At 37.8% G+C, this 72,089-nt stretch overlaps 3 protein-coding genes across 4 annotated transcripts; 1 reads left to right on the top strand and 2 right to left on the bottom strand.

Annotated features, from left to right (window-relative positions):
• Window positions 1-5,900: 5,900 nt before the first annotated feature.
• LOC5572991 (UPF0488 protein CG14286) lies at window positions 5,901-12,948 on the top strand. 2 transcript variants are annotated; one of them, XM_021849971.1, is made up of 3 exons: window positions 5,901-6,010; window positions 6,099-6,331; window positions 12,522-12,948. In XM_021849971.1, the coding sequence occupies exons 2-3, from the start codon at window positions 6,100-6,102 to the stop codon at window positions 12,905-12,907; spliced, it is 618 nt and encodes a 205-aa protein (XP_021705663.1). In that variant the 5' UTR covers window positions 5,901-6,010; window position 6,099; the 3' UTR covers window positions 12,908-12,948. The 2 variants fall into 2 exon arrangements, with proteins under 2 accessions (XP_021705663.1, XP_021705664.1); XM_021849972.1 differs by having other exon boundaries at window positions 5,922-6,010; window positions 6,065-6,331.
• A 59-nt stretch (window positions 12,949-13,007) lies between these two features.
• LOC5572992 (28 kDa heat- and acid-stable phosphoprotein) lies at window positions 13,008-16,714 on the bottom strand. The gene is made up of 4 exons (XM_001654269.2): window positions 16,511-16,714; window positions 16,355-16,442; window positions 15,928-16,295; window positions 13,008-13,593 (listed from the first exon to the last, which is right to left on the bottom strand). Exons 1-4 carry the CDS (start codon window positions 16,518-16,520, stop codon window positions 13,577-13,579), a joined length of 483 nt encoding a protein of 160 aa, XP_001654319.1. The 5' UTR covers window positions 16,521-16,714; the 3' UTR covers window positions 13,008-13,576.
• Window positions 16,715-30,556: 13,842 nt separating this feature from the next.
• On the bottom strand, window positions 30,557-68,475 carry LOC5572993 (protein msta). Its single transcript, XM_021850934.1, has 5 exons — window positions 68,316-68,475; window positions 53,705-53,752; window positions 38,155-38,312; window positions 37,952-38,092; window positions 30,557-31,965 (listed from the first exon to the last, which is right to left on the bottom strand). Exons 2-5 carry the CDS (start codon window positions 53,726-53,728, stop codon window positions 30,693-30,695), a joined length of 1,596 nt encoding a protein of 531 aa, XP_021706626.1. The 5' UTR covers window positions 53,729-53,752; window positions 68,316-68,475; the 3' UTR covers window positions 30,557-30,692.
• Window positions 68,476-72,089: the final 3,614 nt, after the last annotated feature.

Genomic DNA, 72,089 nt, shown 5'->3' with positions numbered 1-72,089 from the left:
GACAAGCAATGTTAGTCGAGAGGAGAAAGGCTCGAAACGTGTATCAGTAATGATTTCTGGACGTGAGATGGGGAATCGCTTCCAGCTGAACGATGTCCGAACTGTTCAAAGTCTTCGTCTCCCACAGCAGACGTTACAATACGATGTTCTGAAAGACGCATATCCTCATCTTCGAGGATTGCCAGTACAGAGCTACTCAAAGGCGGTCCCTGGGATCATCATCGGAATGGAACACGCACGGCTGCTGACTACCCTGAAAGTTAGAGAGGGCAGTTGTGATGATCTAGTAGCAGCGAAAACGAGATTAGGCTGGTGTGTATATGGCAAACAGTCCTGTTGCGATGTATCTGTAGGACATCTGAATCATCATTCCATTCTCTCAAATCGGGAACTCCACGAGCAAATGAAAGGGTTCTTTGCAATCGAAGAAGCAGCTATAACAGTGAAGCTGGAATCAGATGACGATAGACGAGCGAAGCAAATTATGGAGAGTACTACACAAAGAATAGGTAGAGCGTTTGAGACAGGACTTCTATGGAAGCACGAGGAAGTTTGCTTCCCAGACAGTTACAAGATGGCGGAGAAACGGTTAATACAACTGGAAAAGCGACTTTCTAAAAACCCAGAACTCAGGGAAAAGGTTGATGCTCAAATTGCAGAATATGAACAGAAAGGCTACGCGCATCGACTGACCGACGAGGAAAAACAATCATTCGACTACAAACGAGTTTGGTACTTGCCCCTAAATGTGGTCCAAAATCCCAAAAAACCGGAAAAGATTCGTTTGATCTGGGACGCAGCGGCTCGATCTGGCGGAGTCTCGTTCAATGACATGCTACTTAAAGGGCCTGATCTACTGACATCTCTGGTAGCTGTTCTCGTCAGGTTCAGACAAAGGAACATCGCCATCTGTGGAGACATAAGGGAGATGTTCCATCAGATAGCCATACGGGATCTGGACAAACAAGCTCAACGATTTCTCTGGAGAAGATCATCCGATTGCTCACCAAAATTTTTCGTGATGGACGTGGCAACGTTCGGAGCAACTTGTTCTCCAAGCTCTGCCCAATTTATTAAGAACAAGAATGCCGAAGAGTTTGCAGAACAGTACCCAGCAGCAGCAAATGCCATAATTAAGAGTCACTATGTCGATGACTACCTGGATAGCGTCGATACAGTCGAGGAGGCAGTTCAACTTTGGAATGACGTGCGGTACGTTCACGCACAAGGAGGATTTGAGATGCGAAATCTTATCAGCAATTCCTCTGAGGTAATGCAACACGTGGGAGAGACCGGTAATACAACAGTCAAGTCTATGAATCTGGATGAAACGCAGGATAATGAACGAGTCCTCGGAATGGTATGGAAACCAAAACTAGACGTGTTCACTTTCGATACAACATTAAGACCTGGAATTGTGGAATTGCTTACGCGGCATGCTGCTCCAACAAAACGTCAAGTGCTGAGTACCGTGATGTCCTTTTTTGACCCGCTTGGATTGATCGCGCATTTTGTGATACAAGGAAAAGTCCTAATGCAAGATATCTGGCGATCAGGAACCGAATGGGATGAGCCGATAGCAGACAGCTTGCATGATAAATGGATCAAATGGAGTCAACACATGAAGGAAATGGCGGCCGTTCGAGTACCTCGATGTTTCTTCAGTGGTGCAGACCATATAGCAATGAAGGGCATGCAAATTCACGTTTTTGTCGACGCTAGTCCAGAAGCATACGCATGCGTAGCGTATTTGAGAATCGTCGATAATGGAGTCCCACGTTGCGCCCTGCTGGCTGCGAAGTCTAAAGTGGCCCCTCTGAAACCGGTCTCCATCCCTAGGCTTGAATTACAAGCGGCGCTGATCGGGAGTCGTTTAGCAGATACTTTTTGTGGCTATTTAAGTATTCCCGTTAAGCAACGATTCTTCTGGCTCGACTCAACGACGGTACTAGCTTGGTTACGCTCAGACAGTCGCCGCTACCATCCATTTGTGGCCTTTCGAGTTGGAGAGATCTTAAGCCTCACAGCAGTGAACGAGTGGCGACATCTACCATCCAAGTTCAACGTAGCCGATGATGCTACGAAATGGGGATCTGGGCCAAGCTTCAACCCGGAATGTCGGTGGTACAGCGGACCGTCATTCTTAAGTAAACCGGAGGAATACTGGCCGGTGCTTGTCGACCACATAGTACCTGTAACCGAAGAGCTACGCATCGTTCACCTCCAGCATCACAAAATTAGTCAACCATTGATTGATGCCGCCCGCTTTTCTAAGTGGCAAAAGATTCTTCGTACAGCTGCTTACGTATTGAGAGCAATCAAGAAGTTCAAACGACAACAAATATCTGCGTGGATTTCCAGCGAGGAATATCGTAACGCAGAGAACTTATTGTGGCGTCAGGTACAAATGCAGAGCTACCCAGAAGAATATGAAACATTGTACCATAATAGGGAACACCCGGATCAACCAAAGCAGCTCAACAAGTCAAGCTGCCTGGTACCGCAATCACCGTATCTTGATGGTGAAGGAGTTATTAGAATGGATAGCCGGATTAAAGCTGCCCCCAATACTACCTTCAATATGACCCACCCTATCATTTTGGCGAAGAATCATCGTATAACGTATCTCCTTGTTGATAGCTTTCACTCTAAATTCCTGCACGGGAACAGTGAAACAGTATTGAACGAGGTACGGCAACGATTCTCCATCCCAAAGTTACGAGGCCTGGTGAAGCGTGTGTCCAGGGACTGTCAAAGGTGTCGTATACATAAAACAACCCCCCAACCTCCTAAAATGGCCCCTCTGCCGACGGAAAGATTATCATCGTTCATCCGTCCGTTTACAAACACCGGTGTCGACTACTTTGGTCCAATAACAGTGAAACAGGGCCGCAATAACGTGAAACGGTGGGTGGTGCTGTTCACCTGCCTTTCCGTAAGGGCAGTCCACCTGGAAATCGCACATAGCCTTACCTCTCAGTCTTGTGTGATGGCCATTCGTAGATTTGTTGCTCGCAGGGGCGCGCCTGAGACTATTTGGTCGGACAATGGCACTAATTTCGTTGGGGCTAACAATATTCTGAAAGAGCAACTTCTGAAAATCAATGAGTCCTGTGCAGCGACATTCACCAATGCCAGAACTAGCTGGCGGTTTAATCCTCCCTACGCTCCTCACATGGGCGGTGCGTGGGAGCGGTTAGTGAGGTCGGTCAAAACGGCTATGATCACCATCAACGAGCATATTCATCGCCCAAGCGATGAGGTATTGGAGACTGTAATACTGGAAGCGGAAGCAATAGTAAACTCCCGACCGTTAACCTACGTACCATTAGATTCTTCCAGTGACGAAGCACTAACACCCAATCATTTCCTTTTATATGGCACCCAGGGTGTCAATCAACCTCCGATACCTTTGAAAGATACTCACGCACCTCTCAGAGACAGCTGGAATATGGCTAAGAACATTGTAGATGAGTTTTGGAGGAGATGGATACGCGAGTATCTTCCAGAGTTGACAAGACGGACCAAGTGGTATCAACCTGTGAAGCCACTTGAAGTTGGGGACTTAGTCATAATTATCGACGAAGCCAAGCGTAACGGTTGGACCAGAGGAAAGATCTTGGATGTTAAAACAGGGAAGGATGGTCAAGTACGTAAAGCTACGGTGCTGACATCAAACGGGGTGCAGACACGTGCCGCTGTGAACCTAGCATTACTGGAGGTGGGGCAGACATCAGAATACAAATCTGGTGATCTCGGAGCTACACGGGAGGGGGATTGTCGTCGGACCCACTGCGACCGATTCTGGGTAGTGTGAGTACCGAGATCTGGCAAACTGACGTCTATCGTCTGTCAGCGACGTATGAATAGGAGCATAGCCATATGTCATATGGAGCATAGATCGTTCAAAACGTGTTATGAGCTAGGAAGATATTTGGACAACTAAAGTGAATTCTATTATAAATTATACTACAAGTGGCAAATTAGAGTTTGGGGAGCATTTCTCGGCCGACAGGTTTGACAATAAGCTAAAATGTAATTATACTACAACTAAATGTAACATATTTAGCAGTTGGAGCGATACACGGCTAGCTATACGGATTACTGGACTAAACCTGATCCGACTAGTACGTAATTGGAACTGTGAGTAGATCTGAAATTACATAAGGCCTCAATTGACATCGTTGTTATTATAGTATAGATCGGTTGGAGTCAGCACTACGTTAGGAAGTTCACCAGAATTGTAGGAACAAACGTAAACGTAAGATGAACTACTATATAAAGAACCATTAGAGATAATCCATCGCTTAAAATAAACCTTCAGCTTTAAAGCTGCGCTGACTACAGGCTACTAAAAAGGCGTTTGCATTCTCCTGGTAGTGACTTCCCAACACCCAGCGTGTTGTACAAAGTACATTGCACGACTACTTGCGTTACAAAAATTCGCGCCGCGACCGGAAGGTTAAGTATAATGTTCTTCTCAATTATGGTTTTCATCGAATGACTAATGTCGGCAATGGAAATCTTAAGGCGCGTAATGAAATTTGTGAATGTTAATTATGTTCAACTACTTTTTCAATAAATTATGATTATCATTTCAATGGTATGAAATCCACAGCAGCCTTCTGAAATCGCATTTTAGAGATTTATCAATGCTTCATTTGGGAAAATTTATGTAGGTAATTCATTAATTAATTTGCCTGAGTGTAAATGTCAAGTAAACATGATTGAGAACTAAAATAATTTAATTTCACCTAAAGCTATCAGTATGGAGGACTGATTAGTGTGATAACAAAATTATTGTGCATTTCTTTCACCACTGGACTATCGCAGAAGTTTTTACAAGTGCGGAAACGCTAATAAAAATGCACAATTGCATCAAATCGGGTAGGTGTCTTCGGGGGACTTATTCTTCGTAAATCGAAGAATAAGTGCTCTGAAGACACCAACAAGATTCAATACAATCCCGCACTTTTATTCTCACTTTCGCACTTATGAGACCGCACTTCGCAGTCCAGTAGTGAAAGAAATACACAATAATATGTAATAATTTTGTTTGGGATGAATTAAACTTTGCAAAAAAAAAATGGTCGTTGATTTTGTGTTGAAGTGATTGAAGTGATAAATCTTGATTTCGCCATTTTCGAAATGGGTACAATTTTACCCTTTTTACACGGGAAAAAATTCTGTGGTAAAAATAACTATTTTAGCTGACTACGCCCATTCTTAAAACTACCATGGAAATTCAGACCAATTTACTATGTTTACGGTACACCACACCGCAATACTGGTACATTTGACAGAAATAATTTACAACAATCTGATTCCAACTACAGACATGGTAAAATCAGAGTGGATCTAGATAAGAGTGGCGTCAATGTCAAAATTGGAACAGCGGCGAACTGTCATTTCCATACAAATCCGCGTTCCAATCGAGCAGGAGACCTGTCAAAACTGGAACATGACGTCACTCTTATTTACAGGCACTCTAGGTAAAATCAAGCGCATTTCTGGTCTGCTGAAAATTGCCGGTGCGAGCGCTTAAGGCTCAAGAATCCATCATTCAGTCATGAACGATCATCAAAAATTAAAAACCAGTTTTTTCGTTCAAATTTATAACAATCCTTATGAAAATCTATCATCCCATTTCAGATAGTAAGTGTAATGCAATGATAGATTTTCTTGAGCATTGCTTGAATTTTGAGCAAAAAAACTGGTTTTGAAAATTTGTAAAACGATGATGGTTATTTTCCTCTTAAGTTAACCCCCTAAAATGGTAGTTTATACCGCACAATTTTTTTTTTGCGTGTATCTATTTATGCTATCAGTGTAGAATTAGTACTAAAGAGCGAATTTGATGATGGACGTAATTTCGCCCCCATCAGTAATGATGATGACGTTTTGAACGGCTGTTTGTTTGATGATGAACGTTCAAGATCGAACGAAGACAGCTCGGCACGTTTGTATTGCTTTAGTTAGAAAGGGATTCGTATCTATCAACATTTTGCAAGTGAGCAATTTGGCATTTTTTTAGTAATTTCAGATTGATATTAACATATAAAAGTATTTTTTCCCTGTGAAATTTTCCTTCACTCTAGAATGCCTCCTCCGAAAGCCAGATTGCACAAAACAACGGGAAAGCTGAAAACCATTCCTAAAGTGCCGCAATCGGTTGTAAACCAGACACCATCGAGTTCGTCTCCCGGAACACCACAATCCGTTAGCAGTCCACCGGAAGTAGATCGACAATTTGAACTAGAACTCTACTGGTGCATCCAGCAGCTGGAGAATTCACTGAACGCGCCTCACATGAGAGAGAATAAAAAGAAAAGTAAGGATATATGTGAGACCTTGTGAGACGTTTCTTCCGAATCTAATAACAGGGCTAGAAGCGACCTGGGAGGGAGAAACCAATACAAAATTTATGTACGTCATAGTGAGCCGAGATTCCGCTGTCACGAACTGTCACTGTGAGCCCAGATCTCAAACATTGGACTAACATGGAAAAAGCGCGTAACTGATTAAAACACACTTTCGCATTTCATCAAAAGTGACAAAAATTGAATGAAATTCAATTCATGCACATAATGCAAGTAATGTCACGTGAGCACCTTTCAACTGATTGAATATAAAGTATTGAAAAACGCATGGTTTCACTTTTTCCAATGAAAATTAATATTTGGTGCATAGAAAACTGTGGCCCTTTTTCCATGTTTGTCAGGAAAGATCGAAAGTACACAACAAAAGAAAACTAGCGATTTTTCCCAAGGTAAGATGTTTATTTTTCAGAGAATCTTAGCGGACGTTTCCCTAGGAATATTTTTAAGTTATGATTCTGATAGTCCCTCACTACATTCAGATAACTATTAGTGTTCGTATATTTGTAAGAGTTTTTCAGGAATTCATTCGATTTGCCCAAAGATCCCTTCAGATATTACTTCAAGTATTCAGGAAATCATTTAGTTATTTCACAAACTCCCTGCAAGAGTTTCGTTTTAAATATTTTCAGGAATTTTATTGAGTACAATCACAGAAGTTACCTCAGGAAACTCTCCTCCTAACATTTTATTAGAATTTGTTCCAGAGAATGTCCTCTAGGAATTATTCCAATGATTACCTCTAGGACTTTTCTCCAAAATTGTCGTTTAAAACATCTAGAATTCAACAAACATTATTTTTTTACAAAATTGTAATTTTTTTTATCAAGATTTGCTTTGGCTAGTTAATCTCGGAACCCACGGATTTACTTCCCTTCCGAAGGAAGTCGTCACTATAACTTTTACGTCATATGTGACTATCTGATCTGATTGACCCAAATAAATAAATCTCGGAGATGAGATTCGATTCCGGCTCCTCGGCGTTTGTTCTGGTCCCCATCGGGATTCCTCATAATTTCTATCAGGAATTTATGTAAGAATTGCTCCAGGAATTACCCCAGGGATTGCTCCAAAGATTTCTCCAGGCAAACTTAATGTAATTTCTCATGAAAGTCATCAATTTTTTTCTGCAGGGATGTCTCCAGGAAAATGACGGATTTTATTTAGAGGTTATTAAAGCTTTTTTAAAGTCCGGAAGGTATTTCAGAAGAAAATCCGGATGAAACTTGATTGAGTTCTAAAGTAATACCTTGGACAGATACCTGGTACATATACTATGGTACATGTTGTCAAGAAAACTTTTACAAGACTATCTTGAATGAAGACAATTATCAGTATGGAGCTCAATTCAAGATAATTGTACCAAGAAATCCTAGACTGTTGAAGATATCCTAGAAGAATTCCTAAACAAGGAGCCGTCCATAAATTACGTTAGAAAGGGAGAAGGAGGTAAGATAAAACCACAACACGTTGCGATTCGTACCAAAATTTCATACAAATCATGTTAAGGTGGGGGGAGGTGAGGAGGTCGAAAGTTTCCATTTTTTTTATGTATTTGGACACATTCTTCTATTACTTAACGCTAAAATTAGTTGGATAGTTGAAAGATATAATCAATCAAATTTTTGCATAATATCCTTCAGGAATTCCTTGAAAATTATCAGACAAAATTCCGGCAAAAATTTGTATAGGAAACATCAGAGGAATTACAAGAATGATTACCGTAGTTTTAGCTGCTGTGAAACCCTAAGGTGAAGATGAATCGATGCCACATTTTAAATTTTCAAGAGCACAAATCTGAAGAATCAGATATCCGTTCAAGCAAAAAACTTAATCGATTGGTCACTTGCTGGTGGTGACCAATCGAACAAATTTTCAGCATGATCGGTTGTGAAAATTTGAGATTTGGTTTCGACTCATCTTCACCTTAAATGTACTTTTGAAGAATCCATGAAGATTTTACATGAGAAATTGCTTATCAGTATAGTCAACTTTCGTTCGTTGCACTAAACCTGTAGCCCACTTAGCGAAAGACTTTCACTAATCGGGCTGAGTTTCGAGCTGTCAAATGGCATAGAACAAAAGAATATCAGAGCTACCAACATTGATAGTGGGCTATTATAGCTATTTATTTATTTATTTATTTATTTATTTGTATTTGATCCATCTGACATAAAATTTGTCTTAATGAATATAAGTAAAACTAAAAAACAAAACGAGCAACAAACATCAACATTACATGAAATGCACACTTAACTATGTCTAAAGTATTCAGCAAATCGATTACGAAGCGTCGTCATAGTGATGTTAAAATCGAAAAGATGATAAATTTCGTTGAATTTCGTTGCCATATATCTAGTTGGGTCATGCTGTCCGTATAGCGTGTTCCGACTGCCGAGACTGACAAAATTCCGTCTACGCAGATTCCGCTCCGGAGCGTAGATGCTAACATCAGCCAGAAGGGATGACGAATCGATGTCCCCTTGAAGCAACTTGGCTACAAAAGCGGCTTGCGATACACAACGCCTGTTCTCCAAAGTATCAATCCCCAATAAACGACAGCGGTCTTCGTAAGGAGGCAGGTTACTGGGATCACTCCAAGGAAGATTTCTAAGGGCGTGGCGCAGGAATTTTCTCTGAACAGATTCAATTCGGGTAATCCAACTGGCGTGGAACGGACACCACACTATCGCAGCAAATTCCAGAATAGAACGAACTAGAGCGCAGTAAAGGGATCTCAGACACAGCGGGTCGCTGAAACCTTCTGTTACCTTCAGAACAAAACCAAGCTGTTTGTTTGCCCTCGAAACGATGTCATTAAAGTGATAGTTGAACGTGAATTCTTCGTCCAACCAAACGCCCAAATCACGGACACGTTGTACTCGTTCAATCGCTGTACCAGATAGCGTGTATTGGAAATGAATAGGGTTCCGCTTTCGGTTAAACGATATAACTAGGCATTTTTCAATGCTCAACGTCATGCAGTTTCGTGAACATCACGCTTCGAAATCATTCAACAATCTCTGAAGGTGATGGCAGTCATCCAAGGAGTCGACGATCATATAGACTTTTGTATCATCGGCGTAGAACAGCCTGGTCCCGGGCGGTAAGACTAGAGATGCGTCGTTGATGAATAGTGAGAACAACAAAGGCCCAAGATTGCTGCCTTGTGGCACTCCGGATAAATTCGTGAATGAGCTCGATTCATTAGAGCCTATTTTTACGCATAACGATCGGTTGGTGAGATATGATTCAAACCAATCGATGAAGCTATCGGACACGCCACATTTGCGAAGTTTTTGTAGAAGGATTCCGTGGTCAACACGATCAAACGCCGCTTTCAAGTCCAGATACACTGCGTCCACCTGTTTACCAGCATCGATCGCTCGTATGCATTGCGTTGAAAACTCAACGAGGTTAGTAGTGACCGACCTTTTCGGGAAGAAACCATGCTGATCACTGGAGATGTACTGTTTGCAGCTATTGAATAAGGAGTCGTTGATGATAATTTCAAATACCTTTGAGCAGACACATAGTGAAGTAATACCACGGTAATTACTCACGCTACGTTTGTCACCTTTTTTATGAATTGGAAATAGGAACGACATTTTCCAACTTCGTGGGAATACTCGGCATCCAAGTGAACGATTGAACAGCTTCACCAAAGGTATAAGCAACGCTGAGCATCTTTTTAGTAGCGCTGGCGGAATCCCGTCTGGTCCAGGAGTGTAGGAGGGCTTCAGCTTGGTTATCGCACTTGCTACTTCTCGTTCAGAGATTTCAAACATTTCATAGCTGAAGACATCACGAGTAATATCATCCAATGCAACATGAACTTGCGATGGCGCAGCAACGAAATTGTTGAAAGCACGTTGGAACTGTGCCGCGAAGAGTTCGCATTTGTCGCTGGCGCAGTCAGCTGACTGCTCGTCTAGGTACATCGATGTCGGTAGGCCGTTTTCTTTCCTTTTCGAATTTATGAACGACCAAAATTGTTTTGGGTTCGTACGAAGGTTCTGTTCCGTTCTTCGTTTATAGCGAGCATACAGTAAAGCATTATAATTCCTGTACTCACGACTTGCTTCATTGAATGCCAATTTTGTCTGTTGCGATCGATTATTGCAATAGCACCGAAGGGCAGCAGAACGTCGGCGCCTAAGCAGACGTAATTGACCGTTAGACCAAGGCGGCTTGCTGGGCGGGCGACGCGGTGGAACATTATTCGTGACTGCTTGGAGCACAGAATTCGTGAAGAAATCGACAGCTTCATTAATATCAGGGATCGAATCCAGATGGTTCCAGTCAACAGACATTAATGCGACATTTAATGACTCAAAATTAGCTTTTTGGAAGTTAAATCCAGTGTAGTCGTGTGACATCTCGTATGTAACTGGCAACGGGCACATGACTATCAGCTCAATTGCAGGATGATGGTCATCAAGTGTCGTGAGTGCTTCGGCCGCTGCAAGAAGTGTGAAATTAGGCAACACAGTATCACAGACGAGGACGAGATCGAGGGTACGGTTTGTCGTGTTCGTCAATGTGTTGACCTGAGAGAGTCCATGGAAGCAAAACCCATCCAAAAGTGCAGAACTCGCTGGGCACATACGAGAGCGATCTAGATCGATAGAGAGACGATTGTCCGCTTCAGCAGCCCAGTAGATGTCTGACTGATTATAATCACCAAACTGAAGAATTAAGTCGTTTTCTGAGAGGTTGTTGTGAACGGCTGCGATTGACTCAATATGACAACGAATAACATCCGCATCGTTCTTCATGTCAGGTGGTAGGTAAAATACCCCAATGCTCACATTTCTGTCAGGCAACAGGATCCTAACCCAAAGTTGTTCAAGCTGGTCATTGACAGGTGTAGGGTCCGAACAGCAATTGAATTGCGAAGAAACAGCTATCAAGACTCCGCCACCTCTCGATTTATTGCTGTTTAGAGCGCTGCAATCTGTCCTGAACACGGAGTAGTGACTCCCAAATAGCTGAGCTGACAATATGCGGTGGTCTAGCCAGGTTTCGGTTAAAACAATCACATCATAATCCAGCTCGGTAACAGCGAGGAAGAAGGACTCGATTTTTGTACGCAAGCCACGGACGTTTTGGTAGTAGATGCGCAGACTGGAAGGTATGAGATCGTCAGGTAGTATACTGTCAGCACATTCTGTGTACTTGCCTGACTGCACAGGTTGGGAGACCCCTTCACCACACCCTACTACAGGACCGGGACGGCTGTCGAGCGCTGGCTGCATGGTCACGACTGTAGAGGGGGACAAAGGGGCTCCCGTAGTGCTAAGGATTGTGCGTCCCGGGTGTTGAAAACGATGCTCGTTGTTACTACGCATGTCAAAAGATGACGAATCAGCATTGGTCGCAGTAGGAGTGCCAAGAGAGATGTCTTCAGCTAAGCCATGGAGTACTTCTTCCAACGTCAAGTCAGGATACGGTGAAGATGATGAAGTGTAGCCGGAGGTATAGCCCAATTAACGGGAGCCCAATTAAAACGTAGCCCACTTAAAGATAGTGCAACGAACGAAGTCCGACTGTAGTACAGGAGTAAACATTGAATAAAATGCCGGCGAAATTTCTGAAAAAACTTCAAGAGCAATCCAAAGTCGAAAATATTGAGGAATTCCGGAAAGACTAACATATTTCCTCTGGAAGTAAATGCGGATGATTTCTTGTAGGAACTCATATAAAAATGTAGGGCAGGATAAATGAAAAAAAAAAAAATGGCTTAGGAATTCTTGTAAATCTTCTTGGAAAAATCCCTAAACCTATTTCTTTAAATTTCTTAAATGAACCTTTGTAGATTTTCTTCAAAGAACTCCTGTAGGAATCTTTGAAAGACCTCCTATAATAACAACTGGGGAAATCAGTTGTCGATTCATTGAAAAAATATCTGGAGGAAACTCTGAAGTAGTTTGGGAGATAGCTGTAGGTAGAAGCGTTAGTGCTCAAGGAATTCCTGGAGCAAATTCTAAAGAAATTCGTATAAATATCCTTTGAAATACCTTTAGAAGAATATCTGGGGGAATTGGTGGAGATATCACTGAAAGATGTTTAGAGATTTCTGAAAGATGCCAGTAGAAATCTAGCCATGTAATAATTACATTTTACCATTTATTACTATTTCAGCTGATGATACCTTAAAACTAATAAACACTCTCAAATCAGCAAATCAACCGCTGATCAAAAAACGCCAAATAATGCGGTCAACTTTCGGTGATTATCGCACCAAAATGGCAGAGGAAGAAAAAACGATGGCTCTCAATCCGGAAAGTGTACGATTCGACGCGCCCAAAAAGAAAGCCAAGTATCATTTCGTCAAAAAAGCCGCAATCTTCAGCGAAGATAATAAAGAATTTCGTTTCAACTTTGCCAACATCCAACTGGATGATGGGGAGGCCCAACCAGAAGAGAATCAGCCATCGGAACCCGTCCTGCCTCGCAAAGAACTTAAGGTTAGAGTCATCCCACCATCGGATAATTCGTTTAGATTTAATTTTAACGTGGAAGATTAGGTAAGGCCTTTCGATTTAATGAATAAAATACCATGAACACATGTCCTGAATTGTTTTTATTAAACATCCGTTATTTAAGTTACAGTAATTTATTGTTTGCCTGCGTTCGTTCCGTAGCAAGTTTTTGATTTTTTTTCGTGCTGTGCAAGGATTTTATTACATTTCCAATTGATAGTGTGTAATAAACTTCTGCTTCTTGTATCTTATGGCTGATAGATTTTACATCTGTTGAACATCAAACCAGATTCGGTTATAAACTCCTTGTTAAGTAAATTTGTGAACATATTGTTGTCTCTTCGATAGTTTAGTCAAGTTCAATGGTTTAATGCTCAACAAGAGTTTAACAAAAACTGAGAAAGTATAAGGTATACAATACATAGTGCTCTCTGTGATTTATCGACTGTTTCCAGGAGGGAAGCTATATTATCTGATAGATCCAATCGAATTATAATTTGCTAAGGACCGAGATGGCAGTTTTTATTTGATTTTTAATATCTTTTTGTTTTGGTGCTTACGAAAGATTGTATGATATAAAATACATACCTCGCCTGATGTGAGCCGATTATTGTAAAGATATTTATGCAAACAAAAACTGCTCAAGTGATCCAGTTACTTTACAGGCCGGTTAAAATCAGCTATACGGATTCCGAATTCTACGCTACTGGGTGCTTACTTTGCGTCCTTAGCTGTAAGAGATAAAACAAATCATTGTAAAATTCAATTGATTGTACCGCATAATTCCAAATTTCACAAAAATATATTGTTTTTTGCTCTATGCATTACGATATGTAGATAATAGGGGGAAGTGTGAGTTTCGAGGAAATAGATACTGATTGGTAGCGATTGAGTGTCTTTAAAATCAGAGACTTCATGCCTGAAAAATGAGACCAAACATGAACCAAAAAAAGAAATAAAAAAGGAACCAAAAAAATAAAATCATTCTTTTTTTTCAAGGTTTCTTAAGGAATTCAGGAATTAGGAGATAAAACTTTGATTTCGCGCATATAACCTGACCAGACATATTTCTTAAGCATTTTTTTAATCCTCGTGACATTCTCGATCAACCAGTGTTACAATTTCTTTATAGACCTTTGTCCAGCGATTCGATATCGATCGCTATCGAAAATCACTGACTTGTTGATTGGGTTATTGCTCATATTGCTGTATGTATTTTTCATGATTTTCTCCATAAATTTCATCAATAGTTCATAAAGAGACACGTATGCTCTGACCTGTTCAAGTTCATATTCCTAGTCATTGAACGCGTGTGCAAGTGCAAAGTTCACATTGGCTGTAGTTCGTTACATCCTTTGCAGAAATCACAAAAATATGGAAATACGTGATTAATTTAATTATCCAAATCCAGTATACTTGATTGTAACGCGTATAATTTTGAATCTAGGTACCATTGATTGATATCGATTTTTTTCTGTTCATTGCTCATGTTCTGAGAGAACAAATGCCTACTAGTTGGTTGGAAGGTCTCATTTTCCGTTTGTACAAGAAAGGGCATCGACTGGAGTGCTCCTTAATTCGGCGTACAAAATCATGTCTGGAATTCTGTTCAACAGATTGAGACCGTATGAGGAGTCCTTTGTCGGCGAATACCAAGCTGGTTTTCAAGAGGGCCGATCAACGACGGATCAAATGTTTACCTTGCGTCAAATCCTAGATAAATTCCGAGAGTACAACTTGCAGACTCATCATCTGTTTGTAGATTTCAAATCACCGTACGATTCAGTGAAGAGAAACGAGTTGTGGCAAAGTATATCCGAACATGGCTTTCCGGCGAAGCAGATTAGACTGATTCGTGAAACGCTTGATGGATCGAAATCAAGTGTGCGGGTGGTGGACGAGATTATATGCTCCTTGGCTTTGCGGACGATATCGACATAATCGGGATTGACCGTCGAGCAGTGGAAGAGGCGTTCGTGCCTTTCAAGAGGGAGACAACGAGGATCAGGCTCACGATGAACACCACAAAAACGAAGTACATGATAGCTGGTGGTCAACGTGGGTCCGGACGTGTTAGTGGTAGCGAAATTGTGCTAGGTGGTGAAAAGCTTGAAGTGGTGGAAGAATTTGTGTATTTTGGGACACTAGTGACATGCGATAATGATGTTACCCGCGAGGTGAAAAGACGTATTGCAGCTGCGAGTCGTGCTTTCTACGGGTCTCGTAGCCTGCAAACGAAAACAAAACTTGCGTTGTATAAGACACTGATCCTTCCGGTTGTCCTATATGGCCATGAATCATGGACATTGAAGGAAAGTACTGCGAACAATACTCGGCGATAAATTAGAAAACAGGATCTGGCGGCGTCGCATATACCTTTAGAAATTACTGGAGGTTTCAGCCTTGGATTGTTGGAGATTTTCCTGAAACAAAATCTGAAGTAATTAACTAGAAGAATTTCAGGATAAATTCCTGAAATAATCTGGAGGGATTCCTAGAGGTGTTTATGAAGTATACCATGAACAAATCTCTGGAGCATCCCTGAAGCTTTTCCTTGAGGTATCTGCGACGTTAATAGATTTTTACTTTTCAACATATCTGAAAATTGCAATCTGGTCGTATGTATTCAGAGCAAAAAGTATGCGTAAATGATTGTGTTTAGATACTCTTAAACTTTTCTGAATATTAAGCGCAAATCAATTGTTGAAACACAAAATTAATTCGTTAATAGGAAGATTTGAAGTTAGGGAATATTCCCTGATATCACAAGTGAATGAAATAATACTCCGATTATTCATGATTAAAAAAAGCTATGAAATATGTAGTCTGCAGGGAGAAAAATAAAAAAAAAGTGATTTTTAAGACCATTTTTCTTTAAGAAACGCATTTAGGGTCATTCATTTAGACTTCTAGAACCTCGAATTATAATTGAGTCTTTTAAAAGAAACCTGCTACCAGCCCTGGAGTGTGAGTGACCTGGATTTAGGGGGTTGAAGTTTGTTACAAGAGTGGATTATATGGTACCGGAAAATATGACCTAAGCGCAAATCAAACGACACCATTACCTTTCTTCTCAGCCTCTCGACGAGCGGCCGCTTCCGCTCGGTGCTGCTTGATGATAGCCAATCGAGCCAAGTCAGCTTTCGCCTGGGAAGTCTTCCCCTCGGCATGCCGTTTCATATAGGCAGCATGAGCTTTCTGCTTTTCAATCTGCTCCTTTTCTCGGCGAGAAAGCTGAGGTGCGTCAGTCTCTTCCACATTTGTGGCCTTTACGAATGCCTTCTTCGACTGTCGATTAGGATTCTCGATTTCGATCAAGGCTCCCGCTCCTTTGACTTCTTCTTCAGATTCCTCCTCGGATTCTTCACTTCCTTCAGCGCTTCCCTCCTCATCGTCCTCTTCTTCTGAAGATTCTTCACGGGTATTCCGCCATCTGCAAAACGAAAGCTTTAAAGTGTCGTTCAAGCTCACACAATCCTAAAATAAATTTACTTTTTCTTTGATTCGTTTGCCCGCTCCGCTTCGAGTTCTTCCGGGCTAGTGAAGTGACGATTGCGTCCTTTGTGGTTAACATATTTTCCTATACAACAAAGAACACAAAATTGGTGGCATCTCAAAGCGCATATCGTCAGACCTACACAAACCTACCTCTAGGCATTTTGATAAAGCGTTTATCACAGTTTCACACTACCGTTGAATATTTCCAATCAGACGAGCGCAATTATTTGGTCTGTACCCAAATTTATATAGCAAAATAATAGAAATTTTACTTGCACAATGTGAAGCGAAAAATGGTGCTGCTACGGGAACGACACAAACGCACATTCGTTTTTCGCACAAAATGTCAGAAACAGTCATCAACTGTCATCGATGATTATAAAAACGTCAAAATTTGTACTAAAACCCTAATGCATTCACACACTGAAAAATTATAGTGCACGCAAAATTACAGAAAAGCAACCGGTGCGCGACTAAACTACACTAAGGCTGTGAACCTGAGAGAGACTCGCGAAGAGGAAAAATATCAACGTCATATGCAGCCCAGATTCCCCTCTCACGAAACGTCAAATGCAGCCCACCGTTTTTATGGCTGAAAAAGTGAAAAGTATTGTGTTCAAAGTAAATTGTTATTAAAAACCTCAGTCGGCGGAGCAGTTTGTTTTTTCCAAAGTTGCTGATAAATCTAAGCAGAAGATTAATTATTTCTAATGTCTGCTACGTTTGCTGGCATGACATTTCACTCAAACGGCTATTTATGATTCGATGTGATGCAAACTCAATCATTTTTTGCTGAGAGGTTCATGTGAGGATTTGAACAGCATGCGCATAATTGGTATAAACACAAAGTGGAATAAGAAAAAAAAACTCAGAAATCACAGAAAAAGAAGACCGTCTTCGCGAGTCTCGTCTCAGCTGTGAACCATTTCATTTATTTCATAACGCTGAAATTGGCCATTCCGGACACCACGCTTTTTGTATGACTATCATTCGGTTTTTGTATGGACCGTAACATCGTTAGGACACCCACCCACCCCCTCCAGCGTTATGAAATTTGTGAATGGGCCCCTATTCGTTTAACTTTTAGTTAAAATTTGACAGATCGTTAGTTATTTCCCCTCAGGTTAGAAATAACCCTGCTCTGGAGCATGGTTAAACTTGACAGTTCGAAAGTTATTTTCTGCTCCCGTGAATTTGAGAATAACTAACCATCTGTCAACTTTGTTCTGAAATATTACGGCGCTTATATTAAATCCACATCCAGCGGCGGCGATAACGCGCAGAAGATATGCGCGCAATTCAAACGCAACGTCAAAATTCAAGTAGGCTTGGATTTTTTCGTTCTTCAAGGACGCAAATGTTTCAAATTTGCTAAATCTGAAACATTTTGTGATTTTCATTATCACTGCGACGGTATATCGACATTTTCAGATAATCGCCTTACGTGGATTTATCTTGCAGTGCACAATAACTACTCGACTGTCAAAGCTCAAATGGGTCGACCGCGAAGTTCAATTTAACCATTCGAGGGGAAAATAACTATCGAAATGTCAAATTTTAACTAATAGTTAAACGAATTGGTGAAACGGTTCACAGCCTAAAGGCCCAAACGCAATGATAGCGGAACGGCAACGGAATGCGGAACCGGTTCGCCAGCATGAACTACAACATGCTTGTCGACTTGGTGTTGATTCACTTTCATTCGTTGATGGGTCAGTCGAGATAGTGTGGTTCATGCTGGCGAACCGGTTCCGCATTCCGTTGCCGTTCCGCTATCATTGCGTTTGAGCCTTAAGAAACACGGGTAGTCACAGAATGACTAAATTTTAGTTATTTATGACTATTTTCTATCTGCCATTCTTTCATCCTGCAGGGAATTTTATTCCTATTTGTCAATAGGCTAATATTTTCAAAGCTGAACGATCACTTCGACATCTGGTGGCTAGTAGGAGAACCGTCATAAAAGAGGTTAGGTTGAGAACGCTCCGTGTGCAGCATATGGCCGGTACGCTGATCATAAGTACTGTGCAAAAAGATGGGACAAGAAACGGTCAAGGAATGATTCCGCTACCGAAATTACTTGAGCTGTACGCTGCTGAGAAGCAGAGTTGATTTCATAACGTCGGTAACGCCTGCTGTACAAATCAAATGGAGCTGTCACTTTTCCGTACGGAAAAATGTGCCGCTCAATTATTCCGCAAGTAAAAGTGACACTTTGCTCATACTGTATCGGCTGTCAAAATTACTTTGGTAAAAAAGAGAAATTTTACTTGAGCGCATTACGTTTCAGGTGCATACTACGCAATAGGAAGGAGCACACATATTACACTTTTTCTCGAAATAGTTGTGTTGTAGACGATCAGAGAGCATTGAAAAACATGATAAACTTTTTTTCCTTCCAAAATGTACAGATCCGGTCAGTGTTCATGTACGATTTGTGGGATAAAATTGGAAAATTGGTGTTTGGCTACATAGGTTATAAACATCCGGATTCTTTGTTTGTGGTTAAATTTGTTGTGAAATCATGCGTATCGCAAGAATAAAGGGTCAAAATGATTATGCCAATGGAAAATAGTTTAATAATTAATTGATTATGAGCTAATTTTTGGGTCGAAAAATTTAATTTTGGACGTAAACAAACATTTTCAATGACATTTCTCTCCTTCTTACCTAGCGACCTCTATGCTGGTGGCGCATTAAATTTGCCTATAGGGTCCTAAAGCCCTGTCCCAATTTTAGTGCCAAACGCTTAAGTTTTGGCCAAGAACCCATGTTTACTTAATGTTTTCCGGTAGTTTAAGTACAAAAAACATTTTCTATGTTTATTTTAGATTTTGTCACATCCCTTGGTTTTAACTCAAATTTTGAGTGTATTTTGTTTTCCGTGTCCCTTCCGAAATGTCAGATAGGAGCAACCCCAGTGTTAAAACTAAAACTCCTGTGGTGTTTTTTTAGACTAAGCGAAAGTCAAACATGATCTTAAAGGCCCAAACGCAATGATAGCGGAACGGCAACGGAAAGCGGAACCGGTTTGCCAGCATGATTCACACAATCTCGACTGAACTGACAACGAATGAAAGTGAAGTAACACTGAGGCGACAAGCATATTATAGTTCATGCTGGCGAATCGGTACCGCTTTCCGTTGCCGTTCCGCTATCATTGCGTTTGGGCCTTAAGTGTCAAGGTTCATTTATGGACCCAATTTTTAAATTAAAGTTTAAACATGATATAGCCGTTATTTGGGCGGTAAAAATTGCTAAAGTAGTTGCAGTAAGGTGCTCTTTCGTGTTATTGAATAAAAATAAGATTTCATTTAAAATTTTTGGACCCAATTCACCTGGGTTGAAACATCGCTAAGCTTAAACCCAGTCGAAATGACAGTGTAAAAAATCACAGCCGAATGAAAGAGAGGCAGATAGAAAATAGTCATTAATGCATTAACTTTAGTAATTCTGTGACTATTTTTATTTCTGAGTGTAAATTACATAAGGGGTCGTCCATAAATGACGTAGCTTTTTAGAGGCGAGGGGGTCTTCACGAATTTGTGACGAAGTGTGACGAGGGGAAGGGAGGGGTCCTAGCTAGTGGACGTAACATTTTGAATCAAGTCCGTAAAAAAAAGGCGCTGAAAAAAATTGCATACAATTATTTCACAGAGAAACAGACGTAACACTTAGAACAAATCGCGATCAAAAACATAGTCGCGAAAACATGTACGCCCAATGCTAAAAACACTGTAGTTGGCCGATAGACCAAAAACGACGCAAGCGCTGCGGGTGGTCCACCTACCAGATATTCGAATCGATCGTTAAAAAGTTGTGCGATGGACAGCAATGAGAGTGTGACGTCTGTTTGTCTGTGATTATTTTTTATCAAACTTCTTTTTTTTGACTTATAAACTTGGGATATAAAATTATGATTAGGCTTCAAAACATTCATATGGCAAGATTGAAAAAATATCTATGAAACTCAAGATTTTCTTGATAAATGCAATCAAACAGATGTTTTGAAGCTTTAAATAATTATGTGAATATTATATTATATTCGTCTAAAAAAATTAATTGATTAAAACTCAATGCTTTAACTACTTGGAGTACATTGTTTTGCCATTTGTTAACATGACATAAAGTCAGCCGTTTTAGTTTTATCCATATTTTCTGTTGGGGCTTTATTTCTTCAAGAAAATCAAATATGCTCTTCTCGGCAAATATTAAATTCAAAACAAGATATTTATTCCGTGCCTTCAATATTAATAGAGAAAATTGTTTTAATATAATAATTTGAATCGCTAAAATTTTCTAAATATTCCATATATATCAAGTGTAATCTTTTATGTATCTGGCCACTGTTTGCTAAAAGGATTTGAAATTGGATAATATTAACCACAGTCTATGAATGGAGAGTTGCGCGAAGAGTGAAACCAAATCTACCTATCGAACTGTCAAACCGTCTACCTATCGAGCAGACCTGGAAAGCAGATAGGGGCTATTTTCGAAGACGAAGAAGAACAACCATTCAAAGAAGCCTCTTCGCGCAACTCTCCATTCATAGACTCTGATATTAACGATGATTCATTTCAAATTAAAATATTTTCTTGATCATTTTCATCGAAATCTACTTCCTAACAACAAATAATTAAAAAAAAAAACAATCCTCCAAAAAAAAAAACGAAATTTCAGTTCAATATATTATAAAATATATTGCACCCTAACTCGACAGTAACGAGCTTCATCAATCCAATCAAACACTTTTTTCAAATTTTCTATAGTTAACTTGTTTTTCAACAGCAAAAGTAATATAATTTAGCCTATATGAAACTGGAAACCAAAACCAAAGAAAATATTTATTTAAAACTGTTTTCCAAATTACTTTTGAGCGCTACTATATATCAAACCAGTTTTTCTCAATCTCCAAGCGTCGCGACTTGGGCAGTTTGACTAGATAGTATTAGTAATAGCACTACTACACTACTATTTCAAACAAATTCTGTTGGTAGTTGCTGATTTTCACAATGCTTACTTTTCTCAGAAGCAAGGCGGGTACCGTAAAATGGGGTGAATTTGATTGTTTTTTCTGTGACATTTTGTTCTATAATTCCCAGTAGGATCCATGTATTATCATCCAAATATTTTTAAAACCTATACTGGTTGAATGTTTATCGAATTATACAAACATAATTTTGACGAAATGTTATCATAATATTAAAAATATTTTTTAGAAATCAAAAAGTGGAGTTTTTGATTCCGGGGTAAAGTTGATCAATAACTGCGATAGGTTTCGTAAAATAAAGCGATATGCTAATCAAAAGATTTGGGGTCACTGAATCTGAATCAAGTCTAAAAAATGTTACAACTTAATGATAAATCGGTCAAATTTAGAGCTAAAAGTTGTGAATAACAGAATACACCACATTAACCCTCTAATACCCAAATTTTTGTTTTCGATCTAAAATCATTCTAAACACGGTTTGGGCAATGATTTATTTTTCTTCGCAAATTTATGAATTTTGGTTTTTGATTTTTATTATTATTATTTTTGAACATTCCTATCCTTTTAAATTTTTTCTTGAAGCCTCCCCGCATAAACCAGAACCGTACTGGTACAATTTACCAAACTATCCACAACCACTAACGACAATATCTAACCCGTTTCCTGTAACATCCAAAATAACAATAAACCGACACTACCGCAAACGACTTTACAGTTCGGTAAATGGTAAATGGACAAATAACAATGTGGGGAATAGGCGGTTAAGTTATGTAACCATTCAAAAACGACGATTTTCTCGAACAAAATTTGTCGTGGATGGTTTGCCAAAGGGTGGGTAAACCATCCATTTTTGCCAAATTTAATGTTGGGCAAACAGTTGAGAAATTATTAAACCATAATTATTTATTGAAATCAAATAATGTATGTGTAATTGTTGGCTTATGGTACTTTATGGTATTTTAAACGTATGCTGAACTGTTCTATTACATTTATACCATTAAAAAAAGAACGGGGATATTTCTTAGAAGAGGCAATAAAACAAGTATATAAGTGTGGAAAAACTTAGTTTTAATTAAAACCTATGGAATCAAGATTGATCACGAATAACTTATTATCACTTTATAAACAATTTTTTTGTTTGAAATGAGTTCAGCCCACACGCACTACTTGTTTCATTATTCGCTATTGAAAATGATCAACTAGAATTGTAGAACTTAAACTATTATTATTAATCATTAAATTACTAGGGCTTGTTCATATATTTCATAACGCTTGAATTGGCAATTTTGGACACCCACCCACCCCCTCGTGACGCTTTTTGTATTGATACTTTACAAATTTTGTATGAGCCGTAACAACGGCTGGACACCCACCCACCCCCTAAAGCGTTATGAAATTTGTGAATGGGCCCCTAGCATTTTAATGTAGGAGCTCGGGACACTGGTTTGATAAGGTGCAATCCGAGCTGCGCGGCATCATCATCATTCCGTCCCGCTTCTTCCGCTTATCATCGATCCGACCGAAGCAAAAACGGCAGCTGTTTTCTGGAGAGAAACAAACAGATGCACATTACATGATGATTCAAGGGATCAAACTTGGGATCAGATTACTTACCATTACTTCCGGATCCGGTTCTAATAACATGATATGTTTTTCATTTCAATGAAAAAACGACTATAAACTAGCAGGAGCAGAAATAACAAACTCGCGACGTTTTTTATTTTTCTATTTTTCAGACAACGTGAAAACAAACACGCATGGAAAATTCAACAAAGTGTATGATAAAAATTTTACACAGTAGTTTTTTTTTTTGTTTTTTTTTAAGGATTTTACATCTTCAATAAAAAACAAAATAGCAGCGCTTCTTTCAATATTGTTATCAATGGTGAGGAGAAATCTATTTTTTTTTTCTACAAAATACGGAACTTCTATATAATATACTGTGAGTTTTATCACGGTGTAAATTTTCTAGCGTGTATCGCTTCAACTGTTTGCCAAACTGTTGCTTAAAAGTACACGGATAGAAAAGAAAATACTAATTAGTGTGTCTTTTATCACATCCTTGATATATATGAAACATATTTATTCAAAAGCTTACTTAGTATACTTGTTGTCAATTATTTTATACTTTACCATGCATTTTTAAATAAAAATATTTCTCGTGCTTTTTGGCTGCTGATGTTACTCTTGGGACTTCATTTTTATTAAACCTCAACATGAGCAACAAGTGTGATGGCTCTCTAGTAAACGTGTTTGCGAATTTTCATTTGGCGGTATTTATTAGGTAGAACTATTTTTTTATGGACATGAGGAACGGTAAGTTGATTAATTATTTTATTCCAGTGCCAAACCTTGACGAACTTTTCCATCTTTTCTAGCGCCACGGAACCAATAAATGGCATCAACCAAATCCACGCTTGATCGATCGTTCAAAATCTTTTTGGCCAGCAGCAGTAAAAATCAAGTAGCAGACCAAAAAACGAATCGTTCCCGGTATTGTATCTAAATCGCAGCTAGACAGCATGATCTGCAGATTGAAAATCGGAATCCTTAAAGGAATGCCCTCCAATCCAACTAATGTTTTTTCATCAAGTTTGTGGATTTAGATCTAAGGCAGCCAAAGCCTCAGCTTTCTGAGTCCCGTGATTTCAATCACGTAGGCAAACCTACAACGACAGAAGAACAGCAGCGCACGAAAATATGATTGTTTATCAAGAAAAATAAAAAGTTTCATCAAATTGTTTCTTTTGTGTCCTAGTCTCATTGTTATGATTTTGTTTACCAATATAAATTATGTTCATGCATTATTGGAAATACCGAGCTTCTAATCATAGCAAATAATATTTGTCGGATATGCATCAGTTGAAATAAATAATGATTATACTAGCAAAGTATAAAAGGCATAAATGCATTACAAGGGGTGAATAGACCCAATATGGTTTTAGTATAACAAATAAGCTATTTAGAATGAAAATATTTAACCGTGTAGTTTATAGTTAAATATTCATGTGTTTGTGTTGCACAAAAAGAAACAAAATCCATTCCACAGAAGGTAGATTTATGTTGTTACTGTTTCTCACGACTTTCAACTTCATATCATTCAACAATATAACTACAAAATACTAAATTGTAACAATTTGCAATGGCTTTAATAAAACGTTATTTATTGTTTAGAGTTTGAGGTGTCAAAATGTTCGACATAAATGCAACAGTTTGTGATATTTTAACCGTTTCAATTACATGCAGCTTATTGTTTGGAAACTAAGGCAAATTGTTTTTTTCTATGCGGGCTTCTGGTTACTGATTTTTGACAATAATAAAAATTTGAAAATATGAATTTTTTATTTTTTTCTGGAACATTTTTTATTTTCCGTGTAACTAACGGAAAAGCAGATTTGAAATCATTTCAATACCATCAGGCTCTTCTTCTGTGATAGGTTGATCGTAGAAAAATATAAAAGGATTGATTTTTTATAATACACGTTAAATGAATCCCAGGCATTTGTAGGTTATATGAGAATACAATTTTTCAATAATACAAAAAAGTTTCAAAAATCATAAAAAAAATTTTCTCATATGCGTGTTATGAGTCAAGGTTTAGGCCAAAAATTAAATCATTTTAATTTCCGAGCTATGAAAATATACACAAAATTCCAAAGTGTACCCCGTCTAAAGGCGGGGTTGGGTATTAGAGGGTTAAACGCCTAAAGGTATGCAATTTTCCTTTGAATTAAAAACTCGCTCACAAAAAGAACCTGTTATTTCTCAGAAAATGAAATTTTATCGTCAACGCAAGTTCAAAACTGAGTTCAAAGAATATACCTGGAATGTATGAAACAGCTTATTTGAATGGTGATTTTATATAGCTTTGGCAATAGTCGATTGTTTGGAGAAGAACCCTTCAACAGTTCATCAAACATTTCATAGAAAAACTGTTTTTACATGGTATAATTATCTTGCATATAAAAACGAACTTCAAACATACTTCAATCAAGAGCAGATATCAGGTAATGTGGCACTACACAAATTGTGATGATTGAAATCGGATCATAGCTCTCTTGTGTGGGTACGGGAATGATCAACTTTTCCCCACTGATCAACTACACCCCGAATTACGGTACTTTTCAAAAACACGTTTCTAGGGTGACAAGATGTTCAAATTAAAAATGTACAAGTTGTTTGTATATACATAAAGTACACCTGAGTTAAATAAAAATTTTCTTTATATTGATACAATGTGAATTAAAGTTAAAATTGTTAAAAAAACGTATTATTTTTTTATAAAAGTACTCTAAGACATTAGTAGCCCGCGAATGCCCGCGATGAGAATAAGTTTATTCGACAGCTAAAAACAAGAGCTTTCAAGTAGGGTACAAATTATTTTGCAAAAACTTGCGATAGACCACTTTCAACGCGTTTGAAGGTGTACTGAGTGCAATTCTAATTAAATAATAATAATGCAGTGATACGCTACTACGTGCATTGCAATCGCAGTAGCCATGAATAGCATCCCGAGAAGGAACGAAAAACTCGCTCCAATCTTCTTCTTCTTCTTCTTCTTTCTGGCGTTACGTCCCAACTGGGACAAAGCCTGCTTCTAAGCAGGCAGGTGTTCTTATGAGCACTTCCGCAGTTATTACCTGAGGACTTTCTTTGTCGATTGACCATTTTTGTATGTGTATATCGTGTGGCAGGTACGATGATACTTTATTCTCTGACAAGTCGAGAAAATTTACTTTATTAAAATACCCTCGACTGGTGGGATTCGAATCCACGATTCTCAGGTTGGTCTAGCACTAGCTGAATAGCTGCGCGTTTACCGTTAGGACTCTTTGGGTCCTTTTGTATACAATATTTTGGTGTAATACCCTAATTAAATATTGTCCATACCTTTATTTGATATTATTAGGATATTGAACTGCCTTCACACTTAAACGGTTTCGCCGAGAACCCAACAGCTGATATCTCGGTAATAATTTGACGATTCTCGGTAAAACTTTTACCGAGATCTCGGTAAACGTTTACCAAATCTCGGTGACGTTCGCCGAGATCTCGGCAAAAAATTCGGATTGCCGAAATCTCGGTAAAATAAGTACCGAGATTCGGCGTTAAAATTTACCGAGCTCTCAGCTGTTGGGTTCTCGGCGAAAAATTTTACTGAGGTCGGTGAAATAATTTAAGTGTGTTGAAATCAAATTTGAGCTGTCACTAAATAAAGTTTATTTAATAAACTAACACAAATTATCTCGGCTTATTAAGATGGTTGAACGAAACTATTTCCTCCGACATGCAGCCTGCAGATAAAAAAAAAAAACAAATTGGAATATTCATTCTTCAAGTCTATAGCTGTTAAAACAATATGAAAGCAAATATGAAGCTATAGATATGACAATCATGCTGAAACTGATTGAATGGATGATACTTGCATCAAGGCAGGGTTAGATCTGAGATATTTATGGACAAATGTGCAAGATATTTTCATATTTTTTTTCAGACATCACATTAGCATATAGTTTTGAATGATTTTTCCAATCACGAGTTCATCGTAGTGATTTATTTAACAAATTTGAAAATTTGTCGTATTAAATAAATAACGTGGACATTTAGACGAGTTGAACATATTTACTCATGATGGGTTTTTGTGTAGAGCTTCCATATCTTTGGGTCAATAGTTTATATTTTTTGTCAAACATTGCACTTTTGTCTAGTTGTTTTTATTATTGGAGTTGTGCATGGGAAATTTACTCAAAAATAAATATTGAAATTCAAGTAATGCCTGGTATGCTGTGAACATTTCATTTCAATCCGTCTATAAATAACTGAGAATTAGCCTGCCAAAGTTGATCATTTTGTGTGGAAGATTGAAAAAGTTGATAATGTATTGTGCAAACCTGAAAATTCCAAAACAAAAAAAAAATGAAAATAAAAGTCCTTCTTCTCTTCTTCTTTCTGGCGTTACGTCCCAACTGGGACAAAGCCTGCTTCTCAGATTAGTGTTCTTATGAGCACTTCCACAGTTATTAACTGAGAGCTTTCTTTGCCGATTGACCATTTTTGCATGTGTATATGGCAGGTACGAAGATACTCTATGCTCTGGAAATCGAGAAAATTTCCTTTACGAAAAGATCCTCGACCAGTGGGATTCGAACCCACGACCCTCAGCTTGGTCATGCTGAATAGCTGCGCGTTTACCGCTACGGCTATCTGGGCCGTAATAGTTTAATATGGCATACAATTTGTCAACTATATGATTTCAGCTATTTTGAAGAGAGTTTGAGGTTTTGGCCGACATTTGTTCTAGATCGAACCACTGTGCATTGCGGCTTGAGCTCTCTTTAAATTCATAAATAGCTTGTGAAAGATGAATCGCAAATACTAATTTTATTGAAAAATCATGTCCACGGTCCACTCAAGGAGCTGTATCGAATTCGAAATCCAATTAATCTGCTTCAAACTTTGGATTTGAACTCCAGAAGTGTTAAGGAAGTCGGGAAAAATATTACTGTTCGGATAAAACAACTTTGATTTTTGAGGTTTTGGCCAGGGGGGGTATACGCAACGAGGTTCACCTACCGTTCATGTTTTGTGGGTGTATTCGTTTGGCTCACAACTCTGCTAGGCATCCCGCTGTTTGAGTGTTGAAATGCATCAGCATTCGCTGTCTGGCATGGCCCGCGTTCGACCTGTGCTGTTTGGGTCGACCCGCGTGAGAGATGATGCTGTTTGGGACGGCCCGCCCGAAAGATGATTGTTAGGCGAGCTTTGTTTGTAGTTGACAGCCGTACACCCACCCTGGTTTTGGCCGCCTTCGGACCATTGTGCATTGCCTAATCCGTCTGAGTATAGGCCTATTCACATGACGTTCCAAAACAGCTGATCGGGAAGCTCTTTGACAGTTCTTCTATGAAAATGACAGCCTCGTGTATGCACCGGTCCTCCACCGATGTAAACAAATGCATAGACGGGCCTGTCACAAGAAAAAGCCTATTGGTCCTGGTAGAGGGGACACTTGGCAAAAGCCAGATCGAGGGTTCAGCCTTGACAAGCAAAGCTGTCAGGCAGCTCCAACTAAACTGCCGTGAATCGCAAGTCAGTCCCATCTGCATTTTCGTCAAAATTAAGTTGAGTTCAGTTTTCAACATATGTTCCAATGCTCTTTCAGCTGCACTAATAAGTTAATTTGATTTGTTCGGAAAAATTAGGAAAAAAATAGCAAATCAAATTGTCCCATAATGAAAAGTAACCGCATATCAGTCCCACTACAGATTTCCGCATCGTGTAACACAAAAAAGAACCGTGTTTTGAGTATATTTATATTTTTCACGGAAATATATAGTAGTGAAAAGCAAATTGTGGAAGTTTTATTAAGATTTGAACATGTTTCAATGCTCTGGAATTTTTTGAATATTTGTATGGAAAACGAGTTTGGAAACTTTATAGCCAATTTTGTCGATGCCTACTTTTTACAGATGGAACTGAGTTGCGATTCACGGCAGTAAATACCATACGAAAAAAATATGACTCCAAGACACAGACAACGTACTTCTTCTTCTTCTTCTTCTTGGCACTACGTCCTCACCGTCCTGCTTCTCTGCTTAGTGTTCAATGAGCACTTCCACAGTTATTAACAAAGAGCTTTCTTTGCCTAAATTGTCATTTTCGCATTCCTATATCGTGTGACAAGTACCGTAATCCGGGGTAACATTGATCATTTTTTTTAGTTTTTCTTAAATTTTTCATTTCACTATACAAATGTTACAAGTTTCAAACTTTTAAAACAAGTACTGGCACCCACCGCTCCTAGCTATCTACTTTATTTTGTTTTTCGAAAGATTTAAACATGTTTAAATAAATGTTTTAAGTGATTTTTTGATTCAGCTGATATGGGGTAACATTGATCACCCAAGTAAACAACGTTCGCTAATATTGGAAATGTCGTTACTTACTAAAATCAGGGCCCCTGAAGCCGAATATGAAGACCAAACTCTTACAAGTCATTTAATTTTTGAGTTATTTCAAAATTAAAAACACCTTGAACCGCGCAATACGCCTAAAAGTAGGCAATTTCCTCAGGAAATTCTACATTCGTAATAGTATTTAGTTAATGTTGCCTAAATGAATAAACTTATGAAAGATTTGACAACGGAATCGTTTTCGGCGATGCCATTTTTAGTAACACCCGCATTTTCCTTGATCACATCGTCTGCAGAACTCATGTGAGACATGAATTTTCGGTAGTGTCAGTGAAAATGATAGAAATCATTGTTTCAAAAAGTTGACAAATTTGCGCATGAACTAAACGCAATTTTGGCAAAAACCATAATTATCATTAGCTTATGAATATACGAAAGAGAGGCACCATCAGTGATGGGAAAAGTACTGGAGCAAACATTTACCGCCTCTACATTTACATCTTTCTACACGACCATCAAAATCCAAAGCAAACCATGACCGTTCAAAACCAAAAAATGTCACGGCTCTTCAAAACTGTAATCTTCTTCTTCCTAACGTTTTCAACCCCGAATGCGAAATGACTCGAGCACAGTGGTGACACGATTTTTGCGGTTTTCGGGGTTTTGCATTTTTGCTCGATAAAGGTAGCATGAAATTGAACTTGTTTATATGTATCGCAACGGAATGATTGTGCTCTTTCTGTTAGAGCTAATAGATTTCAATTAGTTGGAAACACTAGCGAAATATTAGCGATTGAATGATTTAACACTTTTTTCAATCATTCACCTTGGAATGGCTGCCCGAAAACGGTCATAGTGGAGAGACAAAAACAGTCAAGCAGTGTGTGAACCGTTGGCAGCGCAACGCCTGATGGTATTGATGCTGCTGCTGCTTTGTGTTTTGGTTGAATGGCAGAATCGATGAACTGTTGTAAATAGTGGTCACAGTTGCCAAGACTGGGCACCATTCATGGTTCGAAAATGCTTCATCAATAAATCTTTATTTGAACGTTTAACAAGATGAGTCATCCCGATCAATGTTACCCCGCTGATCAATGTTACCCCGGATTACGGTACGTTGAAACTCTATACCCAGGGAAGTCAAGGAATTTTTTATTAAGAAAAGATCCATGACCAATCGGGAATCGAACCCAGACACCTTCAGCATGACTATGCTTTGTAACCGCGGACTCTATCCACTCGGCTAAGGCCGCCTATACCCCTTACTAAATGTAAAAAATAAAACAACTAATGCAGACCATAATGAAACAATGCATTTTTATTTTATTCTGTATGATTCTAGATGAGTTTTATTCCAAAAGTTATCACATTTTTTAAACATGTAATTTTCTAAATAAAAATTTCATACTATGAATGATCTAGTCTGATGCTACGCTTGCATATTTTGTAAAGCTTCACGTGCAGCCACGGCCATTTCGTACTCCTGTGAACCAGGTGGCTCAAAAGACAGAATCTGGGAACTATGTTTGAGTAAATGTATCACTTCGGTGAGCATCCGCCTTAATTGATTAGCATTGATTTGGCCAGCTTCTGATTGATATTTAATTTGGACCATGATAGGCGCATGCAACTCGTACATGATGACACCCCTGAGGCGGCTTAGGCCTGGTTCGTATACGTCTACTACCGACAGTAAGTCACGGCAGATTTTTTCTTTCTGTTTAATTTGTTGCAGACTCATTTCCGATATCAGATAACCAGATATTTTACCATAGAGTTGACAAAGGGAATGTTTTGTCGACAGAAACAGATAATGATTGTGATGTAAGATGTTCTGATACTTTACGTTGAACTGTTCGTACAAATCGATACTGTTTCCATCGATAGCATCTAGTTCTTTGAAAAGTCTGTCCAGAAGTTGCACAATGATTTTCGCTGGCATGGTATGTGAGCAAGATTTGCATTTCCAATCCGCGTCTTGATCCAAAGGATTCGTGGTAAGAATGTAGCCTTTGGGGCATTTTGTGCATTTAATAGTGCTGCAATTTGTGCCAAACTCTGTTGGGTCGGAGCAACGTTTACATTGGCACCAGAAAAACTTGCTCTCGAACAAATGTTGCCTTCGCTTAAGCGTTCCTTGCAGTGTGTATGAATAGGAAAGTGTAATTGGATCGCCTGCCTTCAGGTCATTGGTCAGCCTTATCGATAGAACGTGAGTTTTTGGATCGTCGGTGTGGGTGGTGTTTGGGGTGCAGTCGTGCATGATATAGAATGCTTCCGGGTACAGTGCCCGTGCATAGACATCGTCCTGCCCAATCTGAAACGAATTGACCTCAATTATACCACACACCGTATGAATCTCGCCTTCGGAAAATTCGTCGAATCTCCACTCGTCGCGAATCCGACCGACAATCATTTCTTGATTGCGTTTCCAGAGCGAAGAAATTTTCTGCCGCAGTTCATTGAGCGACTCCATTTCCAGCAGCGTGGCATATCTTTCCGGGTCAGTCTTTTTCAGAAGCAGACAGCGGAGGGCAAAAATAGCTTCATACATCAGCTTTATCTGTTCGGTAGAGCTTGTTTCAAGAAGATTCACCACGTTATGCTCTTTGAGAGGATTGCATTCCAGCCTTTTGTGAGCTCCATTGGCAGTTAAGCCACTACAAGTATGAGAACAAATACGCCACCCGCAGCCGGAACATCTGAAACAGAAAACAAAAAAAAATTATTAGCTGCCTCGAGAACACAGAAACATCACTAAAGCAAACCAAACATGCAAATTAATTTTAAATCATATTTTTCTATCAGTCGTAGTGAAATTGCCTATTGTCTGATCATCTTTGAAATTGAGCTCGAAAATGCTGAAACATATTCTTAATTATAGTGCCCTTTTCGGGTGGCTTTCTCAGTCTGGTTGTAAAAACCATTTATTTTACTTTTACGACAAAAATAACAGGCATTACTATAGCCCAGGGTTTTCCAACCGGTTGTCCGCGGACCCCTCGAGGATCGTGGCGATGTACCAAAGGGTCCGCGAAGCTTTTTGTAAAGATATTTCTTACTTTGATTGTGCGCAAGAGACTCTTAAATGTTTTTTTTTTTTGACAGGACAGTTTCAAAATTTAACTTATTTCGTTTTTTAAGTCATTCATTCATTCATTTATTGGTATTTAAACAATAACTACAATGTAACCGCAAAAACAATTCCATACCATAGATCGTTGCACGCCTGAGGGCCCATTCAAAATTTCATAACGCTGAAGGGGGTGGGTGGGTGTCCTCGTGATGTTACGGCTTATACAAAATTTATAAAATATTCATACAAAACGTGTTACACGGGGGTGGGTGGGTGTCGAAAATAATCATTTTTTGCGTTATGAAATTTGTGAATGAACCCTGACATAACCTCGAAACTTCATACAAAAAAATATCTACAATTCCAGCAGTGAATGTCAAAGAGCAGAACATTCAATTGAGCGTGATGAAAGAGGGACAGAGAAGGATAATTTTTCGTGACGTCACCATGCACGCTTCTATACAATTCGGTTCGCAGCTGCCTCCCTCCATTCTCGGCTGCGACCCACACTCGCCGCTTGCCGGTCCACTTCGAGCGTCGTCCACGTTTCATGATTCGAGCATTGTCCACTCAGTCCACTCCTCGTTCTGTACATGGTACATTTGGTGCGGGAAGGAATCTTCATTGACCGCAAGCTCTTCTGGAGCCCATAATAGGCACGACATCCACAGATGATGCGTCCGAGGTAAATGAATTCATTTGCCACCTCGAAGGTATCCCCGTCAATCGTAACACTGGTTCCTGGATGAGCCCTGTCGCGTTCGGCTCCACCCACTAGAGATGGTCGGGTTTCACATTTTTCAAACCCGAACCCGACCCGTACCCGACTTATTTTATTTCTTTAAACCCGGACCCGACCCGAACCCGAGACTGTAATTGAAAAGCAAACCCGAACCCGACCCGAACCCGAAAAATTTTCGCTGTTCAAACCCGAACCCGACCCGAAACCCGAAAAAGTTTTCTAAGAAAAACCCGAGTAGAACCCGAGTTTGAAAAGATTTTAAATTCATCGTTTCTGATGCATAGGGAAGCTTTTAGGTTGTTACTCTGTTCACCATTCTCACCAAACCCGACCCAAACCCAACTAAACCCGACTTTTTTCAAGCCCGAACCCGACCCGTACCCGATAATTTTGTAGCCTTCAAACCCGACCCGAACCCGAACCCGAAAAAATTTAAATTTTCAAACCCGAACCCGACCCGAACCCGTCGGGTTCGGGTTCGGGTCGGGTTTCGGGTTTGAAAACCCGAAACCCGACCATCTCTACCACCCACCAGCATATAATTTGTTTTCGAAGCATTCACCACCAGTCCGAATCTCGTTGCTCCGCGTTTTAGGCGGGTGAACTTTTGTACCACCTATTCAAATGTTCTTCCGATTATATCCATGTCATCAGCAAAGCAAACAAACTGACTGGACCTAGTAAGAATCGTGCCGGCTGTTAAACCCGGCTTTCCGCATGATACCCGCTAGCGCAATGTTGAACAGCAGACACGAAAGCCCACCACCTTGTCAGAGTCCCCGGCGGGATTCGAACGAACTGAAGTGTTCGCCTGAAATCCTTCTGCTGCTCTCGTCTATTATTGTCCATAATTCTATGTTGTCAATACTGTCGTATGGCGCTTCAAAATTAATGAACAGGTGATGCGTAGGGACCTGATATTCTCGATATTTTTGAAGGATTTGCCGTACTGGAAAAATCTGGTCCGTCGTCGAGCGGCCGTCCCCGGAACCGGCTTGATAACTTCCCACGAACTTATTTAATATTGATGATAGACGACGGAAAATGATCTGGGATAATACTTTGTAGGCGGCATTTAGCATAGGGATCGCTCGATAGTTTGCTCTGTTGAATACCATCCTGCAGCATTACTGTCCGTGCTGCGTTCTTCTCTAGAATAATTCTACACTCCTCATCGAACCAATCATTCCGTCGGCTCCGTTCAACGTATCCAACAATGTTCTTGCCTGCGACGTTGATGGCTGTTGTATTGTACTCCAGCAGTCCTCGAGAGTTTCGACGAGCGAATCCTCTTACGGCAACGTTTGTTCGAGATGCTGGGCGTATGCTGTAGCAATATTCGTCTGCTTCAGTCGCTCAAGGTCATACCGAGGCGGGCGTCGGTACCGACGGAGAGTTTTGGGCGCAGTTTTACCATTACCGTCGGAGTCGATGTTAGTGCCACAATAGGTTCAGTTATGATGGAGAAGTGTCGTCCATCAATCAGAACGTGGTCGATTTGCGGTTCTGTTTACTTTGGTGATCTCCAGGTGTATCGGTATGGAAGGCTATGTTGGAAATAGGTGCTATGAATGGCAATATTCTTGGAGGCGGCGAAAACAATCAGTCGTAGGCCGTTCCCGCTCGTCAGTCGGTGGGCGCTGAACTTTCGGTCTGCCCTCCTGAGCGTTTAAATCTCCTATGATGAGCTTGATTTCGTGGCTTGGGCAGCTATCGTATTCACATTCAAGCTGCGTGGGCTGTGTACGTTGATTATGCTAATGCCGAAGGCCCTTGATCCTCAACCTGCAAATTCTTACATTGATCGGCCTGCACCCGACCCGATCTCGCGCTTTTGCATATCGCCCATCACGATGAAAGCTGTTCCCAGCTCGTGTGTATTGCCGCAGCTCTGATAGATGGTATGGTTACCTCTAAACGTTCGCACCATTGATCTTTTCCAACAAATCTCCTGCAGCGCTACGTGTCGAACTTGCGGTCCTTCAATGCATTGGGGAGTATGCGGGAGCTTTCGATGAAGTTGAGGGATTTACAGTTCCACGTACAGAGTTTCCAATCGTTAATCCGTTTTCGTCGCGTTGGCTTATGCCGATTGTTTCGGTCTATATTATTCTGTTGTCGTTCCTGTGCTGATGTGTTTTTGCGGTTGGCTTTCGTTTTTACTACCGCTGAAAAAGAGCCATCTATTGCCTTTTCAGTTTTGAATATCGCCCTATTGGCTGGTTTGCATGAGGGCTGATCAACAGCGGACCACATGTTCACTTACGAATAATCTTAGATAAATTCCAGAAGTATAACTTGCACACTCGTCATCCATTCGTTGATGGTAATTAAAACAAAGAAGTGCATTTTAAAATGTACTGTTCAACATTGATTCAACAGAGAACTCTACGACCTCTCATAGGTGTTACGGGATGTTGTGGAATACTGATGGAAAGGGAAGTGCCATAGGGTACGTTTGGTAGACGTTCTGGCCGACAAATGGTTAATATCTACAAATTGTGACCATGCGCTGCTGATCACAACAATCTAACCATATTCGTTTTTCGAAACTCCTCTGCAATCTGTCGCTCCTTTAATAATGAACAATAGCGTAAGCCTTAACTTAACCTGCACATCAAAATGCACACACCGCACGAAAAATCGAAAAAACACCACAGTACATAATACATCCCGAACCGAGAATCCACGAAGAAAACAAAAACGAGGTAAACATGACACAAAATTCCTAAAAAATATCCAACAAAACAGTTCTGCGTAAAAACAAAAACACTTTTCACCACATACCATCCAATCGCGTAAATCTAGAAGACGGGGTTGGTGGTCTGATGGCTACCGCTTCTGCTTCATATGCAGAAGGTCATGGGTTCAATCCCAGGCCCGTCCCTTTCCTCGTACTTAGTAGTTGTATATCTCTCACTTGCTTCTATCTTCCATTCTAAATATATCACACTCAAACTATTCGTTCAACGCTAGAACCTGAGACGGACAAGAAACCGTTTCCCTAACGCTTCCTACTTCCACGCGCACGCCTTTCTTACGCCTGATACATAGGCAGTCTGCTAACCACAAAAGCAAACCTCTCTGCCATGCCTTTCCCCCAATCCATACACTCCCGCATGAACTGACGTGGATGCAGTGGAATATACGGTCTACGTGGGAGTCAGTTCAATGCATCATCAATTCCTCCCCCTTCCCCTCATTGGTCTGCATTCTGACGTGGCAGGTGCCATTGTTGCCTAAAAATAGAAGATCACCAGCACTTATACACTGAGGATGCCTGTTAGTCCCAAGCAGTCATTCGGTTGGTTCCTTGTGTAAGTGCAGCTGATCTGGCGATACTGGAGTGCATCCACGGGCGGCCAATCAAGCTCAAGCTCATACCATCCAATCGCGTAAATCTAGAAAAAAAATTCTCTCAGAGACTCTAAAATCACCCTGCGTCTCCGGCCATCCCGGAACATTCTCCACAAACCAAAATAAAACGGAAGAGAAAAAAATGTCCGGTCACCGGTCGAACTCGTAAATGACACGGAATCGAAATAAATTTTTTTGATAAATCAATGCTTTCTTCTCGCAATACGACACATTTCATCGAAACACTTTCCGGGTGACATAATACCACCCGCCGTTTTGACACTTTCACCGGCCGAACTGGAAACAATAAGGAACCGATATAAAACGTGACAGCAAATACAAAACACATCCACCCGCCTGCACAGCCTGCTGCGATCTTAATGCGGATGTCTTTCAAAGTGTTAAAAAAAAGTTTACCTTGGAACGCTTGTGACATTACGGAATCATAATATTGAGTTGAAGCTTAAAGTAGCGCCACTATCGTAGAATACAGGGCTACAAAAGTGTTGAAAATTTATGTTTTTTTCAATACCTTTATGGGACGACTTAACGGATTCTAACGAGTAAAACAGCGTGTTCTAATTCGAGATGAAAACTAATTTATTTGGTTTGGGATTTTCCCTTATATAGGTCATAAAACAATACATTCTAGATTTGAATACTTCATAGTTCCATATTTGAATAGTTCAATAGAGTTAATGCAAGTGAATACATTTTGTGTTCAGGCTGCTTGTTTCAATGTGCCTTGCGAGTAAATCGCAAAGTGTTGCATGGAAGATGTAGCAAGGGATGCGCTACTTGTAGTGTTGATGATGTTACACACATATTTGGAGCTTCGAAATAAATAAATATTTCAACGACCAATCCTTAATTTTTCAATCGAATTCAATGGATCATTGAATGTAGTTTTTGTCAGTGCTCACCGCATCAAAACAAAGGCGCCACTGTATATGGAATTTAACATTGTGACAGCATTGCTGTTCTGTCAAACACATAAGGCTACGATGGCGCAATCTATGCTTTCCATAGCGGCCGTTTTGGTTATTTTAATGATCCATTGAAATTTACACGATCGTTCAACATTCTACCTTTTTACATGATACTGTAACAACACATGAATTTGCTTTATTTCTACTGTAGTCTTCAGTTTATAACAAATTGATAATTGAACATATTTTTCTCTGAGTAGTTAGGTATATGTATTATATCAATTCAGTTGCAGTTGAGCTATACATTTTATTCCTGTTAGCTTCTTCTGTTTTGTACCTATGTTCGTGGTTCAATCGCGTGACATAAAAATTTCATTGCTTTAAATTTGCGTCTTTGTCCCATACTAACTACCTGCTTTGGAGTTGTTTCAAATTTTATAAAAAATAAAATTAATAACTCTGGCATAATTTATGATAACAACCGTAAAACCACAAGTTCATCGTTTCTAAACACGTTAATGAATAAACATCCAAATAATCGCCACTAGCAGAAAGAGGATGATTTCCGCGCTAAAGGTACTTACCTAATAATTTTGGAACCTTTTGCAAATCGTTTGTAGCATCCGAGACACACAGGATCACTGGCTGCCCAGGGGCCCATTGCTAAGGGTTCGACCTGGATGATTTTTTCCCCTGCTTTCAGATTGCGAGCCGCCACCAAATACCTGTATCGATGAGATATGAATTAATCGAACATAATGCATAGTCGGCACGGCTGGCTACATACCGACCCCAAACATCGGAATATCGCACGATGTATGGTTTATTATTGTTTTCCTCTGGGGGCGCAGGAAGTGAAATTTCCTTGCTTGAACATTCCCCTGACTCATCTTCCACATCGCTGGATGCATGCTGCCGATTATGGGGTTTGTGTTTCCGATGTTTCTGAAAAAAAGTACAAGTTATATAATGAACTGGATACTCATTTTTTAATCTTGTGCAACTCGATATAAAAATGTGAAAGAAATTACACCAGAGACTTGCGACTTAAGTATTTATTTTAATATCCCAAGCCTTTTAAAAATTCATTTTTCTTTGATGAGGGACTCTGAGTGTATTTGATTTAATTCATGCCAGTTATTATCCCTGTGCTATTCACATCACTCTTTTTTTTCTGGTGTTCCCTCGTGGTGCTGGCGTCGAATGGAAATTAAAATAATTCTGCTCTTTTGTATTATTCTCATAGCAATATTGACAGGGCGAAGTATATGTTTCCAACTTGGGAATTTTACGCGTAGATGAGCGATAAAATTGTTCGACACCGTTCCGACTGTTGTGCGTCGTGTGACAAGAATAAATTGTTCACGAGGGTGGCGAGTGAGCCGTTTTAAAAATTACTATTTGATTATGCATTTGCTCCTTCAATTGTATGTTTATTTTATTGATCATTATTGTTTTGATTTGGATTTGTGATCATATACAAGGTATACTGGCGGTGTTTTCGTTTGTATCTAACATTCAGTTCAATTCAAATTCTGGTTGGTGAAGTACTTGAATTTTTAAACATTGCAATTGAACTTGGAATTTGATAACTGTGCAGTTTGAAATCTATCTGCTTTGGATTAGCTCAAAGTTCAGCGCGAAGCCGACCATCTTTAACATCCCCCACATTCTGATCATTATTATAATAATCATTATTAAGTATAATACTGAATATGAAGAATGTCCACTACCAAATGAGCCATATAATATGTAGCAAGTCTAGTTAACTATTTGGCCCATTCTTTTTTTTTACGTTACTTTCCAAGTGAAACACAGAACCTGATTTTTATTGAATACTTACTCTAGAACATCGCTACAGCTATGAATTGCTTACTTTGTCCATTGACTATTTTTGCATGTGTATATACATGATTTAGAATCGTTCATTTCATAGGGTAAATACCATGGCTTACCTAGTTTTTGTAGCCTACCTTACTCTGTTTTTTCAGCTTTCTGCTGATGATTTGCGGTGCGCTAATGGTGAAAAAACAACTGACAAAATTCGAGATGGCGGTCAAATTTAAAATGGCCGTCATATTTTTTCAACTTCAAATGAAAGCTATATCTTTCCTCTATATGATGCCATTAAGTTTGCTATGTGTTCCAAGGGAAATATGACACATATCATGCGAAGAAATATTTATCTATGAATTATCACAAAATGGGCTTTTTCGCATCTAAACAATATGCTAAACAAGCTGGCGTACGAGGGGTCCATCAATTTGAGAAAACCGAAAGGACCATCCCCGATGGCGGCCTGGTTTCAGCGAGAATACTAAATTCGGTTTCTCATATATCTCACTAACAGTTTGCGTATCGATATTTTTCTAAGTTAATTCCTAAAATTCCATCACCCGTTCAAACATGCTTTCAGCATTGATGCAAGAATTCGATTAGGAATTATACTTAGAACAGATCTACAAAATACTTAAAAGAGTCCACCAGATATGCCATAAATGAGTCCTTCAAGAACAACTATAAACAAAATTTGCAGAACACTGCTAAGCATATCTGCGAGAATTCATCTAAAAGCTCCTGCAGAATTTTCCCAAGATATTTCTTTTTAACATCATGAGAAACACCAGGAGCTACTGCAAGACTCTAAGACAGTAATCCTCAGCCTAAATGATTGTGCGGGCCTCAATGATGTTTTCTGAGCATGACGCGGGCCACATGTTAAACAATAATGCGTTTTTACGGTTTAGACTCGCGTTTGAAAATAAATCTTTTTCTTAGTTATCATCACCAAATTATTAGTAAAATTCAGGGTTACGAACACTCGATTTTTTATAGCAATTTTTCAAGAAAACCTCTCAAATTTCTTTCTAGGATGATCAATTATTCTATGATTCAAGTCCTCTTCATTTGAAAGTTGAGAAAATATCAATTGTTACCTTTGAAATGATTCATGTTCGGAATTTGAGACAGACTTCAACTTTTTCATCGCGTCAAAATCATGACAAATTTGTAAAAATCGACCATTATTTACATCACGATTTAAATCATTTACCCTATTGAAAGCTGTTGCAGTTATGTAATGTATTGCTAAAAATAATCCAGCAAACAACTTTGCTGAAGAAACCATGTGAAAATCTTGGATATTTTTACGAAAATGTTAAGATTTTGACACCTTGATTTAAAATTAGGAATACTTCACGAGGAATACTTATTTTACAGAAGCAATCATCGCAAATTTCACACATTTCCGTAGTTTATATAGATTTGTATTATTTTAATTTGTTTGTTAATTCGTCTCACATCGCCTCACATCAAATCATAGTAATTTTCAATTTTTACCAAGGAAAATATTCATTCTTTGTCTAATCCAGTAAAAATCTAATCCTACAAAAAAACATCCAATTCTTCCAAAGATTTCATTAGGGACTTTGTGATTTGCCCACGAAATTTTCAGGTATTCAACCTTGTACTTTTATCAGATTATTCTTTGAATTCACACGGAGATTTCTTAATGAATTATTTCCGTACTTTATTCTTCAAAAACTCTTTTACAAGTTACTGAGTTTCTCCTGGGATTCCTACGGAACATCATTTCAGGAATTATTAGTTATTATTCAACATATTACCTTTGAGGTTCTTCCTAAAGATTCTCTTTAGAATTTCCGAGAAATTTTTGAAAGATTCGTTGAAGGAATCCAATGAATCTTTCAAAAATTTCTCGGAAGTTCTTCTAGGTTTGCCTAAACAACTCATAGAAAAAAATAATACTTTCTGCATAAAAACTCCTCATATCTATCTGCAAGTTTTTTCACAGAAAATTACCAAATATTTCTCAAAAAATAAACTTGATGTTGCTCCCCGCATTCCTGCAAAAATTTACTCGAGAATAATATTTGAACAAAAAAAAAAAAAAAATCCTACCTAAGAACAAAAAAACATTCCTATAAAGTTAATGTGGGATTTGTTCAACTTTTTTTTTTTTGAAAACACTTCAACTTGAAAAATATCCCTAGCAATTTGTTCAGGGACTTCTTCAGAGAATTATTAGATATATAAATATTACTCTTTTTCCTGGGATGTTGTTCTAGGATATTTCTAATAGATTCCACAGGTTGGTCCAAGAATTTTACCGAGAGTTTTTCTTTCAATTCAAATCGATTCTTCTAGCGAGTTTTTTGAATTTTTTCAACAAAAAATATTAAAGAATTTTGCAATTCATTCTTGAATTAAAAAAAAAAAATCTCTAGAAATTCCATAAAGTATTCTCTTAGGTTCTAGAAATTACTTATTTTTCTGAATGCTAATCCCGCAGATTCTTACATAAATGACATCTAGAAATCACTTTCCATTTTTGGTCCAAAAGCAACTCCAGGAATTCTTAAATAATTTTCTTAGGGATTTCTTTACAAATTACTCTACGAATCCCTGCATATCTATATCCAATACATAACAGGTTTCTAGAGTTACACATACAAAAAATCTATGAAGAATTTGTAAAGAAATTTGTCGGATAATTTCAGCTTAAATTGTATTCGAAAAAAATACTAAATTCCTGTCGAACAATCTAAGAATTCACCGTAGAATTTCTGAAACTTTTTGATTAAATTAAAGATACATCTCACAGAAAAGCTTAAGTTGCTTTCGAAGGATTTACTACAAAAATTCTTGTTTTTTATTCTTTCATAATGGACAATGATTGGCGTTAAAATGGTTGGGATTTATACTGAAGGTATTTGTATCTAACATCTTAGAAAATGTTTGACATGAACTTCGAAGTTTCATGATACTCTGGTGAAAAGATTGACGAAGACTTCTTCCTCCTTGCAGAAATTACAAACAAACTTTTTTCGCAGGGAATATTTTAAATTATTCTGGTAGAACTGCAGTAGTTCAATACGGCAATCTCGACGGTATTTTTTAAGAACATTGCAAAAGATGTTTGAAAATTAAATTCGTAATATAAGATTTTATTTAACTTTTATCATGGAGAAAAATTTTCCATTAAAAAAAAATGTTGAATAATTCTTGATTAACTTTCAGAAATCAGAAACCGTACAAAAATTTATTTTTTCCTCAGATTATTTAAAATTTTGTTTATTGGAGTGAGCAAATCTCGCTGAAACCAGGCCGCCATCGGCACCCATCGTTAGAATTCCAATTTTATGTCTCTGAACGCTAGCTTTCGATAAAACTTAAGGGTGGTCCTTTTTGTTTTCTCAAATTGGTGGACCCCTCATACGCCAGCTAGCTAAACAGTTTGCAAAAAAGCCCATTTTTTGATAAATCTTGGGTATTTCTTCACGTGATATGTCTCATATTTCCCTTGGAACACATACCAAACTTAATGGCATCGTATAGAGAAAGGATATAGCTTTCATTTGAAGTTAAAAAAAAATCCGGCGGCCATTTTGAATTTGGCCGCCATCTTGAATTTTGTTAGAAAAATCGTTTTTTCACCATTAGCGCACCGCTCGTTTTGAATTCTGAGATCACCATCAGAAAGCTGAGGAAAAATTGCGTAAGATAGGCTACAGAAACTAGGTGTGCAATGGTATTTACCCTATGAAATGAACGATTTTCTAAAGCATGTTCCACGATTTTGACGTATATGGGGAGTGCAATCAATGCAACATCATTTTTGGTACAACAAAGATACAAGTTTTCAATAGTTGGTGTATTTTTCGAGTCAGATGAAGAATAGGAGTATTATTTTGAGTGAAAAAATCTGGCGGCCATCTTGGATTTTGACGCCATCTTGGTTTTAAGTAGTAGAATGAGTTTTCACCTTGATAACACTCAACATGTTGAATTTTAATGCCACCGTTACACTTACTATTCTTCTTGTTCTTCTTTTTCCTGACGTTACGTCCCTACTGGAATAAAGCCAGCCCCTAAGCTTCAAAAATAAATTAACAAGTAGAATTTTTTAACGCTTATTTGCCACCTGAATGATTGTTCTGCATATCTGCGAGTTGAAAAATAGCATTAATTCTTTCATTTATTTGGTCTAAACCCATTGATAGAAATGAACAATCTGTTGAACAGCTAAAATAAGATAAGAAATAAAGAATCTGTTTGTTTTTTAACGGAGATCTTCAATTAATTAAACATGAAGAGCGCTGAGATGGTAAAAAATCATTCTACTGCTAAAAACTAAGATGGCGTCGAAATCCAAGATGGCCACCAGATTTTCCAAACTCAAAATGATTCACCTGAGTTTCGGCATTACGTCCACATTAGAACAAAGCCTGCTTCTCACCTTTCAATTTCGCTATTTTTCACATGCATGTTGGGTGTTAGTAAAAACAATACTTTATGATTCAGAAAATCAAGGATTTTAGATTTCCATTCTAAATTATTGCACTTTTGGAAATGTTTTACGTTAAAACTACAGATATTACCACAAAACTTACTAATGTCCCAACGCACAATTTATAAACTTCATTCGATGACAAAAAAAGCATATGGTAAAAAAAAATTTGTTTATTTCAATCAATGTTTTTGGACGGTTTTTATTCATTAATTTTGTTTGATTCATAATAACTGAATTCAAAGATATGTCGAAGAAATATTCTGTTATTAAAAATCGCATTATAAAAGAAAATTCCTATTTAATAACCTGTATTTATAACTAATAAAGCTGAGTATCAGGCTCGGTTCCACTAGGGACGTAACGTCAGGAAAATGAAGAATAATAAGAAGAAGAGTATACGAAACCTTGTTTTTATTGGTAACCTCTAAATTCGACATGCTGAGTGCTATCAAGGTGAAAAATTCATTCTACTAGTCAAAATCAAGATGGCGTCAAAATCCAAGATGGCCGCCAGATTTTATCATTCTAAATAATACTCCTATTCTTCATCTGACTCGAAAAATACACCAACTATTGAAAACTTGTATCTTTGTTGTACAAAAAATGATGTTTGCATTGATTGCACTCGCCATATACGTCAAAATCGTGGAACATGTTTTAGAAAATCGTTCATTTCATAGGGTAAATACCATTGCACACCTAGTTTCTGTAGCCTATCTTACGCAATTTTTCCTCAGCTTTCTGATGGTGATCTCAGAATTCAAAACGAGCGGTGCGCTAATGGTGAAAAAACGATTTTTCTAACAAAATTCAAGATGGCGGCCAAATTCAAAATGGCCGCCGGATTTTTTTTAACTTCAAATGAAAGCTATATCCTTTCTCTATACGATGCCATTAAGTTTGGTATGTGTTCCAAGGGAAATATGAGACATATCACGTGAAGAAATACCCAAGATTTATCAAAAAATGGGCTTTTTTGCAAACTGTTTAGCTAGCTGGCGTACGAGGGGTCCACCAATTTGAGAAAACAAAAAGGACCACCCTAAAGTTTTATCGAAAGCTAGCGATCAGTGACATAAAATTGGAATTCTAACGATGGGTGCCGATGGCGGCCTGGTTTCAGCGAGAATTGCTCAGTATGATAAGATTTTTGTACGAAGTTCCTCAAGAAAGTGTGATGCGACGAAAGAACAAAAAATAAGTAATTATTTATAATATTTTCTGTAAAGCTGAATGATTACATGATACCAGAGGCGCAATCAAGGGGGGGGGGGTTGGTGGTCAAAACCCCCCCTAGAACAAAATAAATTATATGGCTGACCATACTGCAATCTACAAAAACCGGAGCACTGGATTGTCTGTAAAGTTATATGCTTCTATGTTGTTCTTTTTTATTATTCGACCCCGAAGAGTTTCATATAAAATACATAATTGTCTCCTTTTACTGATAAATACACTGCAGGCTTTTGACGAGATATGTTTCAAAAATACAAGTATACATCTACTATAGATACAGTATTGGACAAAACATTTGCAACTATTTCGATTTTCCATACAAAATGACCAACTTTGGTAAGCTAGATCTCAGTTATTTATGGATCGATTCAAATGAAACTTTCACAGAATATATCAGATCAGATCAGATATAACTTGAATTTTAACATATAGTTTTTAATAATTTTTCCAATCACGAGTTTATAAGTAATAACGGTTTAACTAGAGTGTAAATTTTGACGAAAAATTTAATCTGATAGCCCTACACAAAAACTATCTTCAGCAAAATTATTCATCTCGTTAAAATCTACAACTTTGCTGAAGATACTATGAAGCTATTCCTTCAATATGTTAAGTTATGTCAATTATAAAAAATCGTCAAAAAAATCACTTTAGTCAAACCGTTACTGCTTTTGAACTTGTGATTACAAAAATTACTCAAAAATATATGTTAAAATTCAATTTATGTATGATGTTCTGCCAAAATTTCATTCAAATCGGTCCAAAAAAACTGAAATATAACTTACCAAAATTGGTCATTTTGTATGGAAAATCGAAAAAGCTCCAAATGTTTTGTCCAATACTGTATATTGTTAACAGTTGATTGATGTAACATCCGAAGCTTCAAAAATCTTTTAATTGACCTAGAATTTAACCAATTCTTATGACATTCTTGGCACGTGAATTGTTGAAGCAGCATTTCTTTTGTTTCAATGATAAAGAATAAAATCCTAGTCCTAGAAAAGTTCAAAGGAGTTGGCTTAGCGCTTCCGCTAAAAAATCATCAATCGATACTGTTTTTCAAGTGCTTAACTGACATAAGCGATTTCTCCTCACCGATGCTCTCTTTCGCTAGTAATTTTGTCGAATTTGAAAAAAAACAACTGTTGTTATTCTTGTTCATCAAGCAAGATTTAGTGATTCTTTATCCTACAACACGATCAGTTTTTTTGCAGTCTTTATCCTACAGCAGAATCTTTTTTTGCAATAATGTAAAGAGAGCAACAATGAAGACAAATTTATGAATGCAGATAAGCCCTTGAAGAATCAATGTCGAAATATGCGTCTACAAGTTGGGAATGTTTAAAACTCACAAAGATTCTTACTGCAAAGATCATTCTTGTCGTAGAATTTAAAAACATATTTAAATAACAAAATAGGCGAAGCATGATAGAACGCTATCACTCTAATGTTGCGCTTCTAAATATAACTGTAAAGCAAGAAAGAGTTTTGGATGATGAAGATTTAAATCGTTATCCGAATATTCAAATTTCATTCAGACCATACATCCTATTTGAAAAATAAATTCTATGCTAATTTTTGAAAAGTATGATATATCCTGTGGAACACGAAGCTTTTTTCTCTCACTACAGGCGTATTTCAGAAAGTTTTGGAAAATTACAATAGGCACTAATGACTCTTTTTAACTAGTGGTGCAAGTTTATACAAAAGGGCATGGCTAGAGTGGACGAGAGAAACTAAAATTTGCAAATGTTGTTTTTTCCTTTTTGTAAATTCTAGTCTAGAAACATTTATATTTTTTCTGTTTTGATTCCTGTTCAATCGTCCAAACACCCCCCCCCCCCCTAGAGCCAAATCCTGGTTGCGCTACTGCATGATACTGAATACTCTAATGAATCAAGAAACTCATTACACAACAAGTTTCGTTAGAATCCTTCTTCGAATATTATTCTTGAAATCTAGCAGAATTCTTTTTTGGCTTTTGGATTCCCGAAAATTCTGCCAGTAAGCCTCTAAGAATTCCACCATGAAATTGCACAATTATTCAATATCAGAATATGAATTCAGTCAATAATTGATAAAATAATGTCTAAACGAATGTTTCAAGGAAGATCCTTTCAAATTTCTTTATGGGAATCTTCATAAATCCCTTCTACCTTCCCAGATATTTTGCTAAATGTTTCTCCACATATTTGTGAAGGATTCCGCTAAAGAATAGTTAATCACATTTTTGGGATGACTATTTAATGGAATTCATGGAGGAATTTCTAGTAGAACTTTCAGTAAATATTTCAGTATAAGATTTGACAGAATCAATGAATTTTTGGGAGGAAATGCGGCGGGTAACTTTGAACTTTTGAATCGTGAAGTATTTCTTTAGTTAAATCCTGGAACACATTCCGGATTCAATTAGTTGACAAAAAATTAACATAGAAAGAATGGTCTCTCTCCAGGAAGAATTTTAGTTGAAAGAATGAACAATTTTCACAATCTTATTTGCCTATTTTCCAAGAGATTTGTAGCAAAAGTTCTGAAGCCATCCTGCGATTCCTTGAAAAATTTGATTATACTAAAGTTCTCCAAGGAATATCAAAGGATGGCTTAAAAATTTTGCTACAAATCTGTTGAAAATTATGTAAATAATTTATGGAATTTCTTAAGAATTTGCAACAACAAGTTTATTCATGCGAAATCGCTTTAAATAATTGAAGCAAAACCAATGAAAGAATAATTAAATAAATAATGAAACACTGGTCGATTTTTTTACATCAAATTGAATTTCTGCCATTCATCTGATTAAAATTGAGACAGGTTGATTTTTTTTAAAGATATGTTATGAATGAAAAAAAAAGTTCACTAAAAGTTCCCGCTATCTTTAGCCTAAGAAATTCTGTAGAAACGTTGCCTATTCTCTTCAATTAATTTTCTCGGACATAGTACGAGTTGTAGTTAATGTGTGGATGTCTTTAGTGGTTTCTTATAACAGGGCATCCTACAAAAACATGGATTTCAGTATGCTACTTTATGCTGAAACATTTAAAACAGCATTGTTTGCGTTGTTCAGAAAAAAAAGAATTTTGAGAACCAAATTTCCAGAATATTGACTTTCGACTGTGTGAAAAATTATCGGTCCATCAAAACGAATCCTTATGCATTCTATCTACTACAAACGATAAAATACCAGTACTTGTTATACAAATACAACATTGAAATCTTAAAAACAGAATGCAGAAATACTCAATTTTCCTCCAAAAAACTATCAAAGTTACCCCATTTAACGGTACGTCAATTATTAGAATTATTAAAAAATGTACTGTTAAACCGATATTGATTTTGAACTCATGATTAGAAAAATCATTCAAAACTTTATGTTGAAATTCAAGAACCGTAAAAATTTCATTGAAATTGGTCTATAAATAACTAAGATCTAACACGCACATAGGTAGAGCCAAATTTATCTGCAGTAATCTGTTCTTCATATTTTATCAAAATTTGTATTTTTTAGAGGCAAGATGGTTTAGTCGAAGTTCCTGAAATAATTTTGTTGTTGATCTGATTTTTACTTGATAAACTAGATAACTTCAAAATTGCATTTCTAGTGCAAAATATGGCTTCAACCGATATTTCATTATATTATGTACATTATTGGATATTAAATTGTTTACTTCATTAGAGAAGCTATGCTACGTTAGTTACAGTATAAAACTAAAAAGTGCAATTTAATACCAAACACATACTACATTTTGTCAAATTATACCGAAGAAAAGAATAAGTGTATGAGAACATATTGACCACGGTGTAATTGGGTCCTAAAGCCCTATCTTAATTCTTGTTGTATTTAAAAATAGTCCAGTTCAAATTTGGACCCTTTTTTCATTAAAGTTTAAATATGCGTTAAAATTTCAGCCTTGACACTTTTAATTATCTTTGACGTTCACTTCATCGTCAAGTAGGATGATGTGCTAGTATCCATCGTGTTAAGCGTTGATCAGTGAGAACTGCAGTTTTCCCAGTATTGCAGTGAATGATGGTGATACAAACCGATGCCAAACAATTCTTTCTCAAAACGGCTTTAGCATTGTACAATAAGATTTTGATAAATATTGATCTTTTTTTTTGGAAATAATGCAAAGAAAATGCATCTTGCCATATTCTCAATCCGTCGTATCGTTTATATTTCTGTCGCAATCAGTTTCCAGATTCGTCTCACAACTAACGGCTCACTGTGATATAATGAGTGGTCAAAACACAACATATCAACGCTATAATAAAATATTTTCCTAGAATATATAGATCTACCATTATCTCCCTCCATTCCTTCAGTATGATGGAATATACTAATTTCCATTAAAATTCATTGATCAAAATTCAGCCCAAATATATGAACACAATTCCTTTTGCCCACAGTACAGCGAAAACAACACAATCAAAGGAACCGTATTTTTACGTCGAGCATCGCGCACACATTGATGCGCACAAGCTTTTTTTTCTCATTACGACGGATTGAACTTTGTTTACATTCTCAATTATACGCGGTCGTTGAGGAAATTTCATAAAATTTCGTGAATTATAGAAGTTTTACGGCGTGTGATTGGAATGAAATCCTTCAGTGAAGAAGTACGAAGGTTTTCCATAGCAAAAATAAGTGCCCGGCGAAGTAAGTCACACAGGGGGGCGGGAATAAACTTGTATCATAAAGTGCTGTGACTGGTGTCGATCGTTAAGCATTTCTCTCAAATCGTGTTCGTCCATGCGATTTCGGTGGATAATTGAACTGAAGTTGTTTAATGAAATACAGTAGTTTAATTGCACATTTGGTGTACAAACCATAACAGCTCTCACAAAATTGCACTTGGAAAATGAATCTATCTATCTATCTATCTATCTTAGAGTATCCACCGTAGTGGAACATTTTAAGTTTGATACGACGAATAATAGCGCTTACGACGAAGTAAAACGAAACCCTACTTTTTGGGGTTCTGCTTTTTGACATTGAGGTTGTTCCTATCTGATTCTTCGGAAACATAATTCACCCAAAATCTGAGTTAAAATCTAGGGGAGTGAAATAAACAACACAAACACTTAGAAGATTGAGTAAATGTGCATTTCTGACGTAAGAAAAGGCGTTTGGTACAAAATTGAGATAGGGGGTTTAGAACTTTATTCAAAGTTTGGATTTACCTCTCAATATGGTACATCTTTTTAGTTGCCTAAAAAGAGGAGTCGAATGATTTCCGGAATATGAGGCAGTCAAATGAAATCTGCCGCTAAGCGATTAGCGATGCCGATTATTAGCGATTATTGCTGTTAACTGATTCAGTAACACAACAACAGTACATACTCGAACAATGTATTCAGCTGATATTCAGCGACGTGAATTGCTGTAATATACGACCATGAACAACCATCCCACACTTCAATACTTTTTTTTTTTTCGTTTTCCTCCTGCTACAAAGTTGAGTTTCAAAGCAAAGAGTTCTGATCGCTCTATCAGATGTCATTCGTTTGCATATGTTAATTTTGTTGTTAATATCCCAGCATTCTTTGCAACATTAATCCAACCTACGTTGAATTTTGTTTTGTCTGTTGTAGAAAGCTTGTGTGCATATTTTTAGGACCTTTTCACGATCCACGCTTAGGGTTACCATATGTACTCTTTTTAGAGTGCATGTACTCTTTTGTGCTCATAAGAATAGTGTACTATTCTTTTTGCTAACCGTGGTCAAGTGTACTCTTTTCTAAATATAACTGAGGATTGCCGTACAAATTGGATAGGCAACAAAGTTTCCATTCCGAAAAGATCCTGTACTGTTACCAGTTAGTGCAAATATGGTAACCCTATCCACTCAGCCACCATATGGTTGAACATTTTCCCGTAACGGCTACCCAACTGAATGCGAATGGTGGTGACCATGCCGGAGTGTAGGTTCATAACTTGCACCCAGGAATGCCATATCGTGGGACGAAGGTAATATAATTTGTCGCATTGCTTTGATGAAACGCTTGACTGCCGAGAACGTGTGCCAAATTTCGGACAGCAGCTTCTTATGTATGTGCAATTATAATTGCCCCGTCGTCGTTCTAGCCGTCATGTAGCTTGACACGGATAGGGATAAAACATTTTTAGCGGTGAATATTATTCACACCAGCGTCGCCCATTGCTTTCCAAATTCGCCGGAACTGTTCTATGGGCGCACCGCGTTGCTTGAAGCTCAGAAATGATTTTAATTACAAACGGCAGTTGTTTTTGGTAGGCCAGTAGAGAGCGTGGATTTTCATACTGGTCCGGGAAATAGGAATTCAAATGGTCTTATACAAATTCATTAGAATTGCCGGGACAAAGCCTGCTTCTCAGCTTAGTGTTCTTATAAGCACTCCACAGTTATTAACTGCGAGCTTTCTATGCCAATTGACCATTTTTTTGCATGTGTAAATCGTGTGGCAGGTACGAAGATACTCTATGCCCTGGAATGTCGAGAAAATTTCCAACCCGAAAAGATCCTCGACCGGTGGGATTCGAACCCACGACCCTCAGCTTGGTCTTGCTGAAAACCTGCGCGTTTACCGCTACGGCTATCTGGGCCCCTTTCTTCATTCCAAACATTACATTTATGTATTTCTTTTGCCTAGGTGTTCTGTGTAAGGCAAAATTATCATCATATTTGGTTAAACTAAATTAAGCATTTATTAACATTAACATTTCATTTGCCGTAGCAGTTCAGAATTCTTACAGATGAGTAGATTTGTCGTAGCAATAGAGAATTGTGAAGATTTTTGTCTAAAATTATTAATATTTGTGTTCATCATTTGTTCCAATTTTTTAACATTGGATATTCTATGTAACTCATTGGTACTATACCAGGGAGGAAGCTTGAGAATCATTTTCAAAATTTTATTTTGAATCCTCTGCAAAGCTTTCTTCCTGATATTACAACAGCTAGTCCATATTGGTACAGCATACAACCTGGCTGGCTTGAAAAATTTGTTTGAAGATCAAAAAGACAAAGTTTTGATTTTCTGTTAATTAATGGATACAGATATTTTATATATTTGTTACACTTCAATGTAGTTTTTGAAAGTTAAATTTTTATCTAGCATGAGCCCTAGATTCTTAACTTCATCTGACCAGTTTATTGGAACCCCTCTCATCGTGCCAACATGTCTACTTGAACGTTTCAAATAAAGAGCTTTTGGTTTATGTGGGAATAGTATAAGAAAAAACGTCCTTTTTGCAATCTATCACAGATGACACGCAGGCTCCGTCCTTTGGCGGACAGGCCTGTATTATCCACAAACAAAGATTTTTGACATCTCTGAGGTAACTCAGGTAAGTCAGATGTAAACATATTGTATAATATTGGCCTAAAAATGCTGTCCTGAGAAACACCAGCTCTTACAGGAAGTCTTTCCTTATAGGAGTTCTGATCATTAACCTGAAGTGTACGATTTGACGAATAATTTTGTATTATTCTAACAATGTACAGTTAACTCTCCCTTACTCGATATTCCGTATCTCGATATCGAGTTAGAGAACCATAGCAAAAGTTGGTTTTCATGGCTACCTCGATGGTCCCTTGGATCACAGTTGCTCTGGTTTTGTGTTCTGTAACTCGATACCTCCCTAACTCGATGGTCCCTTCAATATGGAGTTTTGGAGAGTTGACTGTATGTTGGAAAATTCAAGTTTTTTAATTATACAATCAAGCCTTTTATGCCAAACACTGTCAAATGCTTTTTCAACGTCTAGTAGAGCAAGATCAGTAGAATAGCCTTCAGATTTGTTGGAACGTATCAAATTCGTCACACGTAAAAGTTGATGAATGGTCGAATGTCCATGTCGGAATCTGAACTGTTCATTGGCGGAACTTGAATTTTCATTGATGTATCATCATTCTGTTCAAAATGACATTTTCAAAAAAAATTCGAAAAAGTTGGAATTTAGAGTGACATAATTTGTGTACCATCCCATATGGTAGATCTAAACTTGCAAAAAGTATAGATATTACGGTATAAAAGTCATTTTTGTAATCATCTTACTCGGAAATCCTCCATCGTTAACTGTTCGGTTGCCTCAGACTGTAAAAATCTTCAATTTACAGCGATTACTACATAGTTGTTCCACCACAAAACAAAATCCAATGACTTATCTCTACCATCTTAATCCAAAGATGTCAATGGCATTCAAATCAATAACTTTTCCACTCTTCAAACTGTTATAGTTAGACGGCTGTTGTCCCAAATGGGAAACAGAAAACAGCAGACAGGGTCGTAACCAACCTCTAAATGATACTTGAAATTAAATTTATCTTATCACCGGCATAGAACTGCTCAGGGGAGATAGAATTGATTGATAAATAATTCAAGAATAGAACCATGCATATTGAGACCATCTTGATTAGATTTGCATCAGCATCGGAGGATGGATTTTTCCCTGCTTGGGTTTGACCTGCCTTCTATCAATGCTGCTGTGCATAAATTCTGTGCCTGACACGGAAAAAGAATTTTTAGAAGCACCAGTGGCAGCTCTACAAGTGTTTGGATCTGGATTCAATTGAAATATATTGGATTTGGACGCTGATAAAGGAACACTTGGAAGTTTTTCGGGTAATAGGATTTGCCAGATGCAATAATGTCGTATGCAAATGGTTTCCACTGCCTGGTGATGAAAACGTGTTGGATGATATGAAACACGATCCTTTCTAGTTTCAAACTTTTAGGTCTGTGTTTAGTTGAGATGACTAATATAATGGATGAAAATGAAATTTGCGTGAAATACATTTCAACTTACCTTTTTCTTGAAGTTGGCCGGCATGGTTCGTTTTCAACTGTTTCACTCCTATGAAATAGAAACGATTTTTTTTAGAAAGTCACATTCATCTCACTAGATTCACAGTCTGCGGAAATTGCTAATCATTTTTCACCGATCCACACGTGATGCCTGTCAGTAATCGTTTTTTTTTCTTTTGCACCTTCGGCTTAGAAAAAGCTATAATAATTTGATTGTAAACAATCTCACATAAACATCAACATCGTTCCTTATCCACATGCCACGCCATGGGTCGTCGTCGTTTAGTCAGTGATGGGTTCGACCGATGTGTATAGCGTTGAATGACCAGGTGATTTATGAATGGAGACGCGTGGTGTTTTTCTATTCGCTTTTTTTATTCTTTCGCACCTTCCCAAGGCGGTGATCAGAGGGTGGCGCTTGAAACAGATCTTGTGTGCTAGGTATTGGTAATAAACTGTAGATACCGTATTGAACTTTTGCCTTACGGATTGGAAGCCTGCTGCTTTAGAATGATGATTTAATTTAGTTCTTTGTCGGCAATGCAGGCATGTGGTTTTGGATTCTAGACGCCATGCTTTAAAGAAACTTCAAAACAAATTGAATCAAGTGCATTGTACATCGTGCTGTGCGTACCCAAATTATTGTTGCGTATTTGGTCTATTAAAGCGGTGCTTCTTACGCAAATGTCGCTGTGGGTATGCAAAATTTCGATTTCGTCTCGTAACTGACGAAATATCTCCGAAATTTACCAAATTCTGGTAGGTATAACATGTGTGTCTCTGATTTTGATTTTATATCCAATTGGAACAAATGATTGATGTAATGTTCAAACCTGCAACTTTCGCTGAAGCAGTACAAATTGGCTTAAAGTTCATAAATAAAATTGTAATTGGATTTAATGATCGTTTTTTGTCTTTGTTAACCTTCATCCAGCCAAAAAAAAACACAGTACACAGTCTGTGCACAACTTTTTTTTTTCTAGATGGATTTTGTTGAAATTTTCAGAACATTCTGAAGCAATCTTCTAGTGTATGGTCCGGAAAACTTGGGAATATGGTTCAATTAGTTTCGGCGTTATTACGATTTGTTTTGGGATACCAAAATTGGCTAAATCATCCATTCAACGGATATTTCAATATCCTGATGAGCTGGAAGGTTGGTGTCTTCGGAAAAGTTGTTCAACAGATCAAGGGCTATCTGGCAGTAAAAAACCTAGTTGGGATTTATCCGCTAGATGGTGCTAGTAACAAATTGCCTTCAATACTCAATGGGTGATATGAATAAAAAGCATTGAATTTTACTGCATGTAGCATCTACTCAAAAACATAATCTACAAAGTTTACTACACTTTTGGTATGAATGAAATTTTTTTTTCATTGAAAAACCTTTCAAACATGTAGTACCGTAATTTCGGGTAAAATTGATCATTTTCACGGTTTTTCTAGTCTGTTTTCTATAATGCTGACAATGCCAAACAACAAATTGCAGGAAAACAAGTACAAAGGTGAGCCTCATTGACTCATGTACCGAAATTTTCTAACAAATGTCATTTTAGTGTTAACAAATACCTCTAAAATAAAAAATCAGGGGATCTCATTTCGGGGTGAAATTGATCACTTGTCAATGCCATTATTGTTAGTTTTCAAAACAATTCTACATGATAAATTTGAGCTTCTTGAATCCGCATATGCTTGTCAAATTCTTAACAATGCCATATTTATACAAATAATGAATAGTTAAATTTCAAGAATAAGGCGGAAAACGCCTAAATGTATGCAATTTCCTAATGAATTCAATGATATCTAACAGAAATACAATTATTTCAACCATATGAGCTAATTGGTACGAGTTTTGGTGATGAAATCTTGTTTGGGGATATATCTTAAGCATCCTCACAAACCTTCAGGTCTATACCATGTTCAAATCCTGGTTTAGAACTAGAAGTTCAAGGATGTTTTTCAACACTGCACCGTACATGATTTTGAAATTTTACATTATTTTCATAGTTATAAACGTTCTTTAACGCAAAAAAACTTCACAACACATAATTCGACAATAGTTACGACAAACAACGTTCATTTACTGCAGGTTACATTGATATTTGTGCTCCATTAGGAATAAACAAAATCGTGCGATACAATGATCAATTTCACCCTTCTGATCAATTACACCCGATGTTACGGTACCGTAATCCGAGGTTACATTGATCAGTTTTTATGATATTTCTTAAATATTTCATCCAAAAATATAAATGATGTGAGTTTCATATTTTTAAAACAAGTACTGCCACGCATAGCTCGAGACTATATACTATATTTTGCTTTTTGAAAGATTTAAGCATGTTTACAAAAATGTTTTATGTGAATTTTTCATTTAGCTGATATGGGGTAACATTGATCATCCATGTAAACAACGTTCGGTAATATTGAAAATGTCGTTACTTACATAAATCATGGCCCCTGATGCCGAATATGATGTCCAAACGCTTACATCTCATTTACTTTTTGAGTTATTTTAAAATTAAAAACACCTTGAACAGCGGAATACGCCTAAAGGTAGGCAATTTCCTAAGGGAATTCTACATTCTTAACAGTAATTCGTGAATGTTACCTAATTGAACATACTTATAAAAGTTTTGACAGCGGTATCGTTTTCGGCGATGCCATTTTTAGTGAGAACCGCATTTTCCTTGTTCATATCGCTTGCAGAACTAATGTGAGACATGAATCTTCGGTAGTGTCATCCTTAACCATTCAAATCATTGTTTCGAAAACTTGTTAAATTTACGCATAAAATTAACGCAATTTTTGCAAAAAAAATAATTTTTAATAGCTTATAAATATAAGAAAGACAAGCAACATTCATGCTTTAGAAATGTATCATCAATAAATGATGCTACCAACTTATTACGAGATGAGTCATTCCGATCAATGTTACCCCGCCGATCAATGATACCCCGGATTACGGTACCCACTTCTTTTGAACATGAGCAGTGATTGATGCTGCACATTAAGAAAATTCCATTCAGTGTGCAGAGTGATTCTGCATGTAAAGAAAAATCTATTCATAGTGACGCTAAATATTTATACAATCATGCATATGAAGGAAATGTATGGAATCTAATCGATTACGCGATAAGTTGCACAAAATCATGAATTGTAATTGTAATTTAATTTGACAAGATTTTTAGTGTAATTTTGCGATTAGTCTGATATTCTCTACATGTGTATGATTTTATGATGATGATACATCAAAGAATTTTTTGAGTGGTTTTCGGTCTTCGCCAATGCCAGTAATTGACGATTTTTTTTAATTTCAGCTTAAAATCTATGAAGAGATCTTAAGATTACAGCTATCAAATTAGTAACCACATATTTCCTAGCAACAGTACTGAGAAATTACAAATTCTGGTGAATTTGCGGTCAAATTTTGATGCTCCTCGTGTATTTTCTTAACAGCATGTTGAATACCGGAAATTCTAATTGAAATCTAGAAAATATTTACCGACATTCAAAAGGTTTATATTAAAGCTTTGTTTGAAATTCCAACGGAATAGGGTAACGACTGTTTATTTCGTTATTAAACGCTAAAAGTTGGCGCCAGCGGAAAAAAGTACAGACAACAACCTTTCGAACATTCTGTTTCTTTCACTGGCCGCCGAGCTACGACACTGTTGTTTGTATTCCATCCACTGATCGCGCTACGCTGGATTCTCAAATTTCTCAAACTTTCAACACAAGCGCATGGAATAATGGTTGTCAGAGAACTGTCAAAACGTATGGAAAATAATGAATAACGTAAATTACTTGCAATTAGGAAACTGGATCGAAAATGTAGTGATTAGAAATCAAGTGTACAGTGAATACATAACTTTTTGTATTTAGTTCATCTTCCGTGGTGCTTTCTTTGGTTCAGGATTTTGTTTTTACTACCACCGAAAAAGAGCCATCTACTGCCTTTTCAGTTTTGAATATCGCCCTATTGGAGATCAACGGAATCTTAAAGGTTTTTACAATAGACGAATCCCATGTCAAATCGGTCAGTCACAGAACTCGACCATCCTTGATTTGGATTGAATTTTGCACATGTTTTTGGTATGGTAGAATAAGTGTTTTCCATAGAAAAATTTATCATTTTGACTCAAGTATAACTTTTGAAAATGGCCTATATTTTTTTTGCATGCAACTTATTTGAGAAATTCCAACTCCGAAACTGTTGATTTTAGAGAAAATATTCTATGAAGAAGTTGTAGTGAACCGTTTGGACTATAAGAAAAAAATATACACTGAAAAAATATTTTATTTATTTTCATAAAAAAATCAAAAATCAAACTTAAATTTTAAATTGCACAAAAACCCCATTTTTAATATTTTTAAAATTTTCACTATAGAATCTTGATAGTAAACAGATGTTTAGGGCAAAGTTTCATGATGGAGAAATTTTTAATAAAACAGTTTTTCTAAGAACAACTTTTGGTTGATTTTCAAAATTTTGATATTTTGTCAAAATTAATACGTTCTGATGATACAGTAAACTTCTTAAAATCATTCTAAGCCATAATGATTATACGAATAATTTCTCTAGAAGTAGTCACTTCTGAATTATATCAAGTTTAATGCAAAAAACATTGTTTAAATATTAAAATAGGCCATTTTCATAAGTTATTCGCGTTTCTCCATTATTAATAATACGTTTTCGAGAGTGAAGACCATATTTCTTTCCACTTGCCTATTTTCCTTGATTGAGGATCGCGAATAACTTATGAAAATGACCTATTTGAATATTTAAGGCTCAAGAATCCATCATTCAATCATCAGCAATCATCAAAAATTAAATCCAGTTTTTTCGTTCAAATTTAAAGATCTTCATGACAATCTATCATTGCAATAGAGATCACAAGTGCAATTCAATGATAGATTTTCATGAACATTGCTTCGATTTCGAGCAAAAAAACTGGTTTTGAAAATTTGCAAAACGATGATGGTTATTTTCCTTTTAAATAAAATTTTTTGCATTAAGCTCGATATAATTCGAAAATGGCTACTCCTAGGGAAATTATTCATATAATCATCATGGCTTAGAATGATTTCAAGATGCTTACTGTATCATCAGAACGTATTAATTTTGACAAAAAAAAAAAAAATTTTGAATATCGATCAAAAGTTGTTCTTAGCAAATCTTTTTTAATAAAAATTTCTCCATCATGAAACTTTGTCCCAAACATCTGTTTACTATCAAGATTCTATAGTTAAAATTTAAAAATTATTGAAAACGGGGTTTTTGTGCAATTTAAAATTTAAGTTTGATTTTTGCTCTTTAATGAATGTTCGAATCCTCTGAGCAGAATCTCAAATAGAGAAACTTTAAAGTAGATGGAGTACCGTGTACCTTTTAATTCCGCTCCTAAATGCTTATCTTTGACAGATACGCGTATTTCTACTACTGAAGAAGACTGCAAGTGGTAGTCGAAATGCGCGTATCTGTCAAAGATAAGCATTTAGGAGCGGAATTAAAAGGTACACAGTACTCCATCTACTTTAAAGTTTCTCTATTTGATTTTTGATTTTTTTTATGAAAATAACGGAGACGAACCAGCCAACGGCTGAAAGTCTCGATAATGAAGATAATAAAAAAAAAATGAAAATAAATAAAATATTTTTTCAGTGTATATTTTTTTATAGTCCAAACGGTTCACTACAACTTCTTCATAGAATTTTTTCTCTAAAATCAACAGTTTCGGAGCTAGAATTTTTCAAATAAGTTGCATGCAAAAAAATATAGGCCATTTTCAAAAGTTATACTTGAGTCAAAATGATCAATTTTTCTATGGAAAACACTTATTCTACCAAACCTAAACATGTGCAAAATTTAATCCAAATCTGAGACTATCACGAGCACGATTATTATATTTTTCGACTCATTATGGATGGAATTCGTCAATAATTACAAAGATTGATTTTCTGAATTCCAAATATTCACACAATCATTCGCAGGAATCCCACCGGAATCTCAATTCTAGAGTTTTTACCAGATATCTAATATTTCAGCAATATTCCTAAAATCCTAAAATGGCTTTTCTAGAATTATCATTAAAATTCGACATCACTATCGGAATCCCAAAGTTCCTACAGAAATTCCGGAATTCCAAAGGAAATTTGAGAAGGGGGGGGGATTGCTTCTGCAAACCTGGAGCGTCTGTACTTCATGTTAGGAGCGGCTCACAACAGCGTCTGTTCCCCATGTCAGAGGCGGCTGAATATCGCCCGAGTGCCAGAGAAGGGCTCTTAGCTAAACTGCGCACTATGGTTCTCCGAACATTTAGGGGGTTGATGTCAGGCGCTGCAAGCCAACCGTAAAAGCACATCAGCACACGAACGTCAACGAGAGAAAACGGACCAGCACAATCGGCAAAGACCACTGCGAAGGAAATGGACTAGCAATTGGAAATTCTGTACGAGGAACTGAAAATCTCTCAACTTCATCGGAAGTACTCGCATACTCTCCGATATACTGCAGACCCGCGGTTTCGGCATCGTAGCGCTGAATGGAGGTGTGCTGGATAGGAGCAACGGTGCGAACGTTTAGAAGTAATCATAGCATGTACCAGAGCTGCGGAAACACACGTGAGCTGGGAACAGCTTTTATAGTGATATGATGATATGCACAGACACGTGATCGAGTAGTGGCCGATCAATGAACGAATGTGCAAGTTGAGAATCAAGGGCCAATTCTTCAACTTCAGCATAATCAACGTGCATAGCCATAAACCCCGGTAGCACTGATGATGACAAGGACGCATTTTACGCGCAAATAGAACGCGAGTACGACCGCTGCCCAAGCCACGACGTCAAGATCATCATAGGAGATTTGAACGCTCAGGATGGCCAGGAGATAGATTTAGCCGCTTCCAAGAATATGGCTATTCCTAGCACCTATTTCCAACACTGCCTCCCGTATCGGTACAGCTGGAGATCACCTCAGCAGAATCACAAACCGACCACGTTTTGATCGATGGACGGTACTTCTCCGACATAACCGACGTCAGAACCTATCGAGGCGCTCACATTGACTCCGAGTACTACCTGGTGATGGTGAAACTGCGCCCACCACGGTACGGTACCAATGCGTACGAGCAACATCTTAAGGCAGCATTGACGGATGAGGGCGAGCTCGATATGACCCCTCTTGAGGACTGCTGGAGGACAGTCAAAGCAGCCATTAACGACACTGCCGAAAGCACTGTCAGATATGTGGAACGGAGATCAAGAAACTATTGGTTCGACGAGGAGTGCCACGAAGTTTTGGAGGAGAAGAATGCAGCGCGGGCTGCAATGGAACGATACAGACTGAAGCGAAAACTGCAAACTCGTCTATTCCGGGACAAAAAGCGCCACATGGAAGAGGTGGAATGCCAAGATATGGATTTCCTATACCGTTCTCAAGAAACACGGAAGTTCGATCAGAAGCTCAACACACCCGGAAAGGCTTTGTGCTGCGAGTTGAAATGTGCCGGGATAATAATAGGAGCATCTTAACGGAGGGACGCGAGGTGATCGAAAAGTGGAGGCAGCATTACGATGAACACTGGCGCAGAGAACACAGGCACAGAAGGTCAGGACAGCGAAGGCAATGGCTACGTCAACATAGCGGACAGTGGAAATCAACCAGCTTCCACGATGTGGGAACTTAAGGATGCCATTCAACAGCTCAAAAAACAACAAGGCCACTGGCCAGGATGGCATCGGAGTCGAACTCATCAAGATGGGCCCAGAGAAGTTGACCGCTTGTCTGCATCGGCTGATAGTCAGAATGTGGGAGACGGAATTTCTACCGGAGGAATGGAAGGAAGGTGTTATATGCCACATCTACAAAAAGGGCGACAATCTGGAGTGCGAAAACTATCGTGCAATCACTATCCTAAACGCCGCCTACAAAGTGCTATCCCAGATTCTCTTCCGTCGTCTATCACCTATAGCAAACGAGTTCGTTGAAAGTTATCAAGCAGGTTTCGTCGACGGCCGCTCGACAACGAACCAGATCTTTCCCGTGTGGCAAATCCTCCAGAAATGTCGTGAGTACTAGGTCCCTACTCACCACCTGTCCATCGATTTCAAAGCGACATACGACAGTATTGACCGTGTAGAGCTGTGGAAGATCATGGACGAGAACCGCTTTCCCGGGAAGCTCACAAAATTGATTAGAGCAGTGATGGACGTTGTGCAAAACTGCGTAAAAATCTCGGGCGAACACTCCAGTTTGTTCGAGTCTCGGCGGCAAAACGGCGACAAAATATGAAGGCGCATCATCTGTGGAAGTCGTGCCTACTATGGGCTCCAGAAGAAACTGCGATCAAGAAAGATTCACGCCCGCACTAAATGTACCATGTACAAAACGCTCATTAGTCCTCTGGAAGAAGAGAAGGATGAACCACGAGCACGCCAAGCTCTAAGGCGAACCGAGAATCCAGAAGGTGGCCAAAGCTGGAAGGATATAATTCACAATACCCAGGAATGACCGTAAACTGGTAAAGAAAATTAGAGATTACTACGCTTGAAAAGAGCTTCGAGACGCTGATGATGCTCCATTTCTGTTTTGCCGATCACAATGCACGATTGTTGTCCTTGGGCGATTCAGCAAGTTGTTTCGATTGTTGCTTCTTCTGTTTAACTGCACATAATGTTGCTGCAATTGATGATTTCTGCTCGATCAGGGCGGAGTCGTGTTTGAAATTCTGCAACCGTTGCCATTCGTTCAATTTGCACTCGCCTAAACCTATTTAAAAGTTGGATCCAAACTTAACCTTTGCGTCCCTGATCACTTTTTACAACATCTTTCAATTCTTACTTTCATAATTGTCATCCAATTTCAATAAAATTTCGACACCACACTATTCCATTTTTATTACCTTTACTAGCAACCAAAATTGTCAGTTTTGGAATCATACGGATGTCCCATGGGGTCTGTTTGAAGATCATTTTAGACATTTTCATAATTAATTTGCACGGATCAAACAAAACTACAGTGTTTGTAACTGAATCATCAACTGAATCAGAAAACCTAAATGATTTTCTTCGTATCTCAGCAAACGCTCTGCTTCCGTAAAGCTTGGAACAGTTAAATCTGATCCGTTTTGCATTTCGTCGGGTGTTCCTCAGACTGCCCGGATATTTTGGAAAAGCTTCGTTTCAATGCTCCAGGTAGAACGATACGGCGTACTGACTTCTTTCGACGAGCACATTGCACACAGTATGGACAACACAACCCACTCGATGTTTGCTGCCAAGTTTTTGATTAAGGTACCCCGGGGCAAATGGGACATAAAAAAAAACGATAGTTCAAACAAACTGTTCAGAATAAATTTCAAATGTCAATATTTTGCAAATACAACAACACAGTCACATTTTGGCAACATATTTGCTGGTGTGTGCATGAATTTGATCGAATAATTTCGAAATTGTGAAAATCTTATAAGCCAGATGTACAATGAGCCATTAGACGCAGTTGCCTCGCTAAACGGGGCAAGTGGGACACATCCAGTTTCGTGCGTAAAACCACTTCAGTAAGTCAACCGTTCTAATAATTGGATTGATAAATCATAGATATTTTATTGTGAGTACATATTTGATGTACATAAGGGATTAACCATAAAATACGTAACGTTTTAGGAAGAAACCCTACATTTAATAATATGGCACATCGCATTTAATTTTAACTGAAATTTTGTCACAAAAACCGTAAAGAAGTATAAAACCTGTTCAAAATATATAAGTTATCAATCAAAATGCAGCAAGTAAACTTTCAATAATTGAAGAATTTTTGAATGTTCTGTTATTATTGTTATGCATGTCAAAAAACCACTTAATGTTTTCCGCAACTACTGATTTTGGTAGAAATAGCAAATAAAGTTCAATAAAAATAGAAAAGTCTTTGTTCTCATGATGTATTTTAAATTTTATTCCTATCTTCGCTCAATTTTGAATTCGTATATATAAAAAAAAAATAAAAATAAATATTCAGCAAAATTTGCCATTTTTTCGTCCTTTTCAGCAACTACGTAATATAAGATTTTTTTTATATAAAAATCATTCGTTTGAATGTTTTAATGCTACTCTCTAAGGAAATGTTTGAAACGTATACGAAAAGCTTTAATTCTGGTGCTTGTTGTTGATAGGTCCCACTTACCCCGGGTATTAAGATATTTTGGATTAAGTTATACCAAAGAAATTTTCATATTAAATGAAAAGAAAATACATGTTTATCGTAAGCAGCTTGTATTAATACTTAAAGTTGTAACTTACCGATGGTAATTCGATTTATGACACAATTATTTTTTGCGAGCCAATGCAGAACGTGAAACGTGTCACAATTTATCCTGCAAGTTGAAAATGGCGCTGAGCTGACAACTGTTACAAGGAGCACATGGTATTAAAAATAACAATATTTTTTGTACTAAATACATTCCTTATTATTGTAACTTCAACTTTCTACAAGAATACTCCCTTGGAAAACTTTTGCTAGACCAGCTATGGCGGAACGTCCCACTTACCCCGTATTCTCACTTGCCCCGGGGTACCTTATGTGTATCACATGTATGATTTTAATTTGTGTAAATCTGCGTTCAAATTTAGAATTAGTCATTAAGTTTTAGTCTGTGCGATGTAAAAATATCGAAGACTGTAAATAAATAAATAAATTTCTATATTCCGAGTCTTTCAACTCATTTGGAATCATTCCTACCGGTTTCGGTTTCCCTGGCACCGGTTCCTGGGGTATCAGTTGGGTACCAAAATTTGAATCGGGTCCAGAACATTCCGGAAATACTTGTAAATAACCCTATGTTGCAAGACATTACTGAATATGTATCATGTTATATTCCCGGTGAAAAATCTAGAAGATTAGTGTGTTGCATTAATGGGTTGGAATCATCGATTTGAAGTCATTTTCCAAGATCTCGGAACCGGCTCTTGGAATCTCCGGAAGTAGTTGTAGATGGCCCTGTGTTGCATACAATTACCTAATATGCATTGTTACAAACACTGTAGTGTTGTTTGATGCGTGCAAAATAATTATGGAAATGTTTTAAAAGACCTTCAGCGACCTTCTGACCGAAGATCGGTATTAATCCGGAATCAATCGTCCGACTATAGTTTTCACTACAGGTCACAAAACTTGAACAGTGTTGTGATGTTTGTAATTTTTTTTTGAATCGGCTGAAAATAATGGAAATTAGAGCCAAAAGGCCACGACAGTTTTGTTGTCAAAATAGGTCAGGGACACAAAGGTTAGAAGAGATCTAATCTTCCAAAACAGAAAGAAAACATTGTTGAGCTAACCCGAACCAGAACCGAAACCCGATTTTTATTTGAATAAAATAAGCGAGTTTGAAAAAAAATGGTATATTACTCACTTCTCATGAATAAATAAACTTACAGGTTGTTGCTCTATTCACGTTGCTCACTAAACCCGACCCAGACCTGACAAAACCGGTCTTTTTTGAAAACCAAACCCAACCTGTACCCGATAATGTTGCACACACTTCATTTGGAATGCCGAATCTCGGCTAATTTTAACTGAGATCCGCACAGCCGAGAAGTCGGCAAACAAATTTCCTGGGATGTCAGTAAATAAAAGCCGAGTATCAGTAAATCGTCCTTCGTTGCTAAGCAACCGGACAAATTGTTAGCTGAGTCTCGGTTAAAATCGGGAAACCGAGATTCGCACAGCCGAGCTCATGAAAAAAATCTAAGTGTGCAGCCTTACAAAACCGGCCTGAACCCGGAAAAATATATCTAGTAGTACATACTTGTAAGTTTCAATAATTTAATCGTCTGATCTTTTTGTTTGAGAAACAGGATTTTGGCACAAATGCATTTTGTCACAGATTTTTGATTACCAAATGAATGAGCAGCTGAACCGGGTGCATAAATAGGGTCCTAAAATCTTTAATGAAATCTTGTTTTTATTTAATAACAAGAAAGAGCATGTTACTGCAACTACTTAAGCAATTTTTCTCGCTCAAATAAGTGCTTTATCATACTTAAACTTTAATTTTAAAATTGGATCCATAAATGAACCTTTACACCTTTGATCATGTTTGACGTTCGCTTAGTCGACAAAATCACCACAGGGGTTTTAGTTTTAACAATGGGGTTGTTCCTATCTGACATTTTGGAAGCGATACGGAAAACAAAATACAATTTGAGTTTAAGCCAATGGGTGTGACGAAATCTAAAATAACAAAAATCAGGTTTTTTGGACTTAAACAAACGAAAAACATTAAAAATTTGAGTAAACATGTGTTTTTGGGCTAAACTTAAGCGTTTGGCCCTTAAATTGAGACAGGGCTTTAGGACCCTATTGATGAATGTTTCAACATTCAGATAAGTCCAGGTTATTACAACCAGGGTTGGGAAAAAATCTAAAATTCATTCTACCGTAGCCAATCAAAGCCAATCGCAGTCAGCGAAGCCAGTGAAACTCACGCCTATCGCTGCTGTAGGCAAAGAGCCTTGAAAATTGCAAAACACCCGTCGCTAAGGGCAACCCCAAATTACTGTAGAAAAATGTTCTATTTCCCGCTGCATTTCCCGCATTTTGAGCCTTCAATGACACTAATGCTTTAGAAAAATCATGCACCCAAAATAGGCTACTTGATGAGATTCACGTTTTTGAACTACTGTACTGGGAGAGCCACGTGATTTTCGCGAAATTCAAGCCTACTACTATTACCATTCCCAGCACTGATTACAACTGTACAGGATGATTACTATTTCCTGTCAGTAAAATAAGTAATCATAGAAAAAAGATGGTTGTATGAATTTTTATTACCAGTGCATATCCAGTTCTGGACATCTATGACATTTGCCTTCACTATACATAGATAACATAGGGAAAGTGTACCAGTTATGGCCATAGTGGTTCCCTATTTGGCCATATGTGAAATTTCGATGATTTTCACATTTTTAATCTTTTTGAATGTTTTAACATCAAGATATATCCTATATCTTACTAATAAAACACACAAAAATTTTCAAAATGTGGAGACGTTCAAGTTATCACGTAAGGCGAAATAGGGAACCACTATGGCCATAACTGGTACACCTACCCTATTTATATTTTTACCTTAATTTCCAGCCACATGCGTTGTTTCAGAAGCATTACAGTTAACACGCACGTTATTCAGAAGCATATATTTTAATCAAAAAAGATATATTTTTTTCGCTAAAATTTTCAATAATCACTCTTATGCTATTCCCTAGATTGTTGTAACATGCTGTTTCAATCAGGCAAACTTTTCAGCGGAGTTTAGACAAAAATACCTATCTGTGGAAAACATGCGTGCCAAGTGCATTGCCTTTAAAACAACATATATGACTAAAAACCAAGGTAAATGAAAAAAGATTTAATATTTACATTGTCAAAACAAACTTTATAGATGTACCAAACAGGATGTACACTGGAAATCAAAATTCATACATACATCTTTTATCTACGATCATATACTTTACTGACAGGAATTAGTAATCACCCTGTAGAGGTTCAGCAAAAAGTGAAAAGTATTGCTGAACATCAGTAGTATTCAGCTTCTTCTTCTTTTTTATTTTTCTGGCGTTACGTCCCCACTGGGACAGAGCCTGCTCCTCAGCTTAGTGTTCTTATGCGCACTTCCACAGTTATTAACTGAGAGCTTACCTTTGCCAATGATCATTTTTGCATGTGTATATCGTGTGGCAGGTACGAAGATAGTCTATGCCCTGGGAAGTCGAGAAAATTTCCAACCCGAAAAGATCCTCGACCGGTGGGATTCGAACCCACGACCCTCAGCTTGGTCATGCTGAATAGCTGCGCGTTTACCGCTACGGCTATCTGGGCCCCTAGTATTCAGCTAGAGACCTGAAATCTAGATATTACAAATTGGGCCCAGTATAAAAAGGTACTGAATAAGTTAATCCTGATTGACGTGTAATCTCTTTGATTTTTTTTTACCAAAATGTTTTAGCAAATCACCAAGTTATATCATGTTTAGAAAAGTAGGAACGTCCTGAAAATATACAGGTTAATTAATGAATATTCGTCAATTGTTCGCTGACGTTTACAACAGGCACATTAATTTGAATAATCCCCATGAATTAATCTGCGCTCACATGATATACGTTCTAAAACTACCAATGTAGAATAAACTTTCTGCGTTCGTGAACGTTGCACGAAGTTCAGATGCATGCGCACGTAATTGCTACAGAGTTTAACACGAAGGCCGTGTCCCGTTCGAGTTCAATTTTTATAAACGGTCGCTTCTCTAGTTCCGATTTTACCCGACGTCTTGTCAAACAGTCAATTAACTTCTCTTCTCACAGTTTTACAACACAAGCAGGCAACCCACCGCTGTTAGGGCTAATTTTACTCTTCGACACACGATGCGCTGAAATAACAAAACTCGACACCACGAGTGCGACATGTTGATTGTGTCGAACATTTGCTACACCATAAGTATTCCGGTGAAGTGAACCAGCCGCGCTGAACTTTGCACTTGCATTCACTCTCCATCACTGTGGATCACATGAGAATGAAGCAATCTTCCATTTACGATTCACTGGACGAAATTTGTTGGTACCTAATAGCCCCGAAAGGTGCACTTTCCGAATACGCGACCTGTCACATAAGCGAAATTTTCCGTTCTAAACCGTGATTTTCCCAGTCGCAGTGAAAACTCATAGCACCACCCGTCGTGGACCGTACTGAGTATTAAACTGAAAACTGTTCCACTCTGCCAGTGCGAGAAAAACAAAAGTCTGAAATCTATCGTGTCCGTGTGTCGCTATTTGGCCCAACTCACGGTCCACGCGGTTACTTACTACACAGCCACTTTTCATTTCCGCCCGTGTCTTTCCGAACGATTTATTCCACTGCCTCATGCTTGCTGATGCCGAGTAGGTTGGGAAAAGTGGCCCTCGTCGTTCTACACCATTTGAGATATTCTTCATGCATTTAAAAGGTGCTCGGCTCGGTGTTGATCTTATGCTGTTTTTTTTTGTCAGTTTTTTTCTAAGTTGTGATGTAGAGGAAGTAGTTCTAAATCTGTTATGGGGTTACACGCGTTCAAGCTTCCGTGAAAATGGTTCTGGTGCCATATCAAACGAAAATGAACAATCAATTCTCCATAACTCGATGTTGAAGGGGCCACCGAGTTAGGGAGATATCGAGTTATAGGACACAACATCAGTGTAATCGCGATTTAAAGGACCATCGAGGTAGCCATGAAAACCAAATTTTACGATGGTTCTCTAACTCGATATTAAGATACGAAATATCGAGTAAAGGAGAGTTGACTTTTTGAGTAAATACACATAATTCAATACAGATGATATTGATATTTGATTTTCTCCATATTTGACAAAATTCATCAAAAAATGTTGCTACTTATTACAGTGTTTTTTTTTTCGGTTTTATCATCACGCACTTTGATCACTGATCGCCAATTTCATGCTCGGTTTTATCACGGTTTTTATTTCGATCATATCTCGCAGACTCTGAGATAACGCCCTAAAAGCCATTGGTAACCATGTGTGTAGCTCATTGTTTCTGAGCAAGTGAATGAATAAGCATCCAAACCAACATCACTGGCAGGTAGATAATGATCCTTTCTTCAGCATAAAGTTGTTAAACAACGTATAAATCCATTCACATGCTCAGAAACAATGAGCTACACACATGGTTACCAATGGCTTTTAGGGCGAGATCATAAGTTATGCGAGATATCACGCTTTTTGTGAATGTTTTAACTTAAGTGTGAATTGATCCCTGGATGCTAAGATCCATTTTTATTTGTTCTTGTTAACACTTCCTGGCAGAGTTGTATTTTGAAAAGGAAACAACAGGGGTTATTTGCTTTACTGTAAGCGGTTGGGCATTATTTAAAAAGAATTCACTATCAAGGGTATATAATTGGTGGAAAAGATGGTCTACGACAGTGGCGCAACCAATATTTGGCAGTAGGGGAGGTTAGGACGGTAAAACGGGAGTCAAAGTAGAAAAAATAGATACGTTTCTAGATTAACATTTATAAAGGACGAAACAACATTTGCAAACTTTAGTTTCTTTCATTAGCTCTTCGCATACCTATTTGCATAAACTTACACCACTAGTTAAAAAGAGTATGTTGTACCTGGTACAATTTTTCAAAATACGCATATCGTAAATCAATCATGCTCCGTGATCCACAGGATATTGGTATGTATTGATTTTTCGTCAAGTTGGCCAGGCAAAGACTGGATTCTGAGGCCACTTCCGGTCAATTAAGAGACAAACATAAATAATAGGTAAAACCTGGATGCCACGGACAGACTCAATATGCTTGTCAAGCGGGAACCTGATTGCCGGAGCCAAACATTTGAAATTGAGGTTATGTTTGTTTTAAATAAATTACTAAAGAGAGCTAAGGAGTACTGCATTCTATCCAAAATTGAACCCAAAAAAGTTTGAATTTATGGTCTAATTGTTTTACGAACCTAGTTTAAAAATTGATTTGTCTTTATAGTTCATGTCCAATCACGTTCGGCACCATACTTCGGCTGTCGAGTTTTGAATTGCGTGTTTTTATCGAATCGAAATGCTTCAAAGATTCATGTTCGATGGTATCAATCCTCCGTACAAAAGAAGACGAGCATAAACTGTGATTCATTGTCTTCGTTTTTGTCTTGATGTTTTTACCACAATGTTTTAGCCACTTTGAGCGGAGAATAAAATCCGTCGGGAAACGATAAAAACTCACACGATCCTTTATGTTGTTCCTTCGACAACCTTTAACCGAGCATCGTATTGTAATCAACAAGTTAATTACGGGGGAAAACAGAATAGATGGACAATAATCAACTTCCCGAAAGTTTTCATATGAACATATCCATATTTCATATGAAGCCGATAGAGTCCAAATGTAAACAAACTTTGAGAAAGTCATGGGTGTTTGAACACATTCAAGCTCTTCAAAGAGAGATAGGAGTGCAAAATTTTGAGAGAGAGAGAACTTTGAATGACGTTTGACAACAAACACAATTCGCCACAAGAAACATATTTCAAGATTTGCTTGAAAATATAAGGGGGTTCAGTTCGCAGCACCCAGGGTAAAACTAGGCATGCGTCTGTTCAAACTTCATGATGTAGTCTCAGCATTGCTGTTAGAACATATTTCTTGCCTGTTTTGACACTTTGACCAGATGAGCTGACAATAACTGGATTCTGAAGACACTTCCGGTGAACCAGAAGACAAACATAAATAGAACATAAAACAGGTGTGCGGCTATTCAAACTTCATGAGATCAATGTAGCCCTGCTGTGCTGTTTGCTTTGTAACCCAATTTCCAAATACACGGGTTGTAAGAATGTTCCGTTTTTCCATGTTCTGATAAAAGGTACCCAAATTTCTCCAAATTTTTTTTCCTGATTTAGCTGACCGGAAATCTGGACAATATTGATACAGTGCAAGAGACATGTTTTAATAGCAACGATAAGGTTATTTTATTAAGTTTAAGCATGTCCAGAATCACCTTATTTGTGTTTGTATCCTGGTTTACCAGACTTCAGAATTTGGTCATTATCTGGTGTTCTGACCGAAGTATCAGAACATGCAAAAGGCATGTTCTTACAGTAATGCTGAATTTATTCCATTAAGTTTGAGTAGTCGTATGCATAGTTTTAACTATTATTAATGTTTGTCTCTTGTGTCACCGGAAGTGACATAAGAATTCGTTCATTGTCTGTTCATCTGGCCGAAGTACCAATTCATGCTAAAGGCATGCTCTTACAGCAACGTTGAAGTTATTTCATGAAGTTTGAGCGATGGCATGCATAGTTTTTCCTATTGTTTATGTTTATCTCCTGATTCACTGAAGGTGACTTCATAATCCGTTCATTGATCGGTAATCTGGCCGAAGTGTCCATTTAAACAAGAAGCATGATCATACAGTATCACTTAGGCTATTTCATGAAGTTTGAGCAGTCGCATGCCTAGTTTTGAGCTTCACCCATGTTAGTCTTCTGATAAACCGGAAGTTAACCTTCAACCCAGCCTTAGCCATATGGTAAAATTTATAATATTGAGAATTGATGTCCCGCATTAAGTTTTTGAGATGATTTCATAACGTTCAAATGAACGCATTGTTGATTTGTGTCAGATTTATATGTATTCCTTGACCTCGGCTTCTACCCGAAAAGTACTTCCGGAACCAGGTTCTGGCTTTCGCCCCATGCAAGAAAATAAACCAAATATTATATTTTGTTACTTTAAGTCTAAAAATGACTAAAATCTATCGTTAAATATTGGTTTTGATGGTTAAGATGTAAAAAATGTGACTAGGGAACAGTTATTTCCGGATAGAAAACATGTCCAGAC

This window comes from Aedes aegypti, chromosome 3 (genome assembly GCF_002204515.2).
Source record: "Aedes aegypti strain LVP_AGWG chromosome 3, AaegL5.0 Primary Assembly, whole genome shotgun sequence".
NCBI lineage: Eukaryota > Metazoa > Arthropoda > Insecta > Diptera > Culicidae > Aedes > Aedes aegypti.
This window is presented reverse-complemented; position numbering and strand designations above follow the sequence as displayed.

What these genes read in the sequence shown, in the direction of transcription:
- LOC5572991 (XM_021849971.1), top strand. Translation starts at nt 6,100, where the DNA reads ATGCCTCCTCCGAAAGCCAGATTGCACAAAACAACGGGAAAGCTGAAA. An exon ending in GAGAGAGAATAAAAAGAAAA is followed by an intron (nt 6,332 to 12,521) that starts GTAAGGATATAT and finishes TTACTATTTCAG; the next exon opens with CTGATGATACCTTAAAACTA.
- LOC5572992 (XM_001654269.2), bottom strand. An exon ending in GCAAACGAATCAAAGAAAAA is followed by an intron (nt 16,296 to 16,354) that starts GTAAATTTATTT and finishes TTCGTTTTGCAG; the next exon opens with ATGGCGGAATACCCGTGAAG.
- LOC5572993 (XM_021850934.1), bottom strand. Translation starts at nt 53,728, where the DNA reads ATGCCGGCCAACTTCAAGAAAAAG. An exon ending in CGGCCAACTTCAAGAAAAAG is followed by an intron (nt 38,313 to 53,704) that starts GTAAGTTGAAAT and finishes ACTTTTTTTCAG; the next exon opens with AAACATCGGAAACACAAACC. An exon ending in TATTCCGATGTTTGGGGTCG is followed by an intron (nt 38,093 to 38,154) that starts GTATGTAGCCAG and finishes TCATCGATACAG; the next exon opens with GTATTTGGTGGCGGCTCGCA.